This window comes from Enhydra lutris, unplaced genomic scaffold, assembly GCF_002288905.1.
Source record: "Enhydra lutris kenyoni isolate GAN:26980312 unplaced genomic scaffold, ASM228890v2 scaffoldscaffold2, whole genome shotgun sequence".
Taxonomy (NCBI): domain Eukaryota; kingdom Metazoa; phylum Chordata; class Mammalia; order Carnivora; family Mustelidae; genus Enhydra; species Enhydra lutris.
The window spans coordinates 23,227,270-23,299,358 of record NW_019154086.1 but is presented as its reverse complement, the minus strand read 5'-3'; positions in this window follow the sequence as shown (position 1 = coordinate 23,299,358).

Sequence of the window (72,089 nt, the reverse complement as noted above, 5' to 3'; positions counted from 1 at the left end):
ACAGCACTTGAGACTCTAAGTGTATTTCCAAACTTCCCACAAAACAAAGTAAAATACACCAGTTCTTAATACTACCAGGCCTTTTTACACTTGCTTCTGACTTTGTAAATATATTCCAGATGATGCTATCTTCCAGGTTCTAAAGCCAGGGGCATAGTATTACCATTAGTTAACTGTAAGCCCATTGATTATACAGACTGTATTTTGGTCTAGATATTTATATTTACATATGCATAACCAAGGGACTCAATTTCCAAGAAATTCATTTTAAATCATGGGATGTGGGCCTGGCTGAAGGGCAAGATACATATCAAGCCCAGTGGTTATACACTGAAGAACTTGAGATGGGAGGGATAGATTCCTATATTCTTTGGAGATAATGTTTTAACACAGGTGACAAAGTAGTAAATAGTTCTCACCTATATCATGACGAAATAATTTTTTTAATCACCTCTTTGGAAAAAAGTGTTCTGAAAAAGCGTATCTTCAAGTATTAACAGTATGACTTTGTAAAGTGATAACTTATAAAAATTGATTTGATAAGCACTATGAAGAAAATATTCCCTCAAATATCTCACCAACGGCTCACTGATGCTTGAAATTTACTCAGTGGGAAAATGCTATTTTATTGCACAATTAGCAAGAAAAACTCATATGCAAATCCCCTGTGTATAGATAAACTAAATATTCATATCCAACTAAATTCATATAATGTATAAAATGGTTGATAGATATTTCCTGGGATCAAGTCAGGTTAGAAGGCTAAACCCATTTCTAGTTTTCAAAAGATCAGCTTAACAAGGCAACGACTTTTTTCCTAGGCTCCAGCAACTGCTAAAACCCAAGAATAACTAGACTCTCTACTACGCTTATCCATGGTCACATTCTTGTGACGGTTTCCGGTTATTCTCTCTACTTTTCTATCATCAAGTGTTCTAGCAAAAACCTGCTCCCAGAACACGTGGTTCAGGAGCTCTGAGATTACACAAGATAGAGCTACACTGCCCATACTACACATACTCTTAGGACAAAAATCACACATCTTACCTCGATCACCAAAGTAGTAACTTCAGTTCTCTATTTTAGATAGTCCAAGCATAATTTCACTGTGAAAAATAAGAGAAAACATTATAAAGTAGCTTTGCAGAATTAACATTATAGAATGAAGAGAAATAATGTCTCTTGATATAATAGCCTCAGACACTATATTCCTGATTCAGTTTAACCTTCATCACAAATAGCTTGAGGAAATTACTATTATCCCAATATAGAAATGAGGAAATTGGGGCACCTGGGTGGCTAAGTGGGTTAAAGCCTCTGCCTTCAGCTCTGGTCATGATCTCAGGGTCCTGTGATCAAGCCCCACATCGGGGTTCTCTGCTCAGCAGGGAGCCTGCTTCCTCCTCTCTTTCCGCCTGCCTCTCTGCCTACTTGTGATCTCTCTCTGTCTACTTGTGATCTCTCTCTGTCAAATAAATAAATAAAATCTTAAAAAAAAAAAAAAAGAAATGAGGAAATTGAGGCCCAGGTAAGTTTTCTTTTATAGCAAACCTAGTCTCTGGCTACCAGAGCCAAAGTATGACTCTGTGCGTGTGTATAAAATTGGTACCTGCTCATATCACTATATATGTCTATTTACCTCACGTGTGTGTGGTCACTTCATGTAAACAACATATACACTAGATATACACAGATATAGATTATAGATATATAGACATAGGCCCAGAGACAAACATTAGATAAGGTCCATTACTTAGTATTTTTAATGAATGCAAATATATATATATGTACATATATATACATCTAGTGATATCAATTTTATAATATACATTATACTGAACTACATTCAATAGACCTGAAATACTTTATAATATGTAAAAGTACTCTTTTATTTGATCTAGAGTATTTGTGTCATCTAATATGTTAACAGCTTTAAATTATCTAATTAAATCATATTATTAACTACTTATCAGTACACAAAATAATAACAGCAATTTCTTTTTTATTGTGTGAGCATTCTAGTGGAAATTTGTTTACATTTTGCAATATTTGGATAGGAAATAATGTCTCCTTGTGAATTATGAGTCTATGTTTTAAAGGAGAACATTATTTTAATTATAGAAACTGAAATGGAATATAAAGTCTAGCAGTGTAATTTTATTTTAATGATCTCAATTTAAAGAAATACAGCTATCATCTTCTTAAAGCTAGTAAGATTTCAATCAACTGTGCTTCCCAGTATAAAAGCATTCATCTAAAATTCTTGTTTCTTTCCCGGTAGACAAAGGAAAATTACTGGAGCAATGATAAGAGATCAAACCAAATAACTTTTAGGGAGAATGAGCACCTACAGTCTCATTTGACCAACCCTTGAAATTTAGCCTTGTATGTGGTCACAAAATCAAGTAACTGCACAGTTTCAGTGAGAGCCTAAACCTCTCCCAACCAGTGGTAAGGTTCTGTCCCAGGTGTCACAGTGCCTAAAATTATACCATTAGGGATGCATTCTTTTGAAAGCAGAAAAATTCTCTTATACAAATAACAGGTGCTCCTAAAATTTATGTATTTCCTGAATATGTGTATTTCCTGGATACACTATACTATCACCAACAGTTTGCCATAAATTAACATATTATTTTGCTCTCTTAGACACATGACTTGGAGCAACATGAAGCTGCCTAGAGTCCAGACAGAAAAGTGGAAATGGGAGGGAAAGAGAAGATATGTGTTAGATAAATTCTTTTCATCGCATGTGACAAAAATCAAAATAGAAGTAATCTGAGCAAAAAGTGAAAGGAATTATAAGGTAATGGAGTATCTCACAGACCATCGGGAGAACAGCATAATTAAGGCTTGGGAAGAACTCAGACAAGGGATTCAGTGACAACACTATTTTGCCATCTTCCACCTCTGCTATACTCCAGCTATGCGCTTTATTATTCTCTCTTCGAAGACCTGTCATGCAGTCCACATGGCAGAAAAGCTAACAGCGGAGAACACGTAGTGCTATATCTTACATAAACAGCTTATACAACTTCAGCATCCAGAAAGACTCCATGACCCTGCCTCTGTCCCAAGGCCTAACTGTTGGGGGAGAATTAGGCTTCCTCTTGAAAGTGGAGTCCAACTTCAGTCAGCTAGTTGCTCACGTACTTAGTTCCAGTGCAAAAGTAATATATTCTTCCAGTAATGGAGATTACAGAATCTCAGAAAATTAAAGTTAGAAGGTTTATGTAAGATCCTCTAATCCAATCTCAGCACTAAAAAGAAATGAGCTATCAAGACATAAAAATATATGGAGGAATCTTAATGCATATTATGAAGTGAAAAAAGCCAATCTTAAAAGGCTATATATTACATGACTCCAACTATATGACATTATGAAAAAGACAAAACTATGGAGAGGGTAAAATCAGTGGTTGCCGAGGTCAGGGAGAGGGGAAAGATGAATAAGTAGACCACAGAGGATTTTTACGGCAATGATGATATTCTGTATGATACCATAATGACAGACACATATCATTATATATTTGCCTCATAGAATATGCAACACCAAAAGTGAATCCTAATGAAAACTACAGACTATGAGTAGTTATATGTTGATCAATTGTACCAAATGTATCATCCTGGTGGGGGATATTGATAATGGGGGAAGTTATACATGTGTGGATGCAACAGATATATGAGAACTCTGTAGCTTACATATGATATTTCTGTGAAAGTAAAAGTGCTCTAAATCTTAAAATTTAAAATCTTAAAATACATGTATAAAAAATGATAAATTCTACTTTAAGGAAAAGTATATTTACATTCCTACCAAGAATTATCAGACTGTGTATTTGTCTATATACTTCACAACATGGACTAAAATCATGATTTCTATTTTAGTTTTTTTAAGTTTTATTTATTTATTTGACAGAGAGAGAGAGAGAGAGAGAGAGAGAGAGAACATATGCAGAGGGAATGGGAGAAGGAGAAGGAGGCTCCCCGCTGAGCAGGAAGCCCAACTCGGGGCTCGATTCTAGGACTTGGGGATCATGACCTGAGCCAAAGGCAGATGCTTAATGACTGAGCCACCCAGGCACCCCTCATTATTTCTATTTTAGGCAAGAAAACATGGCATTTCATTTTGAATTTGTATTTATTCAAATAGAAGTTAGATGGAAAATTCCTTATTACTGGGTGGTGCCCCTAAGACCATCCTTAGTTTCAGTGATTTGCTGGAAGGACTCACAAGAATTCAGAAAAGCTGTTATACTTATGATTATGGTTTGTCAGAGAGAACGCAAACAGTTCAAAATCAGCAAAGGTAAAAGGTACACAGAGAAGAGTCCAAGAGAAATTGGGCACAAGTTTCCGGGCATCCTCTCCTAGAGGAATTATATGGACAGCACTTAATTCTATTATCAATGACATGCAACCTAAAGAGCATTACAGCCCAGGAAAGCTCATGGGAGTCTTGATCTCCAGCATTTTCAGTGGGGCGAGGGGTTTAAACATGTAGGCATGGAGCACTGACTTTTCGACTTTAGCTCCTCCAAAGCCCAAATTGATAAAGTGGCCCAAGGTCTCCTCATAAATCACATTGTTAGCACCAACTATCTGAAGTGGTCCAAAGATCCCAGGATTACAAATATACCCTAATCATACATATTCCAAAAGTTTAGAGATCCTCTGTTAGGAGCTGACCATGGGCGAGTCCTTTCTTTGGAATATGCAGAGCCACATAGCCTTGATTTACTGAGTCACCTGTACTGCGCAGACCACCCTCTTCCGTCCTTGGCCTGCACAGATGGAAAATTTTTATGTAGTTCAATCTTAATACTTAATACTTAATACTGAAACATCTAGAACTCACCGAAATCCTTCTTATCTAGCATTTTCTTTGGCATTAACTAGCAAGTTAATACTAAATGTAGACAGAACAAAAATTTAAGTTATCTCCATTAGTAGTTATAGTTGGGAGGAAACTGAACCCAAAATTTCTAGCGATAAACCTATGCTCTTTGCCTGCCTAAAAGTTGCCTATATTCATGAGCTTTGGCCATATTTGTCCTTGAAAAATGGCTCTCCAGCTGGCATAGATCCATAGCTTTGATCTCCCAACACAGAACTGTGCCAAAAGCTGTGCAGTGGGAAGACTGTAGATAGTCAGGTCCAACAGGGACTTTGCTCTGCCCAGCAAGCACCTGGGTTACCCTACACCCTGAGGAAATACCAGTGCCCAGACCCATTACAGTCACTCTGTAGCAGGAAAACCAGATCAATGACACTCACCATAGGGACTCCTAGACTGGGCAGGTCCAGATTGTTCTCTGTGCAAAAGTACCTCAACAAAGGGAAAAGACAGATTGAATTCTAGCCTAAACCCTGTTTGCTAAACCTTGAATGCTGGCACATGAGGCAGCTATCTGTTTGGAAGAAGAGTCACCTTTTTCTCAAAAAAGTACCATGGGGACTAATGATGACTCCTAGTGGAGAAAGGCACCCTCTTAAGTCTCTTCAAGTTAGCCAGATGAGTAGAAGACAATCTTCCTCTTTTTCATAGCATCCTTATTGAAGAGGTGAGAGGTGGGAGCTAAACTTTGCTTGGATTTTAGAAACAAACTTGTATTAAATTTGTGCTAAAAGCAGTAATAGAATTCTAAGTTTTTTCCTCAAACTTTCCATTTTGTGCAACAACACTCTGAAGTTTCTACTCATACTCTAATACCCATGGGTCCATTAATCTAATAAAGAGTGAAAAAGTTGTCAGAATCCTGATGAAACATCACACATAATGCCAAATTAACAAGACTCTTAATGTTACCTTAGAGCAATCATCTTGCATGGCAAAACCTTTATAATCTATTTTAATATAGAGAAATTTCTTGATGGAGTCCTGTTAATGTGGGTTGAAATATTAGTGATGTCCAAATGTATCAACAACTTTGTTAGTTCTTTTTGGTGTTTTTCAAAGTGGTAATTATACTGACATTGGAACATAATTTTTAAAGACATGATACAACTTCATGACCATGTTGATCTTTGTCCATTAACATTCATTTTATTTTTTCCTGTCAATGGCTTAGTTCCACGAGGACCATGTTTCGCATTTCATTCTGTTTGCTTCCAGGAAAGTTCAACTGTTTCAAAACACTTATCCTTCCAAAAATATTTTTCAAAGTACAATTATTTTATAGCTACTTTAATTTTCATAAATTTATGATATATGATTTTCAAATAGATGCTATAAAGCATTTCCTGCATTATCTTATGTTTTGAATAATTTTAACAGCATATGGATTTTTTTAATATTTAAAATTGAATTTGCCTATGTCCTCATTGAATAATTATCATTAAAAAACTCCATAACTATCTAACACACTTTTAATAATTTATTACCTACTGGGAATTATTTGAAGTGACTTACAATGTTGAGATAATGCCAAGTAGAATAATCAGGATAAATACACAGAAGCAGATAATGCTAAAACTGTGCCAAGGTCTGTGCTTAGTGATTTCCATTTCTTTTCTCTTTTAATTCTCACAACTATATTATACATCAAGCATTAGTCTTCCCATTTTAGAAAATGGAAACCATGGCTCAAGTACTGTAAGTGATGTACTTAGGATCATATGACCAGAACATTCTAAAAGCAAGGCCCCCATATAGGTCACTTTAGTTCTAATCTTTGCCCCTGGAAAAAGCATTAGGCCACCTCAGGAAAAAAAAAAAAATCTAAAAATGTGTTTCTAATTTCTTTACATAAAATACAGCATTTGTGTTTTCTTTTGGAGTCATTGGAAATGTTTAAATACATCTATATACCTAATACAAGATGAAAATTAACATTTCTCAAGCCATCTACAGCACAATGATCTGAGAGTGGTGTTTAAAGTGCAAGCACTGGGGTGCCTGGGTGGCTCAGTGGGTTAAGCCTCTGCCTTCGGCTCGGGTCATGGTCCCAGGGTTCTAGGATCAAGCCCCACATCAGGCTCTCTGCTCAGCCTGCCTCTCTGCCTACTTGTGATCTCTGTCTGTCAAATGAATAAATAAAATCTAAAAAAAAAAATTAAAATTAAAAAAATGCAGGCACTGAGAGGCTCTACTCCAGAGGTACTAAATCTCTTTCTCTATTTCTTAGGTGGGGGTGGAGTGGGGAAGAGGAGGGGTGGAGTGTATATACTTCCAAAAATGTTTCTCCACATGACTGTTGAGTGTCAAATTTTGAAACACACTGTAAATGACAGTCTAACAGCCTGAAAGAAGTACCATTGTCATGTGTCTTTTCTATAAAATTCAACAAGACCCATGTGCTGTAACACAGTTTTGTCAAGCTCTTTATCTCAATGTTGGTATATTCCAATCCCTTATCAGACTTTATCATGTTATCAAAAATTTGGGGGCGCCTGGGTGGCTCAGTGGGTTAAGCCTCTGCCTTCAGCTCAGGTCATGATCTCAGGGTCCTGGGATCGAGCCCCGCATCAGGCTCTCTGCACAGCGGGGAGCCTGCTTCCCCTTCTCTCTCTGCCTGCTTCTCTGCCTACTTGTGATCTCTCTCTCTCTCTCTCTGTTGAATAAATCAATAAAATCTTAAAAAAAAAAAAATTTGGCTTTGATTTTATGATGATTTGTCTGCTTCTTGCTATTATGAGTGTAATGTCTATTCCTCTTTTTATTTTTCTCCTTCTAGTCTTCCCTTCTTCTTCTTTTCTCCTTTTTAATGTTAGTGAACAAACAGGTCAGCTAAAATTCTTCCTCCAGTATATTTATGCTGATCTCTGAAATATTCATTTATTTCTTCTCTCTTTTCCTCTGAAATGAGTGCAATGAGTGCCAGTCACAAATGATTTTTTCTCATTTAGCTACTGATTTAGTCTAGAATGGATTTTATGTCACAGAACCATAATCATCATCCTTATTATTGTGATTATTGACCCTACTTAAAAAATAAGTAAACACTAATAATGCACACTGCCACTAACATAATATTTCATTATTATTGCCTTTAGGATTAGTATTAATAATTAAATATCATGGGCTAAAGTAAGAGACAATATTTTTAACTATGTATTTTCACATACACACACACACACACACACTGCAAAACTGACATTCACAATGTTCTAACTGGAACATTTTATAGAATCCAAATCAGATTTCTGTTGCATCCCTGAGTATGCAAAAAAAAAAAAAAAAAAATCCACCAAGCACCCACCCTCAGCACTTTCCCTCTATGAGAATAAGCCTCATGCCCCACCTGCTATTTTAATACCGGTGGGAGAGCACAATCTAATCAGACTCAGGCAGCTTCAGCGGAGTTATCCAAGCTGAGGGCATAACATTAAATCATAATTCAGCAAAGGCATATCTGTGGGGGGCAGAGATAACACAGTCCCTTTACTTTGCTTTGTGATGATCCAACTTGATATGATGATAGAATTTGAATCTAGGAAAATGAAAAGGCAGTGTGTCCTTTCCCCTAGCTCTCAAATATCAGCTTCTTTATGTAATCCATTGATAAATGTTAGGTCACTTCAAATTCTGATTTAATTTTTCAAGTCTTTATAGTACAGTATTGATATCTTCTGAAATAATGTGCACAGATATTAAATAACAGTGCAGATTCTAGGTATATGGAGATAGTAGTCATTCTGTTTGAGAATAAGCATGACACCTTGCGGTCAATTCAACTTAGTGAAGTTAATGACAAAGTAATTAGAGAGTCACAAACTCACAAATTCCACAAGGAAAATGTGTTAGTAGGTATTTCTGAGTCTTTACGCTTGATTTCTTTCCTTGACACATTCCCATATATTTGATCTGCCCTGTAACCAAAAGTATTCTCAGCACCAAAATAATGCTCCTATCTGTCACTTTGGACTTTTAATTTTGTAACTACATGTCACTAACGCATAAAAGTATTTCCTCCTGTGGAAATTCCACCCCTCCCCAGGAAGAAACATCTTGAATACCAAGGGAATCCAGAACAAGAATTCAGGATACTGGAATTCAAAGTCTTATTATCCCAACTATCTCTGGGATTCAGGAATATTTTTCTCTGTCCCTCCTACCTGAAATCTTCCTTTCATTGACATGGCTCTCTTAGCATCCTCTCTGCATGTGACAGTTGCCCCAGCTCTCAACCTGGCATCAGGATGTCTCAGATCATCTCAACTATGATCTAACCTCATTTATCTTTCTTATGTTACCATCTACTCTAAGTATAGTCTTTGTTCTCTGAAAAAGGTCTCATATCCCTCTTTTTGTTCCACATAACTGGTAGCTTTATGAAGCCTAAAGCTCTTCCAATCACCAAGGAAACTGTAGACTAGGTGGAGTAAATGAAAAATACTCTAAAACATGAAGGCCTAAAATTCCTGTAGTTCAAACTGTGAATCAAATACACAGACACACACAAAACAAAAAAAACAAACAAAAAAAAAAAAAAAAAGGAAGGAAGGAAAGAAAGAAAAGAGAAGAAGAAAAGAAAAGAGAAGAGAAAAGAAAGCAACTTAGAGATCTCTGTTTTTATGGTAATGGAGTTCAGAGAGAATTGATGACAAACTGTTAACATCTTTCAATAATTTAAAAAATAGGAAGATCCTAGTAAATAAAGAAAAAAAGTTCTAGGTCATTTATGCTCATTATTTACTTGTAAAAACTCCAGCATACCCATGGAAATCTGTTTAGTTTTAAGACAAGTGGAAGGGGTATCAGAAAACTGTCTTCACCTAGGCTCAAAGCAAAGAAAATTAAGGAACATTTTCACAAAAAGTATACACAAGTTTCTTTAGTCTTTGGATTTTTCATTTCTATTATTTGTGTGATTAATGAATACCCACTTTGTTTTTTAAGTGCCACAAGAGGTGAATAACCCTCTAGGCACAGGATCCTTTGCCCTAAAATTTATCTTGAAATAAGCTAGACACCAATTCAGCTCAAGTGTGTAAAAGCAAATTCACAGAACTGTTTGGTCTTGGTTTCTAAAGAGCTCAGATCAAAGTTTTCTCCTCCCACTGTAAACCATGTGCTGTCAAGCCAAATAAATCAACTATGGCAGGTTCTATCTCTTTGCCTGTGAAAAAGGAATGATGGTCATTTCTTTTAATTTTATGGGAAAGCATAATATCTGTACATAATCAGCGACTCAGTAAATAGGGACTCTATTTAGAAACTGGATTTATCATCATTTAAGGCATCTCTTACAAATGTCTGGCTTGATTTTAAGTGGAGTATTATAAAAGAATTTTTTTTTAATTTTAAGTGACTATGCTTTATTATTCTTCATCTTGAGTAAGTTTCTAGAAAGACTTGAGAACCACTGATGATAATATTTGACAAGAAATTGCATTATGGTCATGTTATGGTTATGGTATGTTGGTTTTTAATTTACAGACATTATGTAAATTAAACTGTAATGTCTGCTCTTTTAAAGAATTCCAACGGGACACATAGATCTGAATATAAGGATATTATCACAATTGTTGCTACTGTTGTTTAGAGTTAAAAATTATTTTGGGGTTTTTTTTGCCTCCACAAATTAGAGAAACCCCAAGTATAGTGCTCAAGAGTGCAGATGCTGGAGACAGATGGCTATATTCAAACCCTAGCCCTCCCGCATATTTGCTGTGGGACATTGTGCCATTCATTGACATCTCTATTTCTCCATTTTGTATTTGTACCATGAGCAATAATAACAGTATATTCCTCAAAAGACTGATAGAATGATTCAATTTTACTAATATTTATAAAGTGCTCAAACCATGCCTGGAATATTGCCACAGAAATTTTAGGTATGTAAATTCAATATTATTACTGCATTTTATAGTCACTGATTATTTCAGTTAACCTTTCTTTTTTTAATATCCTCCACATGCTATCTTCTTGCATCTCTGATCTTCAATTTGGGATAATTTTCTTTCAGACTTTTAGATCTTTAGATAGAGCACATTAGGAGTAAACTGTTTTTGTTTGCTAAAAATGTCATTTGCCTTCCCTCTTTATATGCCATGCTTTTGCATACACAATTATATTTCATATTTCCTGAAAACATGAATGATATTATTCTCAGGTCAAAGCTTCAATTTTTGCTACTAAAAAGTTTGTCAATCTAGGGGCGCCTGCATGGCTCAGTGGGTTAAAGCCTCTGCTCTTTGGCTCAGGCCATGATCTCAGGGTCCTGGGATCCAGCCCTGCATGGGGCTCTCTGTTCAGCAGGGAGCCTGCTTCCCCTCTCTCTCTGCCTGCCTCTCTGCCTACTTGTGATCTCTGTCAAATAAATAAAATCTTAAAAAAAAAAAAAGTTTGTCAATCTAATTGCTATTCTTTGGATATCTTTTCTTTCTGTCTCTCACACACATATGTTTTCTTTTTCTTTTGTTGGTTCTTTTGTTGTTGTTTTTTTTTTTTTTTATATTTGAAGTTTCAATACCATATAGCTCATGTGGATTATGTTTCTTTACTCTGTTTGGAATCATTGAGTTCCCAAGGTCTAGGGATTGATGACTTTCTTTAATTTTAGAAAATCAACAGCCATTTTCTCTTCAAATCCTAAATCTTTCCAAGTCTTTTTATTTTCTCCCACTAGGAAGTTTGGTAGATCATCCCTTAATTTCATATTTTCTCTTTTTCCCTAGTCTGATGCATTATTCAGAATAATTGAAATCATTCTTTAATATTTATTTACTATTCCTTAATAATTTGAATATTCTTTATATATAGATAATCAGATTGCTATTTTTCTGTGTCACTATACACAATCTGCTACTCAATCTAATTTAGTTTCAAATTTTAATTATTTTTTTTTTAGTCCTAGAATTTCTATTCAATTATTTTGAAAATCTACTTCATCATTACTTACAGTCTTTTGTTTACTCATTACACTTCAATCTTCCTTTTTCATTTCTTCAAACAATGTCTATGCTACATCCTTAAATTATCTTATATCCTTGTCTAATAATTCCAAAATTTGCATCTATTTTCTATCATTTCTTCTGGTTTTTATTTTTTCCCTTTGGTGTAATCTGTATTTGTTTTACTATTGGTCCTTGGATCTTTGGCTATGAAAATTGTAAGAGACAAGCATTAAAGGTGAATTCTCCCAGACAAGACTTTTGTTTGCTTCAGCAGGTCATCCAGAGATATTTTCAACCCTCTTTATTCACTTCCAAAGTGAATAAAAAAAATTCTTCATTTAAATTTATTTTTAAAAATAAGTTCTCTCAGTGGGATTTTTTTAAACCCTATAGATAGTATGAATTCAGAATAGAAGTCTCTAGGTGGGCCAAGTTATGGTTTTAAATGATCATGAGTGATAATTTCACCTACTCAGTACTTTCTTGCCTTATAGCAAAATATAACTGATGAAGGCCACAGCTTTATGATACTTTCCCTTGGGGAAGTCCTGGGCTTTATTACCTCTTCTCCAAGCAGCCATCAGAGTGGATCTCAGGAATAGAAGGAGACCTCTAAGTACAGAAATAAAATCTCAGAAAGTGTAAGAAACCTTCAGGACAGAAGTAGGTTTGAAACTCAGCTTTCCTCATTTTCATTCACTTTACCTACTTCCCTGTCCAATGGTTCTCTGAAGATTCCCTACTACCAATTAGCTCAGCGATGTCTTTTTAAGTTTTACTCAATACTTACTTATTTTGGTTAGCAGAATCATTAAGGCTATCTAGTCAGTCATATTGAAAGATGTTAGCTAGTATTTCTTTATAATGAAAATGTGACTTGAAACTTTTTTTTATCCTCCTGATTTCTGGCTGACAACTGTGTCTGTCATACCCCAGAATATAGTCCTAAGAGTTAAAAGTGATGTTTGATTCTAGAGTATCCATTTAAATTGAGATAGCCAGGAAAGTCTCTAAAGAATTAAGATAGCTCTTTATTTTAGTGAAGATATGTATATATAGGGTATTTTCCCAGCTATTTCTCTCCATATTTCTACCTCCTTATCCCCATAAAATAAAAATCATAAAATTAAATCATAAAATTAAAATGCAACAGAAAGAATTCAGTGAAGTGCAAGTTACCACCATAGACTGAGGTAAAAAGGCTAGAGGTTGTGAGAATATATGCAAATAAGTAAAACTTTGGTATTATCTTGGAAGGCAGTTGGTGGTGATTTCACACACAAAAAAATCTAAGCTAAGAAAGCTTACCAGGCTGCCTCAGGGAGCCATAGACTCTAAATTAGGTGTTAAAAAAGAAGCCTTATTGCCTAAGAAGACTTAAATCAGTACACATTAGTTCAATCTGATGTGGGGCATGATTGAAAAACAGGCAGATGGGACCCTGTTCATAGCTCAGAACTCATTCTGTTTCCATCTGATTCCATTTGATGAGAGGATATGCTTTGGCTGCTGTAAACAACCTGTTTAGAATTATTTTCAACTTATTTGATAACTGGTCAGACTGAGTCTATATGAGATGTATCTTACACTAAGCTCCACGGTACAAAATGACACCCTGAGAAAAGGATCGACATTTTCCTTTCTTCACCAATTTGAGGCCTATCATCCATCACAAACATTCAAAACTCACCTCACTCAAGTAAGTTTTTATCTGATTTATTTTTAAACCTAGATCTCTTTTACATAAATGAAGTGTAACTATTTTTTAATTAATTTATCTATTTTAGAGAGAGAGACAGCGAGAGAAAGTGATGGGGAGAGGCAGTTGGAGAATCCTAAGTTGAGTATAGAACCCAGTGTAGGGCTTAATCTCAAAACCCTGAAATCATGACCTGAGCCAAACCAAGAGTGGGTTGCTTAAATGACTATGCCACCAGCGTACCCCAAAGTGTTAACTATTTTTTACGTATGCCTTCTCAGACAGTCCCTACACATCAGTGTCTTCCTTACTTTGATTTTAACTTCTCTTTGTAGAAAAAAATACTTTCAGTATCTTTTCTGTTAACTTATGATGTCTGGTATTGCAAATATATTCAGTAAATACCCAATAAACATTGTTGACCAACAGTACAAATGTAAATCAAAAAATCAAACCACATATTTTTTTTAATCTCAATGCCTAAATATCTACTAGAACAATTTGAAACTTTGAAAAGTGACATGAAGGTAGATAACTAAAATTTGAAAGTGTATTACCCAAAATATATTGCATTTTTCAAACAAATTTGACATTTTTCAATTGACATTCTGATTAAAATGAAAAGAGTTAAACTATAAGGATTACAAATTTTTAATCTATTTATTAAAAATCTATTAATAATCACATTACACAATTGTTTTCTTTTAACAAAATATTTTTCCAATTAAGTTGCTAAAATGATTTAATGAACCAATTTAAGTTGTATTTAACATAAGCAGTCTAAAGTGTGTTTAAACTAATGTTACTATTATTCATAGTGGGAAAAACAATACTTGGAAGTATTCCTAAGATTTATTATGTTATGTGTGGGAAATTATAAGTAGTCCTGGATCAAAGGGTATGAGAAATGGAGGGGGGAGATAAGGCGTGAGAGGTGGTCAGTTGATGGAGGGACATCTGTTCAAGCAGTGAGTGAACACTGAAGTGCTTTAGCAGCTTATGTTCACTGAAGACTTATTACATGTTAGGAATTTTAGTAGGATAAATGTGCAAGAGATATTGACCTAAAAGTTAAGAAGAAAAACTTTTTAAAAATGTATGTGGAATCTTTAAAAGTTAGGAAGGGAATTTTTTTAAAGATTTATCAACCATTTGAAGAATGATTTAAAAGGAATTGTAGGGTTGAGAGGGTAAGACTGACATCAGATAAAGTAACTAGACTATTGCAATCTTTTCATTTAAAAGATAAATTAAGTCTTTGGGAGCTTCTTACTATGGCTCAACAAGCTTTGCTTTGCTGCCCACCACTCTGTCTGGTCTACCTCTTCAGTCTTCAAAGCAGCATGACCAAGAACTGCGGGCACGGACAGAAAAGAAAATCCTGTAACAGAGTCAATAAATATTTACTAAGCCCCAAGCATGTTCGAAGGAAACTAGGGATGCTAGGGATGCGGTGCTCAGTCCGACCAAGTCCACACGCCTCACCAGCGTTGAGCTCCCATGAGAGAGAGAAGGAACACGGCCCGAGGTGACCTCTGAAAATGGTTCGCTATTCGCCTGACCCAGAAAACCCTACAAAATCACGCAAATCAAGAAGCAGAACTTCAGGGCTCGTGGTGGGATTGATCCGTACACGAGCTCTCCCTGCCACACCGAGAGGATCCTTACTGAAACAGAACAGATTGTCCCTAAACCAGAAGAGGAGGTTGCACAGAAGAAAATGATATCCCAGAAGAAACTGAAGCAACAAAAACTTATGGCCTTGGAGTAAATTATGCGCAGAATAAATGCAAATAAAAAGATAAAAAAAATAAAAACAAGATAAAAGTTAAAAAAAAATAAAAGATAAATTAAGTTGATAGCAGACAAAATTGGTAAGAACCTCAGATTTGAGAAGTATTCTAAAACTAGAATGGACAGGGCTTACTGACTGATCAAAGATGGGTGAAGAACATGGATTTCTTCATGCTCAGGACAGGGATTATTACATAATGACATAGGTTCTTTGATATATATTTTGACCTCTTACTGGTTAAAATATTTTCATTGTTAACCCTACTGAGGTTGGCAAAAATTTTAAGATGGCCTTTCCAATTCCCATTATCTGATGTACACACCCTCTATGTGATGGATTTTGTTCCCATGATTAGTCTTTTTTACATGCACAACTGAATTTAGTCACATGAACTCTCTAAATCTGAGTCTAGAAGTCAGAAATGAAGTAAGAGACTCAAAGTATGAAAGGGATTTGATGCAAGATAAATTCTATGTTGTTGGCTTTGAAATGGAGCCACATGGAAAGGAATGCAGGTGGCCTCTAGGAGCTGAAAGTAACTCTGGATGTCAGCCATGAAGAACTGAATCTCACAACCCCATGAGCTTGGCAAAAGGCTCTGAGCTACTGATGAGAACACATCTGGCTGATACCTCAATTTTAGCTTTCTGAGACACTGAGTTGAGAACTAGCCATATCAACCAAAACTTCTGACCTATAGAACTAAGAAAATGAATGTACTGTTTGAAACCACTAAAATGGTTGGAATTTGCTGCACAACAATTAAAAACCCATATTCAAAGTTAAAATACCCATATTAAAATAAAAAATAAGTCAAGATAGAATTGCCAAAATTGAAGGTCTATAGCAAAACTATGTAACCAGTATTGATGGGCTCCCTCTCCACTAGCTCAAATTTAGGTATAACCCATTGTCTACTCAAGTGAAGCCATTAACAGAATGTTCAGAAGAAAACACATACTTTCAAAAATCAAGTACAGGAATGAAATATATTCTGGGTATAAGCAGAAGTGCAGAATTTATAAAAATTAGCATAAAGTCTAGATTGTCATTATAGTTATTTTAAATTTTAAATTTTGCTAAGAGTAATAATATAACCATGTTTGTATACAAAGAATTTGGAAAATAAAGGAAAAAGTGCATGGAGCTAAATAATATTAGTTCAACAATAGTCTGTGACAGGATGTTGGTCATTTCTATCAGAGACATTTTTCTATCATAAGGTTTATATATTGTATCCACAAGACTTTATAGGCATTTTGTAATTAAGAATCATTACACACACAAACACCTACACACATGCACTCACACATACAAATTTAGAAATCCTTCTTAATTTTTAATATAATGATTTTTATCTTATTTCACTAGCTTCAAAATAATCATGTTGATGGTTACATCATATTTTATTGAGTGGGTGAATAATATTTTACTTAAATATATCTTTATTGATGGGTTTTAGTTTTTTTCCTAAATTTCACACTGTTAATAATGCTGATTTATATTACACTGAAAAATACTGTTTTTCTGCTTTGGGGTAAATTTCCTTAAAAATAGATACCCAGAAATGGAATACTACATCAAAATATCTGAACACTTATTTTTCAAAAGGGACTCACAAGTAATAATTTGTATTATTATTTCTACTAGAACAACATTGGGCACTAATATTTTTAGGGAATGAGTAAATGACTAGGAAATAATAATTGGCAAATATAGCACTCTGGAAATTCTAGCTACTAGAAGTGACGGAATAGCCTCTCCCAGACTGTCTCACCAATAATAATTCTAAACTTTGAAAAAGGGTGTTAGGAAGAGGAGGGCTGTTTACACCACTAGAGAGTCACCAAAAGAAGGTAGAAACTAATAGGAATTTGACTCTTTAAAAAATGGGAACTTTAAAATAAACAAGCAAATAACTTTTAAAAGAGGAACTGTAATAGGTAAGGTCAACATTTAAATAGATTTTTTTTTCCCCTGAGAATATTTCCTAGAACCATGTGAAAAAAAACACCATGAACTTGCTGGCTTGAGAAGTTAGAATCTGGAACTGACAACTACCAGAGCAGCTATATTTAAGGTTGCAATTCCCAATAAAAAGAAAGTCACAGAGAAAAGTGCACAATGTGCATAAAAGCTCTCCTCAAATCCTAACACTGAGATGTACATTTTATTGGGCAAGTCTCCAAGGAGCCCTGAAGGAAAACAAGAGCTGGAAGTCTAAAAATGCTTAGTAGAGATTTCAACAGCTGACCACTGCAAAGGAGACAAGGTTTATACATACTTTGATTCTTGCCAGCAGTATGAAAAGCTAGAAAGATTAATACCACATCCCAAAACTAAGAAATTAGTTTTGGGATGTGGTATTAATCTTTAGGACAATACTAACAAAGCTTAACACTAAGCATCCACAAGATCAAGGTGATTAGTTCTTACATTAATTTTCTATTACAATAAAACTCATCATTTTTCAGAGGAAAGTAACAAAACTCAGTATCTTTAGGTGTTCATATACAATAAAAGAATCACTGGGGCACCTGGGTGGCTCAGTTGGCTAAGCTTCTAACTCTTCATTTTGGCTCAGGTCATGATCTCAGGGTCATAGGATTGAGCTCCACATAACGCTCAGCAGAGAAAGTCTGCTTAAGATTCTTTCTCTCTCCCTCTCCATCTGCCCCAGACACCCCTCTAAAAAAAAAAAAAAAAAAGAAAAAAAGAAAAAAAATGAAATAGATTCAGAGATACACAAATGTTGGGCATGGAAAATGAGAATTTTAAAATAAATATGAAAGATATATTTTTTAAAAAATCCAGAGGGACATTTATATAATGAGAAAGAAGATTAGAACTTCAGGAGAGCTATGGTAATAATCCTAGAACTGAAAAAAATAATTTCTAGGATCAAAATTCATTAGGCATAATTGAAAGTAGATTGGATACAATAAAAGCATCAGCACATTTGAATGTTACTCAACAGATATCCAAACCAAAGTAAAATAAAACAAAAATATTGAAAAACAGTAAGTGGATCCTATATGGCCTTTAAGACTATGTTAAACAATCTGATTTCCAGAGTCTTGGAAGGAAATAAGAGCAAGAAAGGGTAGACAAAAGACCATATATTAGTCAAAAATTTTCCAAACTGTAAACAAGTAGCACTGACAGATCCATCTTGCAAGCGATATAAAAACAGAGAAAACCATGCATAGGAGAACAGTAAAGCTAAACTGCTAAAACACAAAGACAGAAAGTATTAAAAGTAGTCAGAGGGAAAAAGAAGACACATAGCATACAGAAAACAACCTAAAGTAGTAGAACTTGAAAATATGAAACAGCTTTAAAAGAAAAAGGAAAAAGGAAAAGGAAAGAAAGAAAGAAAGCTAAAACTCTAGAATTCTAGATCTATATAACTATCTTTTTTCAAAAACAAAAGAATCACGAAACAATTTTCTGATCAATGAAAACAGAGAATACATGTTGCCCACAGAAAAATGCTAGGGGGTATTGTTTAGATTGAAGTGAAAAAGATTATCTTACAGAGCCCAGGTATAAAAGAGAGGAAAGTTATGATGAAAACAACTGGTGTAAGCAAGCTGATATGACTATATTAGTATCAGGAAGGTAGACCTCAAGATGGTTGTATTACCAGAGCTAAAGATCATTCCATAATGATAAAAGGGACAATTCATCAAGATATAACAATTTTATATTTTTAAGCACCTAATAATAGAGCCTCAGAACATAATGAGACAAAAGGCAACAAAAATAAAGAAATAGCAAATACATAATCATATGCAAAAATTGTAGTACCCCATTCTCGGGAATTGATAGAACAAGTACCTTCAATTCAGTAAATATTTAGAAAATTTAAATAACACTGTAAACCAACTTTGTTATAAAATATTCTATCCAATAACTAAAGACCACACATTCTTTTCAGGTTCATGGGCTGCTCATGATAGACAACATTCTGGAACATAAGACAATAGAATTCATAGGATTTAAATAGCATATTTCATAAGCGTAAAAATCTTACATTAGAAATAAAAAGAAAAATATAAATAAAGTCCAAATATTTAAATACTTGTTATATATGTAATAATATACTTCAAAAAATAATACTCATGAATCAAAAAAGAAACTGCAAGGGAAACTTTAAAAATCATTTAAATGAAATGGTAATGAAAACAAAATCGTGCAAAACTTGTGAGATGCTGCTATAACAGTAGTAAAGGAAAATTAATAGTTTTAAATGCTTGTATTAGAAAAAAGAAAAGGGTTAACATCAATTATCTAATGGAGAAAGGGAATACTCCTCAGTTGATATTTTTGAGGCCATCATAATATTGTTTCCAGATATTACAAGAAGATAATATTATAGACCAATATAATTCATAAGCATAGACATAAAAAATAAAAACCTTTAAAATATTACCAAATCAAATATGATAATATATTAAAAATTAAAATATAAATATATTAAGTACAAGTAGGTGTTATTCAGGAATGACGACAAGTTTGTTTCAACATTTAAAAATCAATGTAATTTCAACATCAAGAGAACAAAAAAGAAACATCATATGGTCACCTCAATAATTACAGAATTGGCATCTGTCAAAAGTCCACACCCATTCAGTAAGAATTTCCATGCATAGAAAGAACTTCCCCCTCCAAATGAAGAGAATCATCCTACTGGAAATATATTAAATCTTGGTATAATGAGTAACTATCTCCTAGTATCAGGAAAAAGGTGAGAATACCCATTTTTAACACATTTTCCCAGGGTTGTACTGTAGATTCTAAAAAATGGAAAAGACCAGAAAAATACACTAAAGGCAACAAAGAAATGAAGATACTTACAAGTAAATTTAAAGAAAATATAAGTTCTCTATATTTAAAACCATAAAACCTGATCACAGGAATTTTAAAGGACCAGAGTCAATGGAAAGATGCAGTTGACATTGAGTTGAAAACTCAATATAGCTAAGAGGTCAATTCTCCAAATTTACCTGTAAATTCAAAGGAATCACAGTTGAAGTCATAGTGTTCTGGAAGTTTTGGGGTAGATATTTTCAACTTTATTCTCACATTTATATGAAAGTGCAAAGTCTTAGAATATCAGCTCTAAAGGAGGTGGAGCAAAACTTCCCAACTCTTAAATGTGGCCTACACTTACCAACTTCCTTCCAAAGAGCAACACATGGAAAGAGGGAGGGAGTGGAGAAATCTGACAGTTATTCCCTCATCCAGGTAATCAAAGTTACTATTAACAATGGCAAGTTATACTGATGGCATGTGCGCTTGATATAATGTGATGAGAATGGCCTCAAGAAATAAGTAAGTGTAACTCTGTTCTAATCATGGGGAAAGCATCAGACAAGCCAAATGAGGGACATACTACAATATGTCTACTCGTACTCCTAAAAACTGAACATCTGAAACAAGGACAAGGAAGTTCGGGAAAAGTCAGTCTCCAGAAGCCAAAGGAAACATGACAAGTATAATGTAAAATTTTAGATATTATCCTGGAACATAAAAAGGACAATAGGTAAATTTAAGGAAATATGAATAAAGTATAAAATCTACTCAATAATGTATCAAGGGGCACCTGGGTGGTTCAGTCAGTTAAGCATCTGACTCTTGATTTTAGCTCAGGTCATGATCTCAGAGTCCTGAGATTGAGCCGAGTGTCAGGCTCCGCACTCAGAGTGGAGTCTGTTCAAGATTCTCTCTCTCTTTCTCCCTCTGCCCCTCCCCTTGCACACTTTCTGTCTCTAAAATAAATAAATAAATATTTAAAATAATAATAATAATTTATCAATATTAGCTCATTTGTTGTGACAGATGTACCATACTAATGTAAGAAGTTAATAATTAGAAAATTTGTGAATGGAGTATATGGGAAACCTTTCCTTTACTCTTTGCAACTTTTCTGGAAATCTAAAACTATTTGAAAATTCAAAAAGTTTATCTTTCAAGAATAGTCATAATAATCTTCAAAGAACAATCGCTGGGATTTCAGGGTTTAGTATAAATCTACATTAATCATATCAGTGTGGTATTGGCAGAAGGATAGATAATATATCAATAAGACAAGTAGAGAGTACAGAAATATATCCACAGAAACCCAGTCAATTGATTTTTGGCAACAGTGTCAAGATAATTAAATGAGTGAAGTAATAGTACTGAAAAAACTTGTTACCAACATAGGGAAAAAAAAGTCATTATCTCAACCCCTACCTCATAACATTTATTAGAGTTATTAATTCAGTATAGATTATTGACCTAAATGTATAAACGTCAACTATAAAGCTTCCAGAAGAAAACGGAAGAGAACCTCTTTATGAACCTAGGGTAGGAATACATTTCTTGGAATTCAAAAAGCACTAAATTTTTTTTGAAGCTTTTTTTTAAATTTCTTTTCAGCATAGTAGAATTCATTGTTTATGCACCACACCCAGTGCTCCATGCAATACGTGCCCTCCACAATACCCACCACCTGGCTCCCCCATCCTCCCACCCCCCACCCCTTCAAAACCCTTAGGTTGTTTTTCAGAGTCCATAGTCTCCATGGTTCAAAAAGCACTAAATTTAAAAGGAAAATCTAATCCCTCTGTTTTTGTTTTTGTTTTTGTTTTCCCCAAAAGAACACCTAGATGAAAGAAAAAAATCATCTGTAAAGTGGCATTGAATAGCTACAATACCTACCTGGCAAAAAAAATGGTATTTAGATTATATAAGAACTCTTACAAGTCATTAAGAAAATGCCATACAACAATAAAAAATACTGGGCAAAGGGTCACCTGGGTGGTTCAGTCGGTTAAGCAAATGACTTTTGGTTTCCGCTTAGGTCATAATTTCAGGGTCATGAGACTGAGGCCCATGTTGGGCTCCATCCCAGTGTGGAATCTATTTGAGATTCTCTCCTTTTCCTCTGCCCTTTGTCCTACTCACATGCTCTCTCTCTGTCTAAAATAAAATATATTTTAAAAAATGTTTTTACAAAATGGGCAAAAATCTCCAACAGACATGTTACAAAAAATGATACAGAACTGGCTAATGACTACATGAAAATATGTTCCACAGTTTTAGCCATCGGGAAAAGGCAAACTGAACCCAAATTGAGATGTAATCAAAACCGACCAGAATTTAAAGGTCTGATGAAGATGTGAAACAACAAAACCTCTTGATAGCTTATTTGTCAGTGTCTTAGGGAGTCAAATACAAACAAATAATCACCCAGAAATTCCACTGCTAGGTGTTTACCCAAGAAGAATGAAAACACATCTGACAAGTTTATTCATAATTGTAAAGAAAATAACCATAATAGCTATTAACAGCTAAATTGATTAAAAAAAATAAGAAATTTAGGTATGTCCATAAAATGGGAATAATATTCAGCAATGAAAAGGAATAAACTATTGATGCATTATTTTGAGTAAAAGAATGTGGGAGGGGGTGTGCATACAGTATTATTACATTTATAAGAGTTCCATCTCAACTATGGTAGGAAGACAAAAATGTTATCTCTGAGAAAGGGAGGTACTGATTAGTAAGGGACATGAGGGGACTTTCTAGGACAATGATAATGTTCTATGTGTTGGTTATGATGGAGATATCACATGTGTAATAATAATCATATAAAAATTTGTGTAATTTGTCAATATAATAAAACTATATAATTAAAAATCTGTGCATTTTACTGTATATAAACATCAAAATTAAAATAGTACAATTATTTTAAACAGTACCCTTACACCTTACACAGTTTTTGCTTACATTTATATAATTAGGTATATATATATAATTTATATAATACTTAAATATATATACTTAAATATATATTAACAACATATTATACATATATATATTATATATATAAATATAGGTAAATATACTTAAATATATATAATTTATATAATACTTCAACTATATTTGTATCCCAGTTTGTTAATGTTACATTCTTATCCTTTGTGTATACATCTATTTTTCTTATTTAGTTCTAGTTCTTAATACATAAGATATATTTACCATTTACTATATTATTACATATAATTTCCAAGTCTGTTGCTTATATTTTTTTAAGAAGAAGGGGAAGGGCAGAGGAAGAATCTTAAGCAGGCTCCACACCCAGTGTGAAGCCTGTGGAGCCAGCCACAGAGTGTGATCTCACAACGCTGAAATCAAGACCCGAGCCAACATAAAGAGTCAGATGCTTAACCAACTCTGCCACCCAGGTGCCCCAGTTGTTTACATTTTTAACTTTTAATCAAGCTTTAAATCTTTTTGTTCATATCCTATGATTTCTTCTTTTGCTTATCAACAGAAAAAGGTTATTCATATAAGAGATTTATTCAATATTCTTCCCTAATACCTTCTTGCTGCCCATCACTTTTTTTTATGTTAGACTTGTTAATCCCTCTGGAATTTATTTCTCTTGTTGGAATAAAGAATATCAATTAGGGTTTTTTTGTTCTGATTTCTAATCATTTGCAGCTTTTATCTATTGATGAATAAGGCATCCTGAACAAAATAAAGTTTATTTCTGGCCTATTTCAATTAACTGTCTATTGCAATAAAAATATCATGCATTTTACCTATTAAAATTGTACAACATATTTATTTATTTAAGAAAGAAAACCCCTTATTACTTGTTATTGGTCAGAATTTACTTCTATAGTCCACCTCTCTACGCTCTCAGAATAATGTTGAAATCTTTTTATTAAGGTAAGTAAATGTAATTGTAAATTTCTTTGAAACTGTATGGAATCTATACATTAATGTATAAATTTCTGACATCTTACGGTATTCTTTGTTCCACTTTAGGAATATATGATATTCTTCTATTAATTGTTCCTCTTTATGTAACTTTGCAAGATTTTATGTTTCTATTTATAGTTTTAGCCTATCTTAAATATTATAATTTTACATTTGTGATGGAAACAATTCCCATTTCAATTTAATTACATTTTGATGCTACTATGTAGAAGTTATGTCCAAATACTTTAACAAAATAGCCTTACATTTAAAAATAAATAGTACCACAAATTTTTTAATATGAATGCGAAGTGTTTATCCTTTTGTGCTTTCACTGCGTTTTGTATTGTTTTGTACAATATTTGGACAATATCTGGTGATGCCTGGGTGGATTAGTTGGTTAAGCGTCCAATTCTTGATTTCGACTCAGGTCAGAGCCTCTGGGTTGTGGGATCGAAGCCCACATCGGGCTCTGTGTGGACATGAAGCCTGCTTGAGATTCTCTCTCTCCTTCTCCCTCTGCCTCTCCCAACCCCTTCTCTGTCTGCCTCTCACCCTGCCTCTAAATTAAAAATAAAAATAGGTGCACCTGGGGTGGCTCAAATGGTTGGGGGTCTGCCTTTGGCTCAGGTCATGATCCCAAAGTCCTGGGATTGAGCCCCACATCAGACTCCCTGCTCAGTGTGGATCCTGCTTCTCCCTCTCCTTCTACTTCTCCCCATGCTTGTACTCTCTCACTCTCTGTCAAATAAATAAATGAAATCTTTAAAAAATTAATTAAAAATAAAAAAGTATATATTTGTACAATATCTGTTTTCAAAGAATAGTTATTTGAAATTTCTTCAAAGATTAGTATATGATGTTGTGGCATTAGATTCCCATATGCCACTGAATGCTCAATAAAAAAATTAAATTTGTAGGACTAATCATTACATTTTAAGAAAATGGAAAAAACTCAAAAGTTTAGTTTTTATTTCTCCCCAAACCTCATTCACATGTCTAGTACCACAAACACAGTTAGCTAAGAAAGTGCTAAGAATGGGAAGGGCATACCATAAGAACACCAAGGATTTTGAAGAGTTTCTGAGAGATGGCATACAGAGAGTATTGAATCAACTGAAATACTGGAACACAGTGAATCACAGCTCAGAGCCCTGCAAGGTTAAGGCTGTAGTTAAGCTGGGTAAGTTTTCACTGATGGAGTTTCCCCAAATATAGGTGGAAAAAGAGAGGGGGCTAAAAATTAGTGACTTGAAAGAACTGGTCTTAGGGCCTCAAAGCCCTTTCCACTCAACTCATACTCAGCGGTGAGGTTTGATACTGGGCTAATGCTAGAGAAATACATTCTAACAAATTAGAGAAAATTTCCTAGAAATCTCTGGCTTTACAGATAAGGGGTCCTCCCAATTCTGGCAACTGGGAGGAGAGAGAACTGATTGCCCACCTGCCTTCCTGAGATGAAACTTGCCTTGTCATGGGATCTACCCAGAGACACACAGATACTAAAAGCATGGGCCAATAAAGACAGATAACAACTACCACACCACCTATGTTAATCAAAATGATCATTCTTTGCAAATAAAAAACTGAAGCGAATTAAAAGCTTCCAAAATAAGAACCGAGGGGCGCCTGGGTGGCTCAGTGGACTAAAGCCTCTGCCTTCGGCTCAGGTCATGATTCCAGGGTGCTGGGATCGAGCCCCGCATCGGGCTCTCTGCTCAGCCAGAAGCCTGCTTCCTCCTCTCTCTCTGCCTGCCTCTCTGCCTACTTGTGATCTGTCTCTCTGTCAAATAAATAAATAAAATCTTAAAAAAATATTAAAAAAAAAACAAAATAGGAACCGATGTGAACCTGAAGGAAATAAAACATCCTGTGTTAGGTTTGGCCAGCAGACCCTGAAAGGGCAAATGAAAAGATTACTCCAGACACCTAAGGAAGAGAGAGGAGAGGGCCTGGGGACGAGATGCTTTACTGGAGAAGGCTCTGAGCTGAACTCCACCTCCATTTTTATTATGCACATTATCAGAGAATAAAGATTAGAAAGGAATGTAAAGTTTCAGTAACTAGGGCAGTGACATTTATAGACATTGTGTGATTAGAACTATCTATGTTCATGACTTGCACGTCACGAATAGGTGACTATTAAGGATTTATGTCTAACCTATGTTAAGCATCTGTCTTCTAGGAGATAGCGTTGAGCCACAGTTAGGATCTAGCAGTTTTTAGCCCAGAAACTTCAAAGGACATCCAATTTTCTGGTCACTCCTTTCTTGCTTTTCAATTAGCCTCTCCCAAGGAGGATTGTGTTTATCATATCTTAGCTAGCCAGGCATTGTGAATTTCCACAATTCTGGGAAAAAGAAGTACTTGGAGATTCTAATCAGTCTCTCCAAAGAGAATTTTTTTTTACAACAATGCACAGATAAAATAAGAATGGGATGGTTTTAAAAACAAACAAACAAAAAAGGATTCCAAAGGAGAAGAATCCTTGGCAATCAAAAATATGATGGCCAAATTTTAAAAGTGAAACAGAATAGCTGTGATAAAATTAAAGAACTCTTTCAGAACCTAGGAAAGGAGGAGAAACAGGAAAGTAAAGCTAATAGACTGAGCCTTAATTCAGAAGCACTGGTATCAATCAAAAATGACTTACAGAATGAGAAGGACAGGGAAAATAAATGGGAAAAATCAGTAAGGAAACATTAGGAGAAATTTTTCCAAGTTAAAAGAAAAGACAAATTTTCACTTAAACTTGTTGAGTGGTAAGAAGTACAAGGCTAGAAATATCCCACTGTAGGTCAAACTATCAAGAATAAAGAAAAAATTACAGGGCTCCTGGGTGGTTCAGTCAGTTAAGTGGCTGCCTTTGGCTCAGGCCATGATCCCAGGGTCCTGGGAATGAGCCCTACGGTAAACTCTCAACTCTGCAGGGGGCCTGCTTCTCCCTCTCCCTCTGCCTGCTGCTCTCCCTCCTTATGCTCTTTCTCTCTCTATCTCTGTCAAATAAATAAATTAATTAAATAAAAAGGAATAAAGAGAAAAATTTATAAAAATATTCAAAGAAAAAATATTGCCACCTACCAAGTTTGTCGGTAATTTTTAATACTAGAAGTCCCCAAGGAAGGGAAGTATTTTATCTCTAGAAATTTGTATCCTACCAGATTCAAATGAGAGAAAGAAATAAAGAATTTCTAGTCATAATATTCTGGAAGTTTTTCCCTCATGCATCTTTATTTTTAAAAAATTACGTATGGATATACTTTGATAAAACAAAGAATAAACCCCAGAGGAAGCTAATGAATCCCAGAGACAGGTTAATTAGCTCCACAATACAAAATAAAAACTCAATAATTCTGAGAGATATCATAGAACACCTGGCCTAAAAATAAACTATCCAGAAAATAAATAAGTTGAATTATCTCAATGAAATGATAAAAAAGAAATTCTTTCCTCACAAAGAACAAAGTTATTTAAAAAGTTGAAAAAAATTTTTAAAGTACAAACTATAAAAGTCATAGCTCAAATATAACATAACCTAACATAGCAGGATTTTGAATAGTTGAAGGTAAAGAAAGAGGGAATTATTGTTATTCATGCTAGATAAATAAACTTAGATGTATCTATGTCTTTATATGAGCTCAATCAGAAAATACTCTGAGGTTAGTAATATTTATATTTCCAATATATGGTTCAAGCTTTATTCATTGGTATTAAATTTTCAGAAGAAAATAAAGGAGGAAAAACATAATTAGGTTTACCAACAAAATATGGTATTGGGATCTATGGAAGGTTTTATGACTTAAAACAATTTCCCACTCAAAATGCATAGCAATACTGTATAAAAAAATCCCGAGACAGGCAGAACTGAACTCAGAAAAAAGAAATTTACTTAAACCAGTGCATAAGAGGGAACTGCTGGCCAGAGTCATAAGATGACTTTGAAACTGCCAGCGTCATCAGAAAGATTGCAGAAACCTCTGACCAAATGGTAAGAATTTTAACAAGAAGACGTGACAAGAGAAAAGGCTTTGGCCTTGCATGGCATGGGAAGACAGGCTTAAGATTCTACAGAATGTGGATGCTTGCAAAGAGTTCAGTAAAAACAAGACAGGTACTATCTACAAATGTACACAGAAAGAAAATTGTTGACATGGGACATGAGTTGATATGCAAGTCTCCTTTTAGTTCCTGTAATCAAAGGACCAGCCGCACATGAATTTGGAGTCGAAATTTAATCACTTCATTATAGAGAAGCCTAGAGAAAGCATAAGCAAATTGTCACTGTAAGGAGACACTCTCAAACACAGCCTCAGAGAATTCTTGAGAAAACGTGGAAATAACAAACAGGAACAGTAGAATTAAATGAGTGAATGCTAGCCAGAGGTAAGTTGGTACATAATTTTAACCTTACCAGTCATATAACCTTGAGAAAGTAACATAATTCAAGTACTCTTAATTTTCTCATCTGTAAAAAGAAGGGGAATAGTAATATCATCATTTGGAATGCCTTATTTATGCATTTGATCAAACATTCATTCAACAAATACTTCTTTGAAGAGTAGTACTTTCCTGACACCACTGAAGGCACTAGGAAGATCTTAATAAACACGAGCTTCAAATATCTTGCTTAATGGAGCTACCACTTTTTTTATTGTGTTTTATTTTGGAATAAGACATCAACAAAGGCTTGGTATGATTTGGGTGATAATGAATGTCAAGAAGACGACAAGCCCTTTTCAATAGGGTAATCATGAATCTTTCCTGAGGAGATGGTAACTGAGCAGAGACCTGGAGGATGGGAACTAAATCCCATAAAGATTTGGGGAAAGAGATTTCTGGGAAAAGGGAGCAAGTATAAAATCCCCAAGGTAAAAGGGGCTTGGGTCTAGCCAGTAAGAAAGAGAGTGGTGGAAACGGACATCAGACAGTTAGGCCCAATCCAGGCATTCAAGGTTTTATATCTGGGATAAGTAGTTTTGATTTAAAACTAAGATCATGAGGAGACATTTGAGGGTTTCAGGAAGGAGTGATGAGAGCAGTTTAAAAAAAAATATTCAGTGGCTGAAAAAAAGAGATAATGTATAATTGCTTAGCCCAGATTTTGGCAAAGAATAAGCACTGAGTAATCGATGATTATTATTGTTGTTAATTATATTTAACTGCCTGTGAAGCAGAACCTGATATGTAAACAATTTATTTCTTTATTATCTCATCTCCACTGGTCACATCCTCTCTGCCAGTTGTACCACAGAGTCTGCCTACTCCCTCTTCACTTCTACAAATTTATTATGTTTCAAGGCTGAAAGCAGAGTTGATCTGGAAATTTTCAGTGGACAACAGGGAGATTTTTAGCTATAACAAACCAGAGCATTAGATAGTCTCCAGAGGGTCTGAGGAAACAAGAGGTTACCATATTGCCCAAGCACAGAGATTAGTGATTCCAGGGATGAATTGCTACCTTACCTTAAATACAACATCCGTCCGTTAAAGCTACTGTGCCCATTAAACTCAGATTAATGGCATGAGGCTAGCAGAAAGGAGGGGAGACAAGAGGAGAACTAGGCCTATTGATTTCTTTGCAAGATTGTAAATTGAACAAAATACAAGAGATGAATGGTTCTAAATCGCCCATGTTTACTTACACAGCATCTCTTCACATTCAATAGAGGATTGCTTTGCTTACCTTAACCAATGCAGAAATAAATGTCAAGTGCTAGACATTTTTAATTTCCTCCTTCATACCTAACAGAGGCAAGTCTGATTATTTGTAGTAAGGGCCAATTCCTAAAGCTTCCTTTTTGATAGTTTATGAAAGGGAGAAGTATGGTTTTTGTTTACCATTCACCATCTTTGTCTTTTTCTCCCCTGAAATTATGCTTTATTCAAAGGTGTTTATTCTCAGACTTCACTCCAATAAATAAAATTTTATTAGTTGTTTTTCTTGAAATCTGCTATTGCCTGATTGGTTTTATGAGTGAAACATCACATTAAGGATATGTTTTAAAATCAATATAATAGGAAAGATATCATTTCTATTTTCACTTTGACAAATAAATTATTAGTTATGATACTGAAATTATCACCATTGTTTATGCATATTTAGTGAGGACATGCTAGACACATAATGCTAACATAAACTCATTGGTTTGTATGTAAAATGTAATTTTGTCTTAAATTTGCAGAATCCCAGGCACAAATTCCATTTTGCAGTGATTTCATATTAATTTCTACCAGTTCCATGGAACACCCCCAAATATAGCTGCATAAAATGAAGAAAAGCAGTGCTCTAAGAAGCAGAACTCCATTTCATTGCCCATACTAAGACAATGCAGCTTTCCTTTAATTCATTTGAAATAGCGAGATTCAGGAAAGATTCTTAATGAACAAAAGATTCAACAGTATATAATAAGGACAGAATCTGAACACTGTTATTATATACTATTTTGCAGAAAAAATTAGAATGATTAATAAGAAATCGTCTTTGATAGAATGCAGATCTAATGAAGCTCCTTATGTGATAAGACTATCATAGACCTTTAAAATGTCCCTGTTAATTTTAGCTTTGTCTGGAACTTGGTCAGATTTTAACTATCATCTTTGACTTTTGGTTCCATTCTTTCCCTAGACACGTATCCAACATACACAAACATACACACATAACTTCATTTAAGAGACCCATAAAATTGTATTAATGTGGATTTAACAGTAAAGAAATTCACTATCTCATATATACATACCATGTATGTATACCATGCCTGTATACCATATCTCAGGTATGTATACATACTAATCCAGGGACTTAGTCCAGTGACTTAATATCATCAATAACTGGAATTCTTTATACTCTCCACTAGGTTACCATCATTCTAAGACTTAGAGTCCCTAGGATCCTAATGGCTATCACAATTCCACACACCATATCATACTGAAAGGAGAGGAGAACATCTCCCTCCATACTTCTTTTTTTAGAGCAAGAAAGGCATATTCAGAAGTGTTCCAAGATTCTCCTTAGACATTAATCAAAATGTTATCAAATACCCATTCCTAGACAAAATATTGGCAATGGAAATGGAATTGCCAGAGCCTAGTCAAGTGTATGATCACAAGAGAATGGCAGACAATTGGAATAAAATCATGGTTATGTTAAAAATGTAAAAGTTAGACTGGAGGAAGTTACCTATAAATATTATATAGACAAAAAAGGAGCCTGTTGAACTAATATGGAAGTAAAATTTAAGTCATTACAACCTTCTTCCAGGAAAGTACTAATAGTCCATTAAAATAAAATTAGGATATAGAATTACAGATCTCTAATCTAACACCTAATCTGGCCAAAGCAATTTCAAGAAAGCCTAGAATATAGTTCTCTGCACATAAAGTTAAATAAAGATATCTCCATGATTATTATCCATTTTAAGTATTACTTATATTCTCTGAAATAAGCAGTCAGTTAAAATAAATTTCTCTCTCTCTCTCTCTCTCTCTCTCTCACACACACACACACAGACACACACACACACACAAAAATTCTGGTTTCTTTGGAAACATTTCAATATTTTTTAAAAGATTTTGTTTCCCCCACTGATGCTGCTCCTCTTCTCAACAATAAAATAGACTTGATATTACATAAAACTTTTTGGCAAATAGAGTTTTAAAAATCAAGAAAGTGATAGGAAAAAATATGTAAACACATGTTTTTTGTTGTTGTTGTTGTTTGGGTTTCACTTGGCTTCCGAAAATAAATTCTCCACTGAAAACTTAGGAAGCTTCTTCTTCATTTTCTTAAACATATTGTCAAGAATTGTGAAAAGTTACTTAAAATCTAACAAGATAACCTGCCAAAGTTCCACTGAAGAAACTAGCAGAAGAAATAAAAGAGTCCAGGGATGAAAATAATAGATTTTATTTCTTATGTACAACAACTATCATGAGCTGCAACCTATTTCCACCCCCTCTCCAAGTTCTCAGGGACAACAGAAACAGATTCAGAGAGATACCTGTATGCTCAGTGCGTTGAAATATAAGAAGAAGAATCCTGAGCACAGGAAAACCTAAATTTTTATAGTAGGCAGTAACATGCTGGTCCTGTGCTCCAGAGAGAGGTGTTTTTATTATACTGGACAAAAAGCAAACCTGACATTTGTTTTAGAGAAACACAGTTTTTTTCAAACTGTCATTTATCCCAAAAAGAGATACAATCTTTACTTCCATGACTGTTCGCTATACACATATCCTTGGAAAAATCTGTTCAGAATACGTGGAAGTTAATGCCTTGCACACAAGGCATGCAGAAATGTGAGAAACCTATAGAGAACTGTCATTCAATATTATTTATTTCACATTGGCTGACAAGTGCTCAAAAATATCCACTGGAGAAATTATACCGGTTTTACTTCAGGGACCAAGGATCATGGACATTAAAAATAATTGAAAAAATAAATTGAGATCTGTATATAAGAATGAAGCTTTATGTTACGTTCCTGTGGTATTAAGCCAGAACTTTAGCAGATTTACAGTTTTATTTATTTATTTAGAAATATAAAGATTCCCTGATTCTCTAGTAAAGTTCTTATCTTCATAAAGGGTCTTGTGAGCAAGCCAAGATATGCTGGTCTTGCATTCTTGTAGTGAGAATAATGTACAATAGAAAATAAGACTCCAAAGCTCTTTTATCATTTACGATGACAGATTGAGAGCAGCTGCAAGCACTAAGCTGACAACTCTGCCTTCGATGATGTACAGCACAAACCAAAATGATCCTAAGATGCATTAGCTTCATAACAATATACAGTAACCATTACTGATTTGGAATGCGAGATGCTTGTGATAATATTTAGGGGAAAGGGATGGTTCAAAACCAAGGGCATCCTACATGTTGGTATATTAACTTAGGACCACAGATCTTATGCTAATATAAAAAGAAATTATGGGCTATTTTACTCATAGACTAGTGGGCTTCTATATGTAAATTTCTTGGGGAAACATTTTAATTTTTTATAAATACACGCAAACATATATTTTACTTGACAAACATATCATACAATCATGATATCCAAAGACCAAAAGTAGAGTATAATAAGAGAGGACAAAAACACAGTCTGAAAGGCAACCAACATTTTTTTCCTGTTCGTTAACTCGGAGATGTTTGGACATTGTAGAAACAAGGCACATCATAAAGAGTCAAGGCTACTCATAAACCTTAAACCAGCAGATGTAGCAGGAAATTCTCCAGTTCATAAAGTGGAGATAATTTCAAATTGTTCCTCTCATCAGTTATAACTTCTTTGGTGCTTAAACATGTGTTTAAATTAAAATCATATGCTAATTGACTTTTAGATTTTAGAGATAATCTAGTCTAGTTTCTTTATTTTATCAGTGAGACTCAGAGACTAGAGATGGGCTAAAAAATATATTTATTGAGTACTACTACATGCCAAGGATTATGCTATGGACGTCATATACATTGTCATATTCAGTCTCCCATGATTCCTGAGAGAACAGTCTAACCACATTCTCATAGGAGGAAGAAATGGATATGTTGTTTCACTGAATATTGACGTCAAAATGAAGCAAAATTTTAAAAATATTAACATCAGAATTAATCACTCATTTATGAAAATAAGTGATTCTATTTTTTTAAAAGATTTATTTATTTATTTGCCAGACAGAAATCACAAGGAGGCAGAGAGGCAGGCAGAGAGAGGAGGAAGCAGGCTCCCCGCTGAGCAGAGAGCCTGATGCGGGACTCGATCCCCGGACCCTGAGATCATGACCTGAGCCGAAGGCAGAGGCTTTAACCCACTGAGCCACCCAGGCGCCCCAAAAATAAGTGATTCTTAAATTGAGATCTTACCATGATGAAAAATAATTTCTGAGAATTGACAAAATATAATTATAGTTCAAATACAGTAGGTATTTTTTCTCTTCCATTGTTTAAATTAATCATCCCATATTAATCTATAATGATGCCTCTTTAGCTTACCACCCTCTTTATTCTCTTCCTTAAAAGCCATAAATCTTAAGAAAAGCGATCCTAGAACACTGTATCCACTTCCTCACATGCTTTTCTGTTCATTCTTTAACATAGCATACCCTGATTTCAGCTTCTTTCTTCAAAGGCAGGAAATTCCTAATCATTAAATACATTGATAATCACTTATTTAGTGCTCACCTAATCCTTGAAAGTCTATACATTGCCTGCTTTCTGTAAAGGATACAGAACTATATGTCTCACAATTTATTCCACCCACACATCCATTACATAGGAACTGTTGAGTTGGAAAATTAATCCCAGGAAGAGGCCCTGTTATATCTGAGCCAAGCAAGAAATCACTACCAACCTCCCACCCCACCCCACTTAATCAGAAGTAACCCAAAGCATTCACTAGTCCCTCTTATGGTTCAGAAAATGGCACATGATCTAACTTGACTCAAACAAACTGAAGTTTAGGGTCTTTTGACGATAGTTATTTCATTTTTTTGTAGTTAATCTGAAAAAGGCAAAGTATAACCTTGATTGCTATTGACAGAGACCAGACTTAAGATAAAGCTAACAATACAGACAGCAGAGTGGAAAGAATGACAGTTGGTGATTTCATCACATAGCTACTGGACAAATCAAGACTTGTTCACTCATTATTTATAGAGATCCATTATAAGGAAGCCAATCCATTTTTTAATTGTCTAATACATTTTTAAGGTTGAGATTTTTTGTGACTTGTAGTAAAAAATAAACCTAATTAATATCTTCTGTGATTTATTTAGTTTTTCTTCTCTATCTCTGGTAGATTAAAATTTCCACCTCTAATGCCAAGTACCCCAAAGATAGCATGCTCCAAACATCATCCCTAATCTTTTCCTTGAACACACTCTTACAATAATTCTTTCTTGATAAAGGTTAGTATAACCATAAGGATATTCTTGATTCCTTCCTCCATTCAGTCATCAAAACTATATTCTTTCTCCATTTTTAATATCCCTTTTATTCTGTACCTAACTTTTTAAAAATAGAATTTTCACTAAATCTAGACTCTCACTTATGCTCTAATTCCAATGGAAATTCATTAAGGAACAAAGAATTACACTTTCCATAGGTTAAAAAATAAAGTCATGAACAGAGTTACAGTGGTAAAACGTAATTCAGGGAGAAAATACAATTTTATATTTAGATGAAATTGGATTCAAGATCTAAATATGAGACTTGAAACTGTAAAACTCCTAAAAGAAAATATAGGCAATAATTTCCTCGACATTGGCCATAGAAACATTTTTCTAGATAAGTTTCCTGAGGCAAGAAAAACGAAAGCAAAGTTAAACAATTGAAAACACACCAAAATAAAATAAAGAGCTTTTGTACAGTGAAGGAAACCATCCACAAAATAACAAGGAAACCTACAGAATTGGAGAAGATATTTTCAAGTGATATATCTAACAAGGGGTTAATATCCAAACTATATAAAGAATTTATAAAACTCAACACCAAATAGTAATAATAATCCAATTTAAAAATGGGCAGAGAACCTGAACATTTTTCCAAAGAAGACATACAGATGGTCAACAGACATATGAAAAAATGTTCCAAATCACTAATAAGCAGAAAATGCAAATCAAAACCACAATAAGACATCACTTCACACCTGTCAGAATCAACATAACAAGAAATAAGAAGTATTGGCAAGGATATGGGGAGAAAGGAACCCTCATGCACTACTGGTGGGAATGTAAAGTGATGCAGCCACTGTGGAAAACAGAATGGAAGTTCTTCAAAAAATTAAAAATAGAAATGCCATATGATTCAGTAATTCCACTACTGGGCATTCACCCAAATAAAATGAAAACACTAATTTAAAAAGATATATGTACCCCAGGGCACCTGTGTGGCTTAGTCATTAAGCATCTGCCTTCAGCTCAGGTCATGATCCTGGGGTCCTGGGATCGAGCCCTCCCTGCTCAGTGGAAATCCTGCTTCTGACTCTCCCACTTCCTCTTCTTCTGTTCCCTCTCTTGCTGTGTCTCTCTCTGTCAAATAAATGAATAAAATCTTAAAAAAAAAAAAAGGTATGTGCTTATTGCAGCATTAGTTTCAACAGCCATGATATGGAAGCAACCCATGTCCATTGATAGATGAACAGATATTACATCTCATGACACACATGCACACACACAGTGCAATATTAGCTATTAAAAAAAAATCAGATCTTGCCAAGTACAACAACATGAATATACCTAGACAGCATAATTCTGAGTGAAATAATTCAGACAAAGAGAAATACCATAGGACTTCACTCATATGTATAATTTAAGAAAAAAATGAAAAATGAAAAAAGATACAAAAAAACACTCTTAAATATAGAGAATAAACATGGTTGCTAGAGGGGAAGTGAATGGGGGATGGGTGAAAAAGAGAAAGGTGATTAAGAGTATACATATGATGATCACTGGGTAATGCACAGAATTGTCCAATCATTATATTGTACAATTGAAACTAATATACCACTATATATTAATTATACCTCAACTAAAAAAGACAGTTTTATGAAATTCTGAATTTGGAATTTAAATGATATTAATATTGTAAGTGAAATTAACACATGCACACATATGATAAGAACTAATGATTATTTAAGCAAATTTAAAAATATTTTAATTTATATTTAGTGTATATTTCAGCATGAGAATAATTAAAGAAATTAAATTATGAATCTTGAGATTTTAGAACACATAGACCAGTCTTCAAATGCTATCTCTATGAAATAGAAACTGCAGGATCATAGGTTCTTGGAGGTCAGTTTTCTTCATGTGAAAATACTTTATTGATTGATATATTGATATATTGTTGAGGATTTATTATATAATAGTTGCTTAATAATATATTTAGTATGCATTCAGTATATAGTAGTTGTAGCAGAAGTAGTGATAAAAATACTTAACATATAGAAAATGGAGCAAAATAAAAACTTGGTTTATAGCTTAATGAAAGATGAATCAATAAAGTGAAATCATACTACATAAATTTTCAACAATGCTGTTGTATTCTGTTTCATTCTTGCATTTTAGCATGGTGTTTACATCCCTTTGATTAGAGAAACTCTTGGTGTTTTTATTAAGGTTGTTGCCATCATACTTAATTGGTTTTACAACTGCTAAATAATGCCTATTGGGACATCATTTTGTTGATGAGATAAGTTGCAATCTTAATGTGCCCTTAATCACCTTCTTCTTAGAAAGGCTTTCCATATCCTTTAGCCTTGTTGTTGTGACATCAGATAATTAGTTGGAAAGGAGATGGAGAGATGTATATCGATGCCAATTAACCCTGGCAGTTGGTGAATTTAGTTTCACAGAATATCTAGAAAGGAGTATTACCTCATTTAAGCAACAAATCTTTCCTAATTCCAGGTAATTCTTTAATGAATTATTAATCGTATAGTTACTAAGCTTTGGTTTTTTTGGGTTTTTTTTTTTTATTTACTTATTTATTTGACAGACAGAGATCACAAGTAGGCAGAGAGGCAGGCAGAGAGAGAGGAAGGGAAGCAGGCTCCCTGCGGAGCAGACAGCCCGATGCGGGGCTCGATCCCAGGACCCTGGGATCACGACCTGAGCCGAAGGCTTTAACCTACTGAGCCACCCAGGCGCCCCTAAGCTTTGGTTTTGTTCCAAAAACTATAGATTAAAATATGTGTGTGTGTACATTTACCTATAAATATACATATATAAAAATAGATTATGTACATATAAACTATGGTTATATATAAAATATTATATATAATAGAAATAAAATAGAAATAGTATATTATATATGTTATGTATATATGTATATAATATTATAGTAATGTATATTATGTATGTGTGTGTGTGTGTGTGTGTGTGTGTGTGTGTGTGTGTATCATTGACATTGACCTCATAGAGCTTCAGTTAAAGTGGGAAAGAGAGATGTTAAATAAATAAGTGAATATATATCACTACAAATTTTTATAAGTGATAGAAAATAAATCATGCCTTTTTATCAGAAAGTACAATAGGAGAACCTATATTTAGAGAGAGTCTAAGGACACACCTTTTGGAAGAACTACTATTTTAGGCTGAGATATGAAAGCAGGGTTGAGAGAACATTCTAGATGAAGAATGAAGCACAGGCAAAGTCCATGCTCTGGAAAAGGTCTTGGTTCATTGGTTGGGTAAGTTTTGAGAAGACCATCAAGTTAGGAGTATGTCAAGGAAAGAGGTTGAAGAAAGAGGCCCAGTAAAGGGTAGGCAAGGATGCTAAATAGGATAGTAGGTGAATTGGGAAGCCATGGAGGATTTTAAGTAGAAAAAGTGATATCATCTAATTATTTAAATTTAAAAAATAACACTCTGGCTGTCCTGTGAAAAATGATTATAAAATGGCAGGAGTGCAGGTAGGAAACCATTTTTGGAGGCTATTTCAATAAACCAAGCAAGAGATCAAGTGGTTTTCCTCTCTTCAGGGTTTATTCATCTTTATATGAATGAATGCTCTTTCTTGGCCCATAGCACCACAGAGAAAATGCAAAACTAATTAGACCCTGGAAAGGCTTCTGAAAATCTCTTGCATGCTCCTCCAACTGTGTCATGAGTGATGAGAAATTTAAGGATATTCTCCTATATCCTTGTCTTTAGTTCAGAGAATTTTCCTTTTAAGAGTGGGAATAAGACAAAGCAATGTGTATCTTGTGGCTCATTCATTAGGCAGAGATATAGATTCTGGGAATAGTTCTATCATTAACCTTCTTTTATTATGTAACCTCAAGTTGTCCATCTAAGTTAGAGTTTAAAATGCAGATCTCCCATTCAGCTCTCCTCCACTTACTGATTTTTTTTTTTTTTCCTGGAGACATAGGCTCTAGTTCTGGTTCTGTCCATGAATCAGAATCCTGTATCAAATCACAAAATCTTTTAGGGATTTCATTTCAGCTTGTAATATGAAATGCAGAGTTTAGTTTTGAAATATGAACCTGGTTCAAATCTCAGCATTTGTGCTTATTAGCTGTGTGACCCTGGAATTGTTACTGAACTGCTGTAAGTATGTGTTCCTCATCTGTGATACGAAGATCTAGCTATCAGGATTGTTGTATATTGATATATAAAATCCACTCACTACATATTACATACTGGGTGCTCAAATATCAGTAGATATTCATATTGTTTTAAATAAAAATAACATACTTTCTGCCGACTTGAAAGAATGTATGTGAAAGCACTTAAAGTAGAAATATATTAAATTAACACTTCATTCATTCATTCATTCAGTCAGTCAGCCATCATATATTTCATCAGTCATTCATTAGTCAGGTGCACCGTGTATGAAAGAGCCACCACAAGGAAGGGAGTATGCTAGATTGTTGGGGGAAAGAATAGTCATAATATAGAATCTGACTTCCAATAGTGCAAAATTCAGCAAGTTTCCAGAAATCGAAATGTTAGGAAATTCAGAGAGAAAAGTGAGTTTTTCCTTTCTGGAGCATTTGGAGGTGGCCACTTAGAAGAAATGGAGATTAGAGAAAGAAAGTAATGAACAGATATTCTAGCCAAAGGGAAATGTGTGAAGAAAAGTGGAGGGGCTGTCACCAGCAGATTCTGTTTAGGAAGACAATAAATAAGCAAACACAGGAAAAGAATACACTCATTTGTTTAGGTTATGTTTGAATTTCCCTAATTCCATCCTTATATTAGCCCTAGAAAGTATGTATTTTTACATAAAATTTATAGATGAGAAAAAATAAGGTTTGGGAGTTCCAGAACTCCTCCAACAAGTAACTGGCATTTATAACTCAAGTCTCAGTATGTCTAGATCCAGAGTGTTTTCCATGTTCTTTTCATTATATGATCTTGTCTTCTGATTTTTCATTTAACAACCTACTTTATAAGTAACATACTACAGCAGAGAAGTTCTATTCAGGAAACAAAACTGTATTAACTATATCCACATAGAATCTTTCCCTCATTAAGCATTAAAATAATGAAGAGACTTTCTCTCCTTATATGTTGATGTTTCTTGAAACCCACTAGGATGGATATCCAGTAAAGGTGACATTATTTAGGTCATACCATGCAAATGCATGAAAATGTCTCAATAACACTTGTCTGTGCTACTGTAATGTTATGGAGAAATCGTCAGTTATATCAAGTCTGGCCTATTGAAAGACACTCTTTAACCAGTACAGTGCCCTTAACCCTGGGGAGAGGGAGTGGATTTCCCTGAGTCTCCTCTGTCTTACCACTTATTCTAAACGGAGTATAATGGAATGATTCCCTTTTTGCTAATATGGCATGTGAAATCTCGTGGCTCTGTTCCACAGTGTTAGGGAAAGAACTTGGCAATTAGGGCTCTCAAATCAAAGATGGTTCTTTGTATTTTGTTGACTTGTTACTCAACTTCAGGAAGATGGTTTAAGATATGATTATGAGTTAAATTATCATTACTATTGCCACCCTATCTATCCTTTCATAAACATAAAAAACCCATGGGTGGCTCAGTGGGTTAAGCCGCTGCCTTTGGCTCAGGTCATGATCTCAGGGTCCTGGGATCGAGTTCCGCATCGGGCTCTCTGCTCAGCAGGGAGCCTGCTTCCCTCCCTCTCTCTCTGCCTGCTACTCTGTCTACTTGTGATCTCTCTCTGTCAAATAAATAAATAAAATATTTAAAAAAAAAAACATAAAAAACCCATAATTCATCCTCTCTGTAAGGAGTCAAAGGAGCACTAGGGAAAAATGCAGCTCGCTGGAGCCATTTGAACAATGACTGTAAAAATAACATCTGTTCCTTGTTTTCATGCTAAATGTATTTTTTAATTCACTGCAGGGGACACCACTGGCAACAGTCAGTGTAATTTATCTAAATCTTTAATACTCAGTGTTTTATTCAGGAACAGAAATATATTTGCTTTCTAAAGAGCATCAAGAGTAAATGTTAAGGGATCCTTTTTAATATTGTGGGATTATGAGCAGGTATTGAAGCAATCGATTGTGAATGTGTAACTATCAATCACTGCCATCATTAAATGAAATTGCCTTCTGCCACACAAAAAGGATTTCTGTGTGTGTGGCTGTGAGGGGGTAAGTGTGTGGATGGGTGTGGTATATATATAGATAAATGGTATTGGTTGGTTGTAATATGTAAAAGACATTAAAGATACTGCCAGATATAAAAAGAATCATTAAAAATCCTGAAGTTTAGTAAAATAAACACAGAATATTGTTTGAATATGAGAAAATGATCCATTTCCTATTGAATGCCTTCAAAGGAAAGTTGCTCACATTTCGGAACCCAATGTTTAGTGATGGGGGAGGGTTTTCTTTTACAGATATGTTCAAATTTCTCTAGAATTTTAAACTTTTTATAGGTCTCTCCATTATCTCTGTCCAACTATATTTTCTTATGATTTCAGCACAAAATCTCCCATAGGAATCTCCTTTTCTTTCCTGTGACTTGAATAGAGCATTAATCCTGACTTATGCAAGTTCTCTCTTATTCTGAAATATCCTCCCCACTTTTCTGTATGAACCTGATTCCACCCATCTCTGTATTCAGTTCATGAACAGACTGACTCACTCAATTCTTCACTGAAGCAAACAACATATATTAAGCACTCACTATATTTCAGGCATGAGAAGACTTGAGAAATAAGGAGTTTTCTTGATAGTTTAGCATGATGAAGGAAAAGAACTAGTAAATGCCAAATCATGAATGCATGAGAGAACATGGCATGTTTCAAGAAGGACAGAGTTTAATAGGAAGGAGTGGAATAAGGTTTTCAAATTAACTACCTGAGGATCAGAGACCTGTATTCGTTATTTTTAATTTGCTATCATATTTTCTTTGTTAATTTCTGTCTTGTGAATCCTTACACATTTAAAAATTCTCATTGTTTCAGTCTTGGTCATAAATATGCATGTTTAGTCCTATAATATGTAGAAAAATACAGGCGACCAAAAGAAAAAAAAAGGCAAAAAATTAACCAGAAAAAGCCACTGTGAACACTTTGTAGCATATAATATTTACCATGTTTGTATATGTATACTTGTTTGTTTTACAAACAAGATATCTTGTTTTATTTGTTTTACAAACAAGATATCTTATTTTGTTTGTTTTACAAACAAGATACCTTATTTTGTAAAATTTTTAACTTTTTTTTAACTTAACAACATATGTAATTTTTTTAAGATTTTATTTATTTGACACAGAGAGATCACAAGTAGGCAGAGAGGCAGGCAGAGAGAGAGGAGGAAGCAGGCTCTCTGCTGAGCAAAGAGCCCAATGTAGGGCTCAATCCCAGAACCCTGAGATCATGACCTGAGCCGAAAGCAGAGGCTTAACCCACTGAGCCACCCAGGTGCCCCTATACATGTTTTTTGATGTGATTAACTTCCCTCTATATTTGGTCATGTTATCTTTTGATAACTTGTTAATATAATGTTCCTCATCTTTCTCTTAAAAAGACAAACATTTATGCACAAATAAGTTATAATTTAAATAGAGCTTCTTACCTAATGATGTCTACTCATGAATCCCTTGATAAAAACCACCATTGTATGATTCTATTTTAATGCCTACTATGTGTATGCATAATATGCAGTAATCGATCTATATGCATACTTAATTTTTACCAAGCCACATATTTTTGAGGCATTTCAGATTTATCCATTTTAACCATTATCAAACATTATAGCCAATATTTTGGTAATTAACATTTGTTCTCATTCAGAGAGTCTTTTTTTTTCTTTATAGATTTTTTTTTTATTTATTTATTTGACAGAGAGAGATCACAAGTAGACGGAGAGGCAGGCAGAGAGAGAGAGAGAGGGAAGCAGGATCCCCACTGAGCAGAGAGCCTGATGCGGGACTCGATCCCAGAACCCTGAGATCATGACCTGAGCCGAAGGCAGCGGCTCAACCCACTGAGCCACCCAGGCGCCCCCAGAGAGTCTTTTTTTTAAAAGATTTTATTTATTTATTTGACAGAGAAAGAGAGAGATCACAAGTAGGCAGAGAGGCAGGCAGAAAGAGGGGGGAAGCAGGTTCCCTGCTGAGCAGAAAGCCAGATGCAGGGCTCAATCCCAGGACCCTGGGATCATGACCTGAGCTGAAGGCAAAGGGTTTAGCCCACTGAGCCATCCAGGGGCCCCTCATTCTGAGAGTCTTTGAATAAATTCTTAGAAAGCAATTTCTGAATCAAGAGTACACACAGAGGGGTGCCTGGGTGGCTCAGTGGGTTAAAGCCTCTGCCTTCGGCTCAGGTCATGATCCCAGGACCCTGGGATCAAGCCCCACATCGGGTTCTCTGCTCAGCAGGGAGCCTGCTTCCTCACTTCTCTCTCTCTGCCTGCCTTTCTGCCTACTTGTGATCTGTCTGTCAAATAAATAAATAAATAAATAAATAATCTTAAAAAAAAAAGAGTACACAAAGATATAATTGATGTACAACAATTTTTACCAAATTTTCTTTTGAAAATATCAGTTAGATCAGCTATATTAAAGGGAAGGAATCAAGGCAAGGATATTTTATTAATTCTGATATTTCAAAAGCCTATTATAAAATTCAGAAAAATAAATGACAATAAAATAAGTAGGCAGACAGAAGAGAAAACCTTACCTCCTCTTCATATTGGTAATATTTCATAGAAGGGCTTCTTTCCCTTGGCTCATTACAAGTTAAAAAATAAATAAATTCAGTGTCTTCTGAGTCACATTAATTTCATTCCAGTAATGGGAGACTAAAATATGCCAACTGTATGTATACATGATATATAAACTATTTGATATCTCTTACAGTGTTTATTTTGCTTTTTGTTTAATCATATTTCATTAAGTTTCATGTTTCAGTTTATTAATTTTATTATTCTGATTCAGTAAAGATGGATTATTTCCTTGGTGTTTTTTTATTTATTAAGTCTGCTCTTCAGAGAAAGTTGGCATCTTTTTCCTCAATTCACTTATGTATTCACTGATTACACACATGTTAGGCATTACACTAGGACTTCTGAAAGTTGTCCATTTTTAGGTAGGATGTTTCTCTGGGGGCACTGCTATAGCATTTGTCAACCATTGTTTTCAATATGTAATTTCATCTTGAAAATATATTCCCTTATACTGAAATATCCATTTTCCTTTAATTTATATTTTTATATACATAGCTCTTTACCATGGTACACATGTTATCTAGGACAACTGTCACAAGCTATCAAGGATGATGGTTTCATTTTTAAAGAAAATTGCTTTAAAATAATATGAACTTAAAAATAGATGTTATAAACATCAATTTGTGCCTAATGTCCTCTATTGAAAGAATAGACATTATATTGTTTATATACACTGTTCACAGAATTTTAAAAAATTAATTGATCCATCTTTTTAGAAACTGCTCATCAGATAGCTTTTTAGACTGCCTTGAAGAGCATCTGCCAAACTGCCTGGGACCATAAAGTCACTGCTGGGCCATGTAGTATTATCTTAGGAACTCCTCCTTCCTGCTTTCTTCTCATTCATCTGTTTCAGTAGCCATCATTCACTAGTCCTTTTGCTGTTTCCTTCACTGATGCTGCCTCATGCTGTAAATTATATAGCTCATTTCCTCCTCTCAGATAGGCAATCTGATTTCAAAAATATCTACCTTGAGTCACTGCTAAACATAATTTTTGGCATTTTCCTGTAGGCTCAGTGAATAGATATTATATATTCTCATATCTGGTCCTAGTTCTCAAGGTACTCTCCAGCCAGACCTATGCTCTGCCTTAGCTCTTATCTTCCAGTCCTTTCCATCCTCCTTAGAGTTTCTTCTTTCTTGGAAAATATATATCAAATCCTTAATGAAGTCTTTATCCAGGAAACTTTGTCTCTACATATCCAAGTTCCAAAAGATGTGAACTTGGGCTAGTTTCTGAGCTATAGCTTCTGAAACTATAAAACAAAAGTGACACCTACCTCCTATACTTATTGAGTTAAAGGTTATATAGTAGAAATTCCTATTACATATTATGAACTTTAACAATGTTAATTTCACTCTATACTGATTTACTTAACTTTTTTTTTCAGATAATAAAAATGGCATACAATACTATGTTGGTATAAGATGGGTTAATGTTTCTGTGACCACTCTCTGTAACAACTCAACCTCTCTGAGTGAGGAAACCTTCATCACCAAGAAAGCCTGCTGGCTATAATAAGAAAATCTACCACCCATTAGAGAATTTTCCCTTAAGTGAGTTGAGTCATGACTTGCTTCCTGGAATTAATGGTGTCTTTTCTGCTCACCAGGACTTCTTTAACAATAGAAAGCTCTATTAATGTTTACACTTCTTGCTGCCTCTAAAACAAATACTGGATTTTCTGTGCTTTTATCTGTAGTCCATGGCAAGTACTTTTATTTTTGAGATCAATGACAAAGTCTATTTGAATGAAAGCGGAGGAGCAACCCCAGTAACCACCTCACTCAAACAATGCATTAATAATAAAAAACTCAACTAGAGACTGTGATTTTACTCAACTTAGACTTGGGAGCTGTGATCTCTGGAGTTGTTACACTGATGGAACTGGCATACATCATATTTTAATCATATATATCATATTGATATATATATACATTGAGAGAGAGAGAGAGAGAAATAAAGTCAATTCAGCAGATGTTCCTCTTTCTGCTTTGAGGGAAAGACCAAGACCTAGAGAATTTCCAGGGGACTGACAGAAATAGTCCTGGTTTTCACCACAAATACTTTTTTGGTTTCAGTTATTGCATTATATCTTTATTTTTAGAGGCCTAGATGTGTATTTTCATTTCAAGAAGCCTCAAAAGAGAGAAATCAACCTTTATTGCTTGAGGTGAGGGATCAGATGCAGACTTCTATCTCCTGAATGATATGGGATGACAAGACACAAGTTAAAAAAAAAGCAGAGTAGTGTTTATTCTCTCAGCTGTGACACTTCAGCTTGTATCTCTGAACCCCTGTAGAGAGAACAAGGTCTGGTGTCTCGTGTCTACATGAGTGAGAAAAAAGAGAGCATATAACTTCGTAGGGCTGACTGTGTCCCCTATCCAGAAGGCATGGGAATCACACTTTTTTTTTTTTTTTAGTATAAGCTAGACAAGTTACGTCTACATTAATCTATTTCCAGTGAATGGTAACCCTCAAATAGCACTGAAAGTGAATTAAGATGCATCTCCCTTTTTAATTTATTTTCTAAGTGTCTCAGAGCCAACTTTCATGGTTTCAGATGATAACTTTATATAAAGATCTCAAAAATCCATTATTTTTCTTACATTTAAATGGAAGTTATTAATTTGGTTCTACATGGTAAGGCTTCAGAAAGTTGGTGAAGTCCCTGAGATTGTATATATACATTTTCTCAAGAGAGGGCCCAGAACTTTCATCAGATTCTCAAAAGGATACATGACTACATAACGTTAAGAAATACAGCTTTAGTTGTTCTCTGTTCTAGTTGCATTATTGTTTTATTTTACATTACCATTAATTTTATAAGCCAACATAAATATATTGAAGAACAAATGAAATACATATATTAAATAAGTAAAATATTTCAAGAAAATAAGGTGTCATGTTAGAAACTAAGGTACTTTTTTCTTTTTTATCTCATATATTATTCTCACTTGAAATGATAATGACTAAAGTTTCAGATCTTTGATATAACTTCTTGTCTCAAGCCACCCATTTCTGAATTTTGGTACATTTCACATGGGCTTTCTGGATCCGTTCCACACATCACTGCCTGGAAAAAACATTCAAGTTTATTACAGTATTCTTGGAAATGAGAAGTGGCTGAAATAATTGAAATGTTCAACCTTTGCTTAATGACAGCCAATATCTCTAGAGTTAGACTTAATTGGGCAGGGTCCAGTAGCATGTATTAAAGGTGTGGATTTTTCTTCTGCTGTGTATTATGGTTTCAAAGTAATTATTTATTTGTTTAACTGATGACACGATTTTATTGAAGGATGTAATCTCGACTTAATAGTTTTCTGGCACTAACACAGTGAGGTCATAGTGTTCTTCTGCAATCTCTTCTCCCTGACCTCTTGTCTTCCATTATCTCAAACTTCCTTTTATATTATATACCTGATTGCCTGCCTTTCATACTCTGGTCACTAATGCAATTACTACCACAGTGTTTTGGTCCCCAGTGCTCTTTTCTCACTATTCTTTAATAAACATTATCATTTTCTGACATAAAACAGTCTCAGACATTGTCCCTATCCCTTCCTTTATCTAAGCTTAAACCAAAATATCTGCAACCTGATTTCACTCAGCATAATGGTTTCTTATTCTTCAGCTTTTCCAGTCACCCCCTTTGGCTGTATACACCAAAAGAGTACCATGGCACCACATGCAGAGCTTCATCTTACAAGCTACTTGCCAGAGCACAAATACTGCTTGATACAAGTGTGGATCTGGAGGATGGGAGTTGGAGAGGAAATCCGAGGGGAAGACAAACCATGAGACAATGCGGACTCTGAGAAACAAACTGAGGGTTTTGGAGGGGAGTGGGGGTGAGGGGTTAGGTGAGCCTGTTGGTGTGTATTAAAGAGGGTACGTATTGCATGGAGAACTGGGTGTGGTGCATAAATAATGAGTCTTGGGACACTGAAAAATAAAATAAAAATTTAAAATAAATAAAATCTTAAAAATAACTTATTTGAATTGTAAAAAAAAAAAAAGAATAAGAAACCATTAGAACGAGTAAATAAGCAAGTAGGACAAAACGTGTTTAATTCAACTGATGCTTCTTCAGTATTTATTTACAGAAAATTTAACATCCGCTAACTATGTTATATTTTTTCACATGTTAAAGCAGTGTTTTATGATGCACAATTTCAAGATAATGGACTATTTACAGTCATTGAGTCCAGTTAATGCAATGGCTGTATTGAAGCAAATAGAGAAACATGGAGACATGAAAATAACAAATCAATACCCTCAAGACTTTAAACAGATCTTTGAAACTGTAGAGTGTTCCAAAGAATCTTGTAGGTGGCTATTTCATGATTGCATGGAAGAGATGATAGGGAACTTGACTGTCTATACATTAGTTGGAGCCATTGATTTATTTGGAAATTATGGCACAAATGGAAGAGAACTAAGTTTGAAAAGCTTCCAGCCTTTCAACAGAAGATAATTGTTCTTGTTTTGCAGATTGGGCAGGTAATTTCTTCTGAAGGTGATACCTTTAGTAAACTGGATAAAACTATGGCTGCTATTTTATTCACAAAATATAAAATGAAAACTTCAGTTAGAAAAAAAGAAAAAAGGAAACAAGGATCAATTGTGTATTTTAAAAGTTGTCATTACCATGTATCTTTTATGTGATGAATAAAAGCTTAAATAATATGTTAGAATATGTAGTAATATAGATTACACATCAAGTAGCTTAATAAGGTTATTAATAAGACAATCAGCTGAAAGACATAGGGATTATTTAATTCAATTCAATATTTATTGGTGAGAAAAATAATATTTTAATTAGAATTTGAAGAGTACATCTGTAATTATGTAAAGAAAATTTATGACAAAATGTGACTAACAAAATGTGGTATTTAATGTTGACATTTGGGACATATGTGGCTTACATAAAGAATCTATAGGGCAAAACATGACCACAAAACATGGTATTTAATGCTGATGTTTGGGAGACATGTTGCTTACAAAACAAGATACAAAACAGAAATACAAAATAAAGTTGTTAGATAGGAGGTGGTAAAATTATCATTTTCTCATATGATTGAATACCCTTAAGTTATTATTAATGGAAAATAGCATAATTCTATGCCTAAATTAAAAAAAAAGAAAACTAAAAATGATGAGGCTTAAAAAAAGAGTATAAAATGGCCAGATGTAGTAGGGATATTTTCAAACCATTCTGTAGAAAATCTTATTCCAGTTCATAAAATGCAATGACAGAGAAATACCAAATAGCAAAAACAAATCCAGCAATTCACTTTGGGGTATGTATCTAAAGAAAATGAAAACACAAATCCAAAGAGATAAATCCAACTCTATGCTCACTGTGCAATTGTTTACAATGGACAAGATATGGAAGCAACCTAAGACTCCATCAATAGATGCATGGATAAAGAAGTTTGGATATATATATACACAATGGCATACTACTCATCCATAAAAAGGAATGAAATCTTGCCATTTTTGACAGCATGGACCTACAGGTTATTATGCTAATGGAAATAGTAAGTCAAACAGAGAAAGACAAATACCATATGATTTCAATTATATCTAATCTAAAACAAACAAACAAAACAAAAAGTCTGATGGATTCAGAAAATAAACTGTTGGTGACCAGGAGGGGGAGAGGTTGGTGGGATGGGCAAAATGGGTGAAGTGTATTAAGAGGTACAAATTTCCATGCGTAAAATAAATGTTATGTTGATATAATGTACAGCACAGTGATGTAGTCAATAACATTATAGTAACTTTGTATGGTGACAGATGGTAACTAGACTTATCATGAGAATCATTTTGAAATGTACAAAAATATTGAAAAACTATGATGTACAACTGAAACTAGTAGGATATTGTATGTCAATTATAGTTCAGAAAAAATTAATAGCAAAAACATATAAAATATTTAGGAATAAAAATAAATAGGTATAATCAATTGAAAATCAAATGCCAAACTAGTCTGACATCTAAAATTATGAGATTAATACTATATTCCTGAAAAGAAATATTTACTATTATAAACATATCAATTCTAAGAATTTATAAGTGCATAATTTTATTCAATATAGTTCTGATGGAAACTCCCAAAAAGATTTTTTTAGGAATGATAGAAACAAAGAACTTGGGAGATAGATTATAAAATGCAAAGGAAACTATTCTTTTAAAAATATGAAAGAAATTCCTGAGAAATAAGGGGAACAATCAGTTTTTCCAAACACACATTATTTATATATGTATATATATGCATATATAGTTCTAATATATAGTATTAGAATATATTATATGAGAATATATTATATTAGAATATATATTAGTATTCTAATAGAGGAAGAACAGATTAATGAGAAAAAATAGATACCACCAAAATACATAGTCTAGTATGAAATAAAAAATAATAAAGGAAACATCACAAATCAATGGATAGGGAAAATATTAAATTAATGATAGTGGGATCACTGGTAGCAAATTAGATTTTTAGAAAATTAGTTTAGATCTCTTACTATACAAGAAATAAACTCCGAGTGAATGATCTAAATATGAATATAGTCAAATGATAAAGTATAAGAAGGAAAGCAAATGTAATAAAACAGAATGGACAAATGTATTAATCAAAAAATTATTAAAATCAAATAACCACAGCTAATAAATAAAACAATTCAAATATAAAATACAAAGAGATGATGACTAGTTATTATAGATAGCTAGACAGGAGAAAGCTGCCTACAAAAGTCACGTGATTAGACAGTCTCATAAGGTCTCATAAGGTCAGCCACTCAATTTTGCAGATTGATGACTAAAGATGAATACAGTATATTAATTTCTTAAACAAATATTCCAAAATATAGAAATGGTTACAATCTGAAGATTGATAAAATACAGAACATGGATTTGCTCTGCCTATGATGGAAGAATTTATACTTAACTAATACTCCTAATGATGACAACAAACAAGCAGTAAAGTCATCTAAAGTTTCAAAAACTTGTTTGAATGCACTGGAAATTACCAAAGTAATTATGGCTTAAGACAAAGCTAACTGAAATGATCTCAATTTTCTGCCTGCCTCTTTCCCCTAAGGAGGTTTTAAAATAATTGGAAGAGAGCATGAGGTCAAGAGCCGGGCAATGAATTTCTACTATGATGTAAAGCACACAGCAGAGCTTTAGACAACTCTCAGAGCTAGAAAGATAAAAATGGAAATCTGTGTTTCCACTGAAATCTGCAGCCTGGATTTGAGGCAACGGAATCCCAAAGAGACAGCAGTCTCAGAGAAGAAAGCCCAATATTTGGCCTCAGTTTTTCCCACAATAGTATAAAAAGGTGGGGGGTGTAGGGGGAAGGAACTGTAATACAGCAAGACTGACATGCCACACTGATTGGGAGTCAAACTTCTATTTCAGGTCCTAAGCAATGAGGAGACACCTTATAAAACCCTAGGACACTCAATGGGGCACTCTGGAGAATCAAACCCGAGGTGTAGGGAAATCAAAGAAAGAGCAATCATAATGAAGAACAATCATAATGAAGTCTACAACCCAGCATAGAGTAAATTTAGTCCCAGACTGGAATGAGGTATTCTGCTTCTCCATATTCTACCAGAAGACTACTGGGTGAAGTCCCCTCTGTAGGATGATGTCATCCAGAATGTCTCCAATTTTCCATTCACATATATATATATATATATATATATATATATATATATATATATCTAGATATATATCTGTAATTTAAGCCAAAGTTGACAAGTATACCTAGGAATAGAACTAAAGGAAAAGATAATAGAAAAAAATTATAGATGACAAAGATGTCGAAGTTATCAGTTAGGAACTTTAAATAACTGTAATTAAGATAGCATATAAAAATATATGACAAGATTGAATTTTTTACCAGAAAACTGGAATCAATAGAAAAAAATAAAATGAAAATTCTAGAACCTAAAACAAATCATAGTAATTAGGATTAAGTACTGAATAAGCTAGACAAAGCTAAAAGATGTTTTAGTTGAACCTAGAAATTTGTAGAATATATCTAGATTTATGCATGAAGAGAAACATCAATGGGCAGTAGACAAAAATGTTAAGGTCTGCCTCAAATGAAATTTTAGTCACAGAAGAGGAAGTGACAAAAACAATATGAAAAAAATAATTTTTAAAAGAGGTATAACCAATCTATAATTATAATTCTATAACCAATGAATGATACCAATCTATAGATATAAGAAGTTTGAGAACCCCAAGCAGCATAAAAATAAAGTAACTTAGTTACATCCTATGAAAACCAAGGAGAGAGGGGAAAAAAAATCTTTAAAAAAAAAATCCTTTCAAAACCTTCAAAATAAGGCACCTGCGTGGCTCAGATTGTTAAGTGTCTGCCTTTGGCTCAGGTGATGATCTCTGGGTCCTGGGATCCAGCCCCACTTCAGGCTCCCGGCTCAATGGGGAATCCGCTTCTCCCTCTCCCTCTGCCTCTTACCCAACTCGTGCTCGCTCTCTCTCTCTCTCTGAAATCAATAAATAAAATCTTTAAAAAAAAACACAACTTTCAAAATAGTCAAAGAAACAGGACACATTAAAGTTAAAGAGGCAGCTACAGGAGTAAAAGCTGACTTTGCAAAATAAGTGATAAAAGCCAGAAGATAAAAGATTGATGTTTTTAATGTGCTGGAGAAAGCATTCAAAACAAAACTACTACCTCACATTCTATACCCAGAAAACATATCCTTTAAAAGTGGAAGCAAATTACAGAAATCCCAATGCCAGCATACCTTGGGAAAGTATTTGCCAGCTAGACCTACAATAAAGATACATCACAGTAAAGGGATGTCTTCGAAAAGAAGGAAAATGATACTAGAAATGCAGAGTTGAATGAAGAGGATAAAAGGGGTAAATATGTGGTAAATAAACTGTTTAATTCTCTAATCATCTCTTCATAAATATTTCATAAAAGCATAAAACTGTAAATTCATCTTTGCAAGAAAAACAGCAAGTAAACGAGCATCACTATACACTGCATGGCAGATCCCCAAGAAAGCACACAGATGATACTACTGAAGACAAGACAGAGCTGCCCAGACTACTTGGGAGAGCTCAATAGAAGGAAGTCTTTCCTGAGGAAGAGGTACTTGGCTGACTCTCAACTGACTCAAATAACAGAGAACAGATGAGAAAGACAAGAGAAACTATATAACTGGTGGGTGTTCATTGAGAGACCTTTAAACGAGCAACCATTTAAATTTATAAATTATCTGTTATGAAGTCACCCAGTTAGTACATTTTTCCAGCTCTATAAAATTATTCTCTGCTTACTAACTTCATTTTTTAGTTCATTCTTATTAGTCTTGTTAAAAAAATATCCAGGGGCTGATGAAATAAGCCATATTGTAATGTGCCGAACTTGTACAAAACATGAATTATATCAACCATGCAAGAATAATCATAATAAAAATTTATTTCATATTAATTATGCATTTTACACTCAGCACCATATACTGTATAATTTAGTCCTTTAAAAGACCAAAAATCATTGAAGCAAAAGAAAAGAATCAAGAAAGTTGAATGATACATCTTTCAGAAAGCAATTTGACTTTCTGCTTCCTCTCTCCACGATGCTTGCCAAACAGGCCCAGCAATAACTGGTAAATGAAGCAGTTTTTCTAAATGGATGCTTAAAATTCTTGCCAAATACAGTAGGATTCTGTTAATTAAAATTTTAATTGTTCTTGAAAGTGATTGAGAAAGACAACACTTAACCTTTCTAAAAGAATATGCCAGCACCATATTTCTCCTTTAGCAGCCCATGTACGAATTACTTATTCAATACCTATTGATTAAATGTTTTAATCCTTATGCAGATTCAAATGATAACTGTGCACCCAATCAGTGCTTGCTTGTAGCTTCCCAAGGAGCAGATGTTCCAGCTCATATGTTTATAGGAATTTAGGTACAACCTAAAGGGTCTATTACTCCTTCTGTCACTTTCAAGGAGGACTGAAGGTTATTGTGATTACTGTGTTTGTCTCGACTCATGCTTTTTTATGTCTAGTTCCCTCTGCCTGATGCTGAGCAGGCAAAATCTCTCAATACTTTGTCTCTTAGTTTAAGATAACATATAACCAGCTCACAATTATGGTCTCCTTTAACAGGGCAATGAGACCCAAACAATTATAACTTTTAAAAAGTTATTAACCCTTCCTACTCAGGTAGGCATCTACTTAGGTGTTCAGGAAAAATGACTACAATTGGAATTATAGTCTAGCCAAATGTACATTCTCTTTTCTGTACAGAGCATCTTCCCTAAATCCTCTTATATTTTCTTGTGCCAGAGAATTGGACTGGGCATCTCGAGTGTAAGTATAATTTTCTCTTACCACTTACCCTTAATCCAACAACATAAAATTATCACCAGTGTTGTTGTATTTTTTTCTTCTAATCTAATCTCTACTTATTAAAAAACATTTATTTTAACAAAATTAGAAGTACGTAGTAGAAGAAATAATAATACTAAATCACCATATTTATCATAACCATTGATACAATAAGTAGATGTATATATTAAAAAATAATCTCTCTTTATATTCAATGTTAACCTGGTATGTATCATTTTGTACCTTTCTTTGTGCCCATTCAGATATATTCACCCACATATAAGATTCTGTAATTCTCTTTATCAAACATGGGGTTATAAGGACTAGGCTATCAAAGCTTTCTACATGGATAATTATGTTTATCAAGTCTTTAATCTGACATCTGACCCTAATTTAATAAACCCTTCATTCTTGTTACCAAAAGGCCCAAACTCTCTTCACAAATCTTAAATTGTTCACTAGACACCTGAAGGGAAAATTTCATATTTGTTACTATTTATCTAATGAAAGAGTTGAGATATTCTTTCATATATATTGGAGGGCCATCAGTATTTCTAAGCAGAGCACCGACATGATCCCTTCTGTGTTCTAGTGAAATACATTTGTTACAGAAGGGAAATCCTGAGGTAGCAAGATACTACATCAAGATAGCTACTTTAGGAGGCAAGTGACCACATGCCACATGCAAGTGACCACAGAATAAGCACAGCATAAACCATAGGAACGGAGTTGGGAGATTTTGTCAGAGAGGGATATATCAAAGGTTTCTAGATTCTCAGTTTCATGTTTACAGAGATCAAGTTCAACAAGACAAGTAACACAGAAAGGAGAGCAATTTCGAGGTGAAAATTTGGCTCTACATATGTTGTATCTGAGGTTTCTGTGGGGTAACCTTTAAACACTGGCATGTGAAGAAATGGAAAACTCTCATAATTGTCTCTTCTTCCTTGTCCCTTGACATTTTAGCTTAAATGTTTTCCAATTTTATTTTATATTGTCCACAGTTTTATTTTATTGCTGACAAAGTCTTACACTGAGTAAATACAATAAAATTTACATTTCAATTTTTAGACATTTGGACAGTTTCTAAGATTTTGTTATTATAAATAAGGATGCAATGAATATCTTGGTGAATATAACTTTTTCTTCCGTAGGTTACTTTCTCAGAATCTATATTCTCAGAAGTATATGAAGTTTACTCAGTCAAATGATATGATTATTGAAAGCTATTTGTTCAAAATCCTTTTTATTTTTTAATTTTTTATTAAGTTCAATTAGCCAATATATACTACATCATTAGTTTTCAATGTAGTGTTCAAGGAGTCATTAGTTGCATGTAACACCCAGTGCTCAACAAATCATGTGCCCTCCTTAATGCCCATCACCCAGTTACCCTCCCCCACCCCACCCCTGCAACCCTCAGTTTGTTTTCTGGAGTCCAGAGTCTCTCAAGGTTTGTCACCCTGTCCAAAATGCTTTTTAAAAGCTGTTTTATACATGCATGAGTGTCTGTGTGCACCCACACATGTGTATACATATTGCTGTGGTTTTTTGTTTGGTTTTTACATTATCACCAGAACTGGAATTTTAGTTTCCCCTTTAGGAGCACTCAAGGCATTATCACCAGTAATTACCTAAGCACACCTCTGGTAAGTGTATGCTGAGTATCAGAGAATCCTACTGAAACAGCAAAGGCTTTTTAGCCTTTACAGTCGTTTAGCATATGAACTATCGACACTTCATTCTGGAGCGTCACTAAGTCCATAAATAATCTTTGCACATACAGATATATGATCCAAGACCCACAGATTTTCAGAAAAAAATTAGAATAAAACATTTTAAGCATCCTTTTTACTAACCAATTTATAGCTCCTCTCACAAAACGATGAATAAAGAGAAAACAAGTGCAAAACAGCAGTTTACCTACTTCAGCTACTGAGTGCCGTATGTTCTCCTTTTCCTCGTCATGGACTTCCTCAGAGGCAAATTAGCAAAATCACAGATGCCTTCTGGAAAAAGTGATTAGACTATTCAGAGCTCCCTTGTGTTCTCTAAAAGGCATTTTAAAGTTAAGTGAACATTCCACTATGTTATCAGATCTACAATTGATTTTGGTTTGCAGTGTGCAACTTATCCTGACAGACTGCTGGAAAACGGATACTCCTTTCACTGACTGTTTGATTCTGAGGAAAATCCATAAGAAGAAAACACATCAACTGCAGCAAAGCCATTACAATTCCAGTGGTTGGTTTCAAAAGTGGTTTTCAATGTGATACACACTGAAAGTAAGGAAATGGAGTAAGAAACAGTATTTGTCTCATGTCACGCTATTATGGAACATTTTTCTATTTCTTCTCATTCTTCTAACTTTGGATTAAATTTCACCTCATCAGAGAGCTCTACCTGACATCCTTAAATGGTTTCCAGGTTCATTCCTCAGTTTTCAAGCCAGTTCAATTGTTGATGGGATTAGAAATTTTGTGGTTGCATATTTATTTTTGCTTACTTGCTTTTCTGTGGCTCTTTCACTATATGTAAGAGCAGGAACAGGGTATGTTTTTTACTTAAAACATTTCCAGTTCCTGGCTAAGTATCAGGTATAGAGCAGACATTCAATAAATATCTGGTTAATTAATAAAAAAAATAAATAAAACTGTAAGAAAAACTCATAAGCACCAACTGCACAGAATACCATCCAATGGACAGCTTTATTTTTTTGGCTACAGAAATGAAGAATATCTGCTTGTCTAAAAATATTGCAATTCATGGACTCTTAAGAGAATTTTTTTAAGGACTGGCATCAACTCTTAAATAGAGAAGAACTTAAGAATCAGAGATAGTAGCCAATCCTGTTTTAAACAACAGTTACAGTTAGAAGTGAAGACAAACACATTGAACTCACACCGTATGGGAAATAATTCTATAGAGAAAGCAAAGCTGATCCTTCCGTAGATTTCAACTGTAAAGCTCAGACAGGGTGATGAAGGTGAAAGCATAGGACACAAATATAGATGCCAAAATTAAATATGCAATACATCATCTGTAATCTTTCCTAAGTATGGCCATATAACCATTGAATTAGTATAACACTTACTGATAAACCATCTAATAAATCTCATGCTCTACTCTACTCATTTGGGGTACCTCAATAACATGAAAATTTCTTCTAAATATATAAGCATGATAATTACAAATAGTGATAAATGCTTTGAAGAAAATGAGGAAATGAAGATAAATAGGACTGATAAAGGAAGAAGGTTTCTTTAGACATAGGGTGATAAGGAAAGAACTTATTGGAGAGGTATCATTGGAGCCAAGGCCCAAAAGTTGGAAGCAGCCCTGTCAAGTTCAGGTGGAAAAGTATTTCAGGTAGAGAAAAAGAACAAAGGCCAAATTTGGAAATAGGTTTGATGTTCTCCAGAAACTGAAAAAACAGTATGATTAGAGTGTACTGAACGAGAGGAAATGTGGTGGAAGGAAGGTCCATTAGACAGAGGCCTGTAAACCATGGTAAGGAATTTGGACTAATCAGTTCTTCATATTGCTTAACCATTGAATGAACTGGCAGAAGTGGGCTGTGTAACAGGAAGAACAAAGTCAGACTAAAAAAAATTCTCCATACCCTACATGTGATAGTTATGTTTCCTATGCAGGATCACATATTATACATAGGTACTTAAAAAGAGGGCAATAGAAATGAGAGCTCTTTAATTGTGCTAATAAGAGGATATATAACTTTGTTTCCCTCTTATAATTGTTATGGGTGAGAGAATCTGCATTGGGTGAATGGAAGTGTCTGTCCTCAGATTCCCCATGGGAAGATATACTTGGGGGTGGTGCTCAAATAAGGATGAGCAGAAGGAAAATATCAAGCACAAAGCAGTTTATTCAAGCAAAAGTACACTCTCAAGGCAAGAGAGTAGGCAAATTCTTCAAGGTAGAATTGGCTCCTACGGTATTTTGAAACTGGATATTATTGGGTCTCTATGAGCTGGGAGGAGATTAGTATTTCTGGTTTTACTGTGGTTTTTGATATCTTAATCCTAAATAAGATCTTAAAAAAAAGATTTTTTAAAAATTATTTTAGAGGGCAGGGAGTGGCAGAGGGAGAAAAAATGAGAGAATCTCAAGCAGACTCCCTGCTAAGGATGTGGGGTTTGATGTGGGACTTGACTTGGGGTTCAGTGCAGACAGGGCTCCACCTCATGACCCTGAGACCATGATCTGAGCCAAAAACAGGAGCTGGATGCCCAACTTTCTGAGCCTCCCAGGCAACCCCTAAATAAGATCTTAAACCAAGGGTTGATTCTATACAAGTACAAAAAGAAAGGGGATTTCACCGACCAAATGAGATAAGAAATTCAGCAAGTATTGCTAAAATGTCATCATACAAATATATCTTTCTCATGCCTTAATTGACATTTACAGTTTATAAAACACAGAAAAATATGGAATATATACCACTAGTTCTTCTAAAGCAGAATAATTTTTATTGATATTATAACTTTGTTAAACTGTTAATCTATTTTTATCTCACTTTCAAATTGTGCCACAGTCTTGGATTCCAAATCTTATTGGCCATTGGTCAGAAGTCTGGTAATAATTTTGCATGGAAAATGGGCAAGAGAAAGTAATACAATTCTACCTTTTCCAGGGATACAATATGGGAGATTCATCAGATGAAGTTATAAAGTGACAATTATTTTTGAAGTGCCTTTGAAACGAAGAAAGGGAGAAAAAGGTGGAGGGGAGATGAATTGTTTAGTACCAATTCTGTGCCAATGTCTGTACTAAGCTGTAAGGAATAAGGAGGGATTCGATATCTGTCCAACATTTCCATTACTAACATCATTTGATTTTTAAAGTTAGCTCTTGGGACAACTGTTGAATAATGTGCATGATAGCTGAAATGTGTGCTTTTTGTTAATCACAGAAGTAGTTATGGGTTAGTATATGAGTTAGTATATGGGTTAGTAAAGAAGTTTGGATAGAAACTTGGTGTATTTGTCAGCTCTGCCTGCTTTAACAAGGGACCTTGGACTGGATAGCTTAAACAAGAAAAATTTATCTTCTCACTGTTTGGGAGTCTAGAAGTCTAAAATCAAGGTGCCAGCAGGGTTGATTTCTGGTAAACCCTCTCTTCTTGTGTTGTAGATGGCCCACCTTTCACTGTCCTCACATGGCATTTCTACTATACATGTGCAATAAGAGAGAAAGTGATCTCTGGTGTCCTATTATCAGAAGGACCCCAGTCCTACTGGATTAGGGTCTCATCCTTATGATATCATTTTACCTTAATTACCTTCTTAAAGGCACAAAAAAAGTCACAATGGGGAATCAGGGCTTCATATATGAATTTGGGTGTGTAGCAAAATTCAGTCCATTACACTTTGAAAACAGAGTCCTACCCTTGGCTTTCATACTAAGCTGCTTGGACAGAGACCCTTCTCTTTGCAAGCCCTGTTGTGTTTAATTTCCTCTCTTTGTTTTTTCCATGTGTAAAAAAGAAGTAGAAGTGATGATCTCTATCCATCTGCAAAAAAAAGAAACCCTGGCTTTGTCCTCTAAGAAAATAAATGTAATGGTTAATATTTCAAATAATAAATGAAGCAAATAACTTCCCCTTCCACAACCAAATACTAGGATAATTTATAATAATCAGCAATAATAGCGTTTGTTTGATTCTACTAAATTATCTACTAAATTATCATGACCCATAAATTAGTACAACTTAAAGGTTGTACTAAGACACAATCAAGGAGCCTATAATCAATTCCTCTCAACCTCAACAACCTACATCTTAAATAATACATCATAAAGTAATGCCAATAATGCTTTAAAAGATTGAGACTATTTAAACATTTCAGCCACAATATTTGTTGACACGATGGTTCATCATAAAACATTAATCTAGTAAATGCCTTGGGAGTTTACAAATGCAAACGTGTCAAAATGTTAATTAATTAAAATGAATTAAATTTAGTAAAACTATTATTATCCATGCCTGGCAATTTAGGCAAAGAAAAAATTAGGTCTGTTCACACGGCTGCCTAATGAGTAGAACACTGGATTAATACACAAAATTATAAACATTTTGTTGTTACTTGGAAATGCCACTTAGAAGTCAGGCGTCCAGGCACAATAGATTATAAACTTTAAAATATAAAGTTAGAATACCAAGTCATTACACAACTGGAAGTTGAGTTTCATCTCAAATTTCTTCTGTAATCCAGAGTTCACACAAAAGCACAAATATATATTCTAGCATGAAATAAAGTAGGAACTGAAGGGAGAAATAAGATTCTGAGACTGGAAAGGAGGTACACATAAAATGGATCAGAGAGCTGCCAAAAATTTCTCATCACCCCTTTGTCCACAAATGTAGCAGCTTTCTTCTTGGGATGTTTAAAATATGTTACTTTCAGACTCTGCCAAAGAACATTAGGTACCACAGTTTTGTTTACATATGCTCACGGCTTTGCTGCCTGAACTTACATAGTATATTCCATTCTATAACTTCAGCATAAGGGACAAAATGAACAAGAGCTACATAGACTTAATCCTCACCCTTCAGAAGCTGGTAATTGGTGAGAGTGGCTATAATGAAGAGCCCAAAAGAGGAAAATGCAATTAACCAGGAACTCTGTATAGTGTCTAATTTGATTTTCTTGGCTTGTTAGCTCAGCTGGTTGGAGCGTGGTGTTAATGAAGTCAAGATTGCAAGTTCAATTGCCATATGGACCAGTTAGCTTCACTCAATTCCATGGCTACTGACCAAATGAGTTCTATTGGTCACAAGAGGAACCAGACAAGAGAGGACGGATTAGAGAAAATCCATTATTACTACTGTCAGAACAAGCTCAAAGCACTACTGCAAGGGCTGGGTCGCCATATGGACTACATTTTAATTATTTAAAACTGAGGAAATGTTTATGAAATTCTGAGAAGTGAAAATTGAGACAAAAATTTAGACTATAATTAATGTTCTTTACCAAATCATAACAACTTTGATTGATAACCTTATTAGACTTTAACTGAGTTCACAGGCATCTATTGTAATACAGCTGCGAACATGGATTTTAGCTGAGGTAGATCAAATATATGAGAGAGAAAAGTGAGAGAGAGAAATAGTGTTTAAGGTTCACAGCAGACAACGGACAGACAGTTGCTGCATCATTTACTCAGTCTAAGCAGACCTAGTGTCTAGACTGACCTGCTCCCTTTTATGATTGGGCTTAATCCCCCTTAGAGCTGGATCCATTTTAAGTCATGTGAAGGTAAAGTCTTAGACAAACACTGGCTTAAACCAATTGCATAAGATTCCAAAGGCATCTACATAATTGCAATTTTTCTTTATCCCTGGATCTTAAGACCATAGACACATATCCTGTAACTGAGTGCTAAACGTAACAAGCAAGGGCAATTCTAGTATAATAGACCAACATATCTGGGATTCAGCTTTATGATACTCCTGCGGAAATATGAAAGACAGAAGGGAGTTAAATCAGCTTGTTTGGCAAATGCTAGTAGTAAAGGCACAGCTGATAAAGAAATCTGAGTATGACCAGAGAACAAGGAGCCTTGTGTGGAGGAGTGGATTTTTTAAGAAACAAAACCAAATACACAGTACAGTTTGAATTCATTATTTCCCTTTTTAACCAACAAATCTGATTCTTGACCTCATCCCATCCTGCTTTGCTCACAAGGGAAATAAAACATATCCCTTGTCCTTCCATTCTTTTTTTTTTTTTTAAAGATTTTATTTATTTCTTTGACAGAGATCACAAGTAGGCAGAGTGGCAGGCAGAGAGAGAGAGGAGGAAGCAGGCTCCCTGGCAAGCAGAGAGCCCAATGCGGGACTCGATCCCAGGACCCTGAGATCATGACCTGAGCCAAAGGCAGAGGCTTAACCCACTGAGCCACCCAGACACCACTGTCCTTCCATTCTTAAGAAAAACAAGGCCTTTCTGGCAGTTTTGCGAAAAGTCCAATATACAACTTGTCTTAACAAAGCTCTACAATTTGCCTGAATGTTCTAAGGACTCTCAAATGTTTTTGTAGGAGGCAAGGAACAGGCTCAGTACTACTCCCCTCCACCTCCCTCCATTGGCAACAACATCTGATGGAAAATTACAGGAAGATAATTCACTGTTTGACATTATATGAATAAAAACAAGTGAGAAACCATTGATGTCTTTGAATGGTGATTTATTCTAAGGAGTCATTTCCAAACTTTTTCAAACTCTCCTCTTTAAACTTTTTCTATTATAATAGCAGAGACAAAAGTCTTTCTAGTAGAAAGTGTGAGAGGGAAGGGCCAGATAATTAACTAGTGGTCCATTCAGTTACAGGAAAATTGTCTGAACAGCATTCTGTTATCTTGTGATAATAGGGCCATTTAAGTGCGTCACATTTTCACTTTCAGCTATGTTCATTTTAATTGCTTTCATGTAAATACCCAATCTTAACTTTTTCCCCTACATGTGCCTTGCTAATCAAAATGCTTGATTGATTAACATTACTAAGAGTTACAGGACTTTATTAATACACTAAATTTTAGCAACGAGTTCTACTACAAAAAAATTCAAATACTAAGGCCAGCCATAATGATGTTTTAAGTGTCTTAGGAATGCCAGCTAAGAGCTGTTGATAACTGGAGGAGTACTAACCACAGTTAGCAGTAGTGCTCTAATGCCCCCTATTGGTTAGTTCCTTGAGAATTAAATTGACATTAAGTCATTTTGAGCCCAAAGAAAATGATCAATGCTGTTTTACTTCAATCCAGTTTAGGTCATAAACTACAAAAAACTGATATGCACAGACATGCACGTACACACACACACAAAATGTATCCTCTGGTTTCACTTTTGAGTTAAAACTAAAGGACAAATAAGAGATTTAAAAAAGGTAAATTTTTCACTGGATATAAGAAAATGCCTACACCCATCTATATGCAGCTATTGGTGCTTGTGAACTATGAACTAGGTTTTTTTTTTTTTTCATGCAACGTTAACATTTTGCTATAGTCAAAGAGCACAGACTTTTAAAACAAGTAGTCCTGAATTTGAATCAAAAGAGTTTTCTTCCATATCACATTGAACTATATAAACATAAGAAAGTTCCTTTTTTTACATTGTGAAAATGATATGGATTATAATTCCTTTTGGACATTATTTTGTTTGTTTAAGATTTTATTTATTTGACAGAGATAAACACAGTGAGAAAGGGAACACATGCAGGGGGAATGGGAGAGGGAGAAGCAGGCTTCCCACGGAGCAGGAAGCCTGATGTGGGGCTCAATCCCAGGACCCTGAGATCATGACCTGAGCCAAAGGCAGATGCTTAATGACTGAGCCACTCAGGTGCCCCATGGACATCACTGTTTTAAGGACTAAAAGAATGATGATTCATGTGAAAATGCCTACTATACATACAATAAATGGTAAGTAAATGTTAGTTTACTTACAATAACTAATATAAACATTGGCTATATCTCCATTTTATAGATAGAACAAATGAGGTTCAGAAGGAGAAAACTGCAACTAATAAATAGTAATGTTAGCATTAAAATGCAGAACACTCTCCCTCCAATATAAATGTTTGCCTTCTTGTGTTATAAACACTGGAAACTTACTCCAACTCATTGCTATAAAATCAGGTCTATACAAGCTACTTGATCTTGAATTATATCCTACAAATTTAATAAGCAAAATACAAGGATAATAAAAGTTGTGGTCTTATTTGTAGAAGTATTCTAGATGATGTTTCAACAAATATTTAATTTGTGGTTAAAAAAAACCCACAGATTATTTTCAAAACAAACAAACAAAAAAAAAAGTGAACAAACAAAACTGATCTACATTTCAATGACATAAAGGATTTGTCATCTGACAGTATTTACTCTCATGAGTTTATTTTACTATCTCTTTGCATTTTTGCTACCACTTCTCCTTTTAGAAATATCAGTTACCAAGGAGACCTAGTAGGCTTTCATGCCTACTCTATACATGAATGAAAAGTAATTGTTAGAGATTTTGCTTATTATATATACCTCCACAAGCAGATTTAAATATACCTATAGGTACAGAGATTTAATTACCAGGTAGCACTGGTAATATTCTCAACATAATTAAGATAGTTAAAATGCTGAGTGAAATGAGTCAAGCAGAGTGTCAATTATCACATGGTTTCACTTAATTGTGGAGCATAAGGAATAACACAGAGGACACTGGGAGACAGAGAGGAGGAGTGAGTTGGGGGGAATTGGAGGAGAAGACAAACCATGAGAGACTGTGGACTCTGAGAAACAAACTGAGGGTTTTAGAGAGAAGGGGGTGGGAGGTTGGGTGAGCCTGCTGGTGGGTATTATAGAGAGCACATATTGCATGGAGCACTGGGTGTGGTGTATAAACAATGAATTCTGAAACACTGAAAAGAAACAAAATAAAATAAAATTTAAAAAAAATACTTTGATTTGAAAAAAAAAAAAACCTATAATTCACATTATACCTAAAAATTACCTGTTCTCATTGACCTCATTTTAGTAACTGGTCAAACTTTCTAAATTATGCAATGAGAAATTCATTTGATTGGGTTTGTCTGCTAGTGCTTTAGGTTGTAAATTATTGATGATTGTTTAAATCATGCCCCCGTATTCTAATTTTTACAATAGAAGAGAAGTCATATTGGTGATCAATTAAATGCATACCTATTCCTATTTCAGGATAATGTAAAAGAGCATAACAACTTAAATATCTGCCCATTCATAGTTATTTCCTAGTTAGATCTTAAATCAAAGTTAATTAAGCTAAGGCATCAATTTTTGATGGTTCTGGAATTTGCACATATGAATTTAATAATGAATAATTGTAAGTCATTTCTTTATCAGCAAAGACATGTGCCATTATAATTGTATTAATATTAGTGGAAAGTGCTGAGCTAAGTTTATACAAGTCAATTAAGGTTATACAAGTCAATTAAACTTTTGTAACCAGAATAAACTAAAACAAATAATTATACACTGGAGCTCCAATGGTATGTTGTGGGACAGTGATACAATGACATCATTTTCGTAAGTCTATTCATTTATTGATTTATTTTTTCAAAAATATTTATTGAATTTCCATTATGTATACCAAAGGATAATTGGGTTCACTTCTAATTAACCACCTGCTAAATAACTGTTATACAGGAAACTACCTCATGTCTTCAAATCTCCCTTATCTGTAAAACAGGGATAAATATACCAATTTTACAAAATCACTATAGGATTCAGAATGCAGAATAAGTGCTGTTCCTGGCATTTAGTATCTTTGCAATAAATATTATCTTGATCTAATCTTGAGGGTTTTTTTTTCAGAAGTGGGCACATCATTCCACTTCTCTCTAAAGGTTTCTTGATCTATAAATCATTGGACAAGAATATGCGTGAGGTCCTTTTTGGATCTAACCTTCTATTTTCCTGCAAATCCACCATGTCTAAATGTCAGAACTAGACACTGAAATACAATAGTCCCTCCTTATCTGTAGGGATACATTCCAAGACCCTTAGTGAATGCCTAAAATCGTGGACAGTATCAAACCCTAATATTCTTATATATACTGTGTTTTTTTTCCTATACAACATACCTTTGAGAAAGTTTAATTTATAAATTACACAGTAGAAGAAGAGCAATGACAAATAAAGTAAAGCAATGATGACAATATACTGTCATAAAAATTATGTGACTGGGATCTCTCTCCCTCAAAACATCTTGCAGTATACTCACTCTTCTTGTGATGATGTGACATGATAAAATGCCTACATGATAAGATGAAGTGAGGTGACTGAGGCAAGTAGTGTGATATACCACTGGACTACTACTGACCTGATGATGACACCTCAAAAGCAGGATCATCTGCTTCCAGACCACAGTTGACCTCAGGCAACTGAAACCACAAAAAGTGAAACTGTACATAATGTGGGGGGGCTCACATTCTTCTCTGCAGTGCACCTTTTAAAATGAAACCTGTGTCAACATTATTTCAAAATTTGAACTAAGGCATATAGGATGTGGAAACAGATATGGTTTTATAAAAATATCCAAACAAAGCTTTGGCTTCAACTGGACTATTCTAATCTACCCGGGAACATTTTCAATATGCATCTCTTAAAACATTTCTTAGCAACACATAAACAATACAAAAGGAAAAAATGTAGATTAAAAGCACAAAATGTTACTGCTTCTATCACATAGTTACTCTATAACAAGATTTTGTTGATGCCTAAATTTGGCAAAAAATGAAAAAAAATTCCATAATAAGCATAAATATAAAAATGGGCAGTAACATCGTAACACTGAGACTATTTTATAAACAAAATTTCCAAATAAGCAGTTGTTTCTTAGGTGCTATTATTTTCCTATACTGAAAGCTGTATTTTGTTTCTTTTTTTCTGATGTACAGGCAGTTGGAATGCTAATAAATACAGAGATATGAAAGGAATGAAAAGACTGTTAGACAAACGTTTAAACACTGTAGGAGCCTTAATTCTGAGAACTCAGGTTGCCTTCAAGATGTGCGGGGTATTCTCAATAGTAATCTGTTTCTTCTCTGTGCCTTTTATAGGTCAAGCTGGCCAAAATTTGTCACATTTGTATATTTATCAAACTTGATTGTCCTGACAAATTCTCAGAAAATGACCCTTCCTAAAATCATTTTACTGAAAGTCAGATGGAGCAAACTAAGGTACCTTGAATGTTGGCTCTCTTAGTTGGGCCCTATGCTCATAGCGCAGTGGCTTTGAAAGGCTAATAGCAAGGATGAGGGAAAAAAGCAAAGAAGAAAAAAACAACAGTATTTCTTCTATGAAACCTCAATACTACCCTTTCCTGTAAATTCACCTCTTTGACTCCCTCATGTTTGCCTATGTTCAAAAAAACAAAAACAAAAACAAAATACAGCAAAACCAGCTATCAGAGATAATAAACAAAAACATCACAGCATGCACATATAATTTCCTTCAACATGTAAGTGGGAAACATGAATCCATGTTCCTCAGAAAGGGTACAGGAAAAAAAATGAGTTATTACTCTGAGAGATTAGGATGATTAGTCAATATTAACATTATCTTACAGGTGTCAACCTAAATAACAGATGTGATTTTGTTGATGATAATGAATCTCCAAAATCCTTCCTGTAAAATTTCCATTTCAAAGAGTAATTGAATGTGACATGATGACTTCTTCACCTTTTAAAACTTGAACCTTAAAATAAATTCGACATAGGATCAAATGAGGGTGAAATTGAAATGCCCTTATTTATATGCTTGGTGGTGGTGATTAATTGCACACAGGTATCCTAGAGACTTTAGGAGTCGATGCCATACTATACGATTATCTATCCCTCAGGCATGCCAGATTTAAATTAAAAAAAAAGAAAAAGACATTTAGGGTTATAGATCCAGGTCATCTTTCCAAAATTTTTTTTTTTAGTTTAAATATAGTGTAATATTTAGCTATAGCAATAGCGTCTAAATCACTCTATCTACCAGAATACTGTATAGATAAAAGTAACAAAATACCTAGAATTTATAGAGTACTTACATAGCCTGGCACTCACCTGCGTAATTTACTTATTTCTTATCCACAAATATCTTACTTAATATTATCATGGAAAAAAAGGAGTAAGAGTATAAAACCATAAAATCTCTTCATCAGTTCACAAAATTGAATCTTAAGGAATCAGAATAGTGTGTTTCAGTTGACATACTTTGCGAACATCAGAGCAAGAATTAAGATCCAGATGTGTTTAACCCTCGTTCTATTACCTCAGAGTGCTGCCCGGCTAAAGACACGTTTGTCAATTTGACTCAAAAATGTGGTCAGAGTAGGGTTCAACATTCTTTTATAACAGTACGGAAATACAGTCTCATTGATTTCTTCTTCTTACTTTAAATCTCTCCGGATGAATTGGAGATGCAACATGGGGGGGTTGGGAGGAGGGAAAAGAAAAAATGAAAGAAGATGGGATTAGGAGGAAGACAAACCATAAAAGACTCAATCTCAAAAAACAGACTGAGGGTTGCTTGGGGGAGGGGGGATGGGAAAGGGTGGTGGTAATATGGACATTGGGGAGGGTATGTGCTATGATGAGTGCTGTGAAATATGTAAACCTGGCGATTCACAGACCTGTACCCCTGGGGATAAAAATATGCTATATGTTTATTAAATAAGTAAATAAATAAATAAATTTTAAAAAAAAAGAATTCAAATTACTACTATACATGTGGTTTTTCACAACCTTGAAATCATTTTAGTCATTTACCCTATTTCATAATAAATCACAATGTTACTGAAAGACTGGCATCCTACAGTGATAGGGTGTTATAAGAAAGCATCCCCTAAATTGGAATCCTTTACTGAGGGTAATCTTAATACCAACTTTCAATAATTTCAGTTTGATATTTCCTGTAATAAATTTCCATACACATTTAAACAACAAGTTTCAGAGATACTGAGTCAATTAATTTCTCAAGTTCTGTAATGTGATTGCAACATATGCAGCACAAAAATCTAAATCAATAACGTGTTACAAAATTAAAAAGAGAGAGAGAGAGTTCAGGCTAGTAAGATTGGTGTTTCCAAACTCTAAAGGGAAATGATTTGTCTCTGAAAACTTTTTCTTTTTCTAGCAGACACACTTTAGCCATGAAATCTCAAGTCTATATTTAACTACAAAGTGCTTTTGACATACATCAAGTTCAAAGAGAACAATCTGTGTCTGGCACAGCAGATTTGAAAACATCGCAAAATGATATTAAATGATAATGATCAAATTCTGAAAGCATAGTCAACCTAAATAACCAGATGAATTACATCTTGTTGCCTTTTTTTTTTTTCTTTTTAAAGATTTTATTTATTTGACAGAGAGAAATCACAAGTAGGCAGAGAGGCAGGCAGAGAGAGAAGAGGAAGCAGGCTCCCCGCGGAGCAGAGAGCCGGATGCGGGGCTCGATCCCAGGACCCTGAGATCATGACCCGAGCCGAAGGCAGAGGCTTTAACCCACTGAGCCACCCAGGTGCCCCCTTGTTGCCTTTTAAAATATGATATGCAGCATGTTTTTCCTACCTGATCCTCCACCCATCTATGAATTGCATTTAGCTAACTGAAGTAAAAGGATAGAAGTCTTCATGTCTATCAATTTTATAATTGAAGGGTGATTCCCTTGGCATTTACCATTTACACTGTAACAATCTCCAACTAAAATTAAATGAAATACACTCAAACCGAAGAGGAAAATATTTGTAGGATTTTTAAAACTGGAATAGAGTCCTGGAATGTAAATGATCGTGTAATAACAGAAATATGCCAGAATGAGTTAGTTCCTGGCATAACAGCTCAATTTTCTGAGAGCGAAGCATTTTTTAAAAAAATATTTTATTTTTTATTGAGTTTACTTTCTTTCTACTTACTTCCATACAGAAAGTCTCCTGAGAAAGAAAGGGGGCCGCTTGACTTTCTTCCTAGTTACAAAATTCTCAATGAACTCTTATACTGGTAAAAATAAGCCATCATTAAAGTACAGAGACTATTCTGGAACTAGCTATAGGTAGCAACTGCACAACATTGTGATGTACTAAATGCCACTGAATTATTCATTATAAAATAATTATTTTATGAGAAGTTCACCTCAATTTGAAAGGTGCATAAAATAAATATCATATTTCCATTTAAAATAATGATGTAACTTTATATAGACATTACATATGGTTGAGTTAATATCTTTTTAAAGACTTTATTTTTTTGTCAGAGAGGGAGAAAGCACAAGCAGGGGGAGTGGGAGAAGCAGACTCCCCACTGAGCAGGGAGCCCAACACAGGGTTTGATCCCAGGACCCCGGGATCATGACCTGAGCCAAAGGCAGATGTTTAAAGGTCTAAGCCACCCAGGACATCAAGTTATGTATCTTATATACATATATCTCTTATGCATAGAGATTTAGGTTATTCTCCCAACTTCCAAACGGCAAGCCTCACACCCTTCAGTTTTCCTTGCTGACAAGCATTTTATGAGGGTTCCACCTCTGAAGTTAAGATACTCCCCACCCGAGTCCAGGGCAGCAGAATGAGGGGATATGATTGATATAACTCAGTTATGGACATTTCCCTTAGCAAAGATTGGAAAGGCAAGTCTGTTTCTAGACTTCTAGTGGAAAAAAAAAAAAAAAAACGCACAAGAGAAGAAATGCCTTTTATCTTCCCTGCTGGATATTGTAATGTCTATTTCTGACAATGGGAACAGCTTTAATCATCTTGTAGTCGCGAGGAGGACAGCAAAACATGTTTAAGATAGCATGGTATTATAGACATCATTGTGCCACTCACTAACCTTCAGACTACTTGCAAATGCCACATCCAGACCTATGTTATGTGAACTAGGAAATTTTCCTCTATGTCAAAGGTACTTTAAGTTGGATATTTTATTACTTGTAGCTGAAAACATCCCACTTGAAACAGTATGATCACAACATTTCCCATTTTGTGGGGGGAAATATGGCATGCAAAACATATAATCAAAAATCCACATAGTTTTGGGGCGCCTGGGTGGCTCAGTGGGTTAAGCCACTGCCTTCGGCTCAGGTCATGATCTCAGAGTCCTGGGATCGAGCCCCGCATCGGGCTCTCTGCTCGGCAGGGAGCCTGCTTCCTCCTCTCTCTCTGCCTGCCTCTCTCCCTGCTTGTGATCTCTCTGTCAAATAAATAAATAAAATCTTTAAAAAAAAAAAAAAAATCCACATAGTTTTATGTGTGTAATATATACAAATATGGACATATATGAAAAATTTCTTACAAGTTACACATAAAGATCAATCATGTTTATCTTAGGAAATAAAAGTAGGAGGAAAGAAGCATCACTTTTTACTTCAGAGTTCTTCTTTGAATTTGTTTTACAACAAACATATGCCATTTATCTGAATTTAATAACAGACAGAAGTAAGAAGTAAATGTTAACTACCATTCATAAATAGAAGAAAATTGCATCTTTGTATTTTTTGGAAAAATTATGTTTGTTAGTATTTCTCTTCCTGTAACAGTCGAGACTTCATGCAATGAAAATGTCTTGGTTAAAATAACCAACCCAAGAAAGGTAGAATTAGAGCTTACTTTGTGGAAGACCGAAACCAGGTATCTTGGCCTTCTTGTCTCTCAGTTTTCCTTGTCTGCTATTTGAGACTGACCCATCTCTGAGGAAAGCACACCTACAGATTCTGGCCTAGGTCAAATCATCACAACTCTACAACCAAAGAAGTAAAGGCTCTTCACATCCAGCCTATCTGAAAACATCTTGTCAGCTTGGGTGATGTGCCCATCCCTTTGACTAATCACTGTGACCGAGGGTAAGTCAACATGATTGTCCTGAATTGAGTTCTGGGCCTCCTTATACCCAGGGTGCATGCTTGGAGCATCTCTGTGAGCAGAAAGCCACCTCCCTTTATATCCATGACACATCCTTTGGTCTGAGGATGTGCTCTTGCACTCTCTCCTGTTGTATGAAACTTAAGGACCTTGTCTGCCAGGCAGCAGCATTACAAAGGTCAAGGAAAAGGATGAGTGCAGAGTCTGTGACAATCTCTAGGCTAAGCCTTACAAAGCTTAATATTGCCATTAAGACATTTTCATTAAATGTACCCACGGGTCACTATATTAGTTTGCCAGAGCTACTGTAATGAAGTACCACAGAGTGCATGGCTTAAGAAACAAAATTTATTTTCTCACAGTTCTGGAAGGTGTCAGCAGGGTTGGTTTCTCCTGAGGACTGTGGGGGAAAGATACATTCCAGGCCTCTCTCTTTGGCTTATAGATAGTTGTCTTCCCCCTGTGTCTCTATATTGTCTTACCCCTGTGTCTGGGTCCAAATTTATCTCTCTCTCTCTCTCTCTTTTTTTTTT